Source organism: Bombina bombina, chromosome 4 (genome assembly GCF_027579735.1).
Source record: "Bombina bombina isolate aBomBom1 chromosome 4, aBomBom1.pri, whole genome shotgun sequence".
Classification (NCBI taxonomy): domain Eukaryota; kingdom Metazoa; phylum Chordata; class Amphibia; order Anura; family Bombinatoridae; genus Bombina; species Bombina bombina.
The window spans coordinates 294,291,100-294,363,188 of NC_069502.1; the positions used below are offsets into that span (position 1 = coordinate 294,291,100).

At 40.4% G+C, this 72,089-nt stretch overlaps 1 protein-coding gene across 1 annotated transcript; it reads right to left on the reverse strand.

Annotated features, from left to right (window-relative positions):
- Positions 1–4,679: 4,679 nt before the first annotated feature.
- On the reverse strand, positions 4,680–14,508 carry LOC128657335 (uncharacterized). The gene is made up of 2 exons (XM_053711642.1): positions 10,718–14,508; positions 4,680–4,866 (listed from the first exon to the last, which is right to left on the reverse strand). Exons 1-2 carry the CDS (start codon positions 14,506–14,508, stop codon positions 4,680–4,682), a joined length of 3,978 nt encoding a protein of 1,325 aa, XP_053567617.1.
- Positions 14,509–72,089: the final 57,581 nt, after the last annotated feature.

The following is a 72,089-nucleotide window of genomic DNA, read 5'->3' on the forward strand; positions in this document are numbered from 1 at the left end:
GCGCAGGGTCAGACAGTCCCAGCGGTTGCTGGTGGGGTGGAGAGTGGATCGCAACCCTACTCAGAAGTTAGAAGCTACGGGTGCGGCAGGTCACACCTCCATGCATGGCGGATCGCACGAGACTTCCTTCTCGAGATCTTCCAGCGAAGAGGAGCTTGGCCGCCATCTTGAAAGGTGGGGCGGAGGCGGAACACATGGCCTACGTGATCAGAGCTCCCAAGGTAGGTTGGGGAGTCTCCGGATCGCGGTAGGGGCCTCTAAAGGCAGTGGGTGGGCTGCTGGGACATCAGGGCAATCACCGGATGGCAGACCAGGGAGCGTGTATGTGGTGAGAGGGGCGGATGACCCTCGGAGCGCAGCAGATAGTAGGAGGAGCATGGAAGTCCCAAGGTAGAGTGTGAGGGGCATGGATGGCAGTTATAGGTGCATGGGTCCGCTCAGACCACCGGATGTCACATGGGGAATGAATGCAAATGTTGAATCCGGGCGGGGGGTCTTCATGCGGGGATAACGCATGTGGGTATGCAGATTTCCCAAGATAGCAAAAGGGGACACGTTTCACAAGGGAAACAGAGGATGAGGCCTAATGCGGGTCAGGGTGCTGGTATGCATGCTCAGGCTGGTGGTGTGGCTGAGGAGATCATTAGGAGGGCAGTGGAGGCTGCACTGCGCAAAGTGGGCAGGCCTCAGCCCCCTCCTGGGTTAAGTGTGCATGCCCAGGGGGGTCAGGGCAAGAGGAGATGATAAGCAGGGCTGTATCAGCGGTGCTGGGTATGAATGTTGGGGGCAGTCAAGGGGGGGATAAATCTGGGTTCCCCTTTTAAAGCCCCTTTTGTGGACCGGAGTACTCCCCAAATTCCTTTGTCTCTGCAGGTCCGTGAAAAAGAAGCAGCAGCTATGGCAACTGGATCATCCAGTGCACTGGTGGTGGCAGGGCCCAGTGGAGAGCAGATGGCAGAGAAGGGAGGAGCACCTCAAGCATGGAAGGAAGGAGATCAGCCGTCTAACGGTGAGTACTATGCACCTGACATTACATACACTGACACGGAGTCATCTACTAGTGGATCAAACTCAGAAAGTGGGGCGGACTTGGGGCAAGTGGGTAAGGGGCAGCAGAGAATGTTTAGGTGGATTAAGAAAATGGCGGCTGGACAGGCAAAGGCTAAGGCAGGGGTTCCAGGGTTGGTGGAAGTGCCCGTGGGGGCGTCAGTGCTAGGGGGCAGCACACACCCGTCGGGTCAGATCCCCAGGAAGGTGGCTGCACAGGGGGATACTTATCCCTGTCTGGTGCACTCCCTTTATGGCCATCTAAAACAGAAGGTCATTAAGAAAATTCAGGAAGGGCGATACGTGAATGTATTCAATCTCTCTCTAGATGCGTTCAGAGCGAAGGAGAGGGTGACAGACGGCACTGGCCCTAGGAGTGGTTGAAATGCTTCAGGGTTCTGGTGGCGTGTTATGTAGACAAGTGGCCTCTGCAGTGGCATAACTTATTCAAGTACCAGGATAACATAGAAGATTTCCATACTAGATTTAAGGAAGGGGCATGGCGTGAATACGACATGGCTTTTCAGAGAAAGATGGTGGGCAATCCATTACTACATTTCGGTATGCAGGGCCTGCATCTATGGTCTAAACTGGGGCTGGAGGGGGGTTCCCCCTCCCCAGCTCCAGTGTGGCAGGGAGCGGCTCACTTGGGACCCCGGCAAAAGAGACGGGGCAGGGAGTGCTGGAAATTCCAAGATAGGCAATGTGATCGGGGGAGTGGCTGCTCCTTTCGTCACATATGCAAGTTCTGTGGTGGGCCTCACCTGGGAGCTGATTGCGGCAAGAAGAAGGAGCAGGGACAGGATAGACCAGGTACCAAGTTGGGAGTTGGTGTCAAGGGCTCCAACCCCGCTTAAGCTGGAGGCCATGGTGACATGGCTGACACACTACCCGGACCGGAAGGCATCAGGGTTGCTCTGGTCTGGGTTGGAAGGAGGGTTCCGGATTCCAGTGATAGGTAGGGTTGTGGGTTCTTTGGTACATAGGAACTTAAAGACGGCGTACAAATTCCCACAAGTGGTTAGGGAGAAATTGGCAAAGGAGGTAGCGTTGGGCAGGGTGGCTGGCCCGTTCGCCACCGCCCCAAACGCTGATCTCATTGTCTCCCCTCTGGGAGTAGTGCCTAAGAAGGAGGCTAGGAAATTCAGGTTATACATCACCTCTCTTTCCCAAAGGGTCAGTTAATGATGCTATCGACCCAGAGCTGAGTTCGGTGCACTATCAGTCTAGTGCACTATCAGTCTTTTGACGAAGCATTGGAGATAGTCAGAACTTGCTTCCCGGGGGCCCTTCTGGCAAAGCTGGACATTGAGTCCACTTTCTGGCTGCTGCCTTTACACCCGTCAGCCTTCAGGTTGATGGGGATGAAGTTCGAGGGGTCATACTACGTGGACAGATGTTTACCCATGAGGTGTTCGTTGTCCTGTTCTCTATTTGAAAGTTTCAGTCATTCCTTCATTGGGTGTTACAGAGGGCATCCGGTGGTGGGTCGGTGGCCCACTACCTGGATGATTTTCTGTTGGTTGGGAGAGCAGGTATCAATGAGTGTATGGAGGTAATAAAGGACATGATGAAGAGGTTTGGGGTACTTCTCGTGGGGATAAAACGCAAGGCCCCTGCACTTGTCTCACATTCCTGGGAATAGAGATTGACACGGTGCTGGTGGTTTGCAGAATACCTGAGGATAAGGTGTTTCACATGCTACAGCTGGTGCAGAGGGTGCGCGGTCAGGACAGGGTCACCATTAAGGAGGTACAGTCATTACTCGGCCTTCTGAATTTCGCGGGATGGGCCATCCTGATGGGCAGAGTTTTTAACCGCCGTCTGGAAGGCCAGCTGAAAGGTCGGTTAGGGTGAGTGAAGTGGGCTAGGGTCACATCGGAGGTAAAGGAGGACCATAATGTGTGGGAAAGGTTTCTGGTCCATTTCAATGGGGTTTGCCTCTGGAGGGATCCCCCAGTGACAAACCAAATGCTGCACCTCTTTACTGATGCGGCTGGCAGCTCAGGGTACGGGGCGCAGCTCCATGGCCCCACGAATGGGTGGAGACAAGTCTGACAAGGACCCTGACCTTGTTGGAACTCTTTCTGATAGTAGTAGCCATAGAGATTTGGGGTAGGAGGCTAGCGAACAGTTCGGTGGTGTTCTGGACGGACAATATGAGTGTGGTGTATGCCATTAACAGATTGTCCACGTCCTCACCTGGAGTGGTGTGTTATTTGAGGCACTTGGTGTTGCACTGTTTGCAGCTCAACATCTGTTTCACCGCCAAACACGTCCCGGGAGTGCGGAATTTTATCGCAGACGCTCTCTCACGATTTAATTGGGAGCAGTTTAGGAAAGCGGCACCCAAGGCGGAGAAAGAGGGTTCAACCTGCCCACCTTTTCTTTGGCAGCTGTTAAAGGTTGGGAAGGCATCCTCCCCCTAATCAAGGCATCAGTGGCGCCGAAGACTTGGACCACCTACACAGGCCATTGGAAAAGATGGGAGGCATTCTGTCAGTAGAAAGGTGTGCGGATACAGCAGGCATCGCAGGCACAGGTGCTCGAATGGTTAGCGGCTTTGAGGCAGGAAGGGATTAGTAGAGTAGGTGTTGGAAGCAGATTGTCAGCAGTAGCCTTCTTCAACAAAGCATTGGGGTATGTGGATCACTCCAGAGTGTTTATAGTCAGGCAGATCTTGAAGAGGTGAGGTAGGATGGACCCCCGTCCAAAGAATCGGAAGGAACCTATCACACCACCTCGCCTTAGGCAGTTGGTGGGGGAGCTGAACTCGGTTTGCACGTCGGAGTATGAAAGGTTGATCTTCAAAGTTGCATTAGCATTTGCGTTCGCTGGGGTGTTACATTTGGGAGAACTGGTATCGTCTTCTAAGTCTAACAGATCCGGGGGAATACATGCAGATCATATTCGGTCAGCAGATGGGGGGCTGCTGTCGTTAGTGCCTAAATCGAAGACGGACCAGGAGGGCAAAGGGACATGGTTTTCCCTGGTGAAACAGGATTGCCAGGAGTGTTGTCCTGTGCATTGCGTGAAAGAATTTAGGAAAGTGAGACATGCGGGATCTCAGCAATTCCTTGTGCTTGAAGATGGTAGTGCATTGTCAGTATTCCAGTTCCGTAGGGTCCTGTCTAAGGTAGCAGAAAGGGCGGGGTTGGATCCTAAACGGATCGCCCTGCATTCCTTCAGGATTGAGGAAGCTACCAGTGCGGTGGCATGAGGGGCTTCCACGCAGGAAATTAAACACTTAGGGCGATGGAGGTCGAGTCGATTTAAAACGTACATTGGACCCACTCAGGACATATAAAAAAAAAAAAAAAAAAAAAATGATTTTTGGTGGCAACTTTAAATCTTCCATGTTGGGGAGGGTTGGTAGTTGCAGTTTAGACGGGACAAGATCGGTTGGGTCTGTCTAAGTGGGGACTGGCAGAAAGGGTTAATGTGGTTTTTACTCCTGTTTTGCCAGGTACGGTAGCTGCGAATTCCCCTCCAATTCGTGTGTGGATAGTAGGCCACTCTTATATCCACTGGGCGTCCATCAGGGCGTTGTGGTCACTGGAAGGTCAGCAGCTTGGATTCTCAACGTCCAGAGCCAACTTCCACTGGTTAGGGGCCTTACATGGGCAGATTTGTCAGCTCTTTTGCAAGAGGCACACAGGAGGTGGGGGCAGCCACACATAATTGTGCTGCACCTGGGGAGGGAATGACTTGGGCTTGGTGCCCGCTTTGGACCTCATTAAGAGGATGGCTGCTAACTTGAAGTGGGTGCACACCTGGCTTCGGGATGTGCAGCTGAGATGGTCAAATGTAGTTGCTCGACTGCAATGGAGACATATAGTGACCCAGAAAGCAGCATACAATGTTAGAAAAAAAGTGAACAGGGAGATGTGTAGAATGTTCACGGCCCTGGGGGGCTTCGTAATCAGGCTTGAGGCCATTACAGCAGACAAAAAGTACCTATTTCAACCTGATGGTGTCCATCTAACAGACGTTGGGCTGGATCTGTTTTTAAAAGACATCAGGGGTGCGCTGAGTTGATTTAAGGGTACTTGTGTGGACATGGGATTAGTAGGGTACCAGTCTGTTAAAAAAAAAATACAAATGAAAATGTTATGGTAGATAATAGGTGCCTGTTGGCTTGGGTGGCGGCAAGAGGATGCTTGGCTCTTGTGGCGGGTGGTCAAGGCCCTGGAGAGCAGGCACAGGGAGAGAAGAGTGATGGTCTAAAAAAGGAGAGGGGATACGCCCACTAGGTGCTGTCCTAGGGGTCCTCTCCCTTGTGGAGGCAGACCGAAGATCTCTAAACATCACAGCTCTCTCTCTGTGCCATTGGGCGTGAACAGCCGGGTGTCATGCTGCAAATATCGAAAGGGGCCTTGGCCGTCGGCTGGTAGGGGTTAGCTTAGGGCTAGATGCCACCACTGTTTTTTATGACAAACCTGTTTTCAAGTTTTTAAGTTAATATATGTTTGAGTGCCTAATGATAATAATAAAGAATATTAGGCACTAGTTAATCTTTTATTTAATAAACGTGACCATGACCAGTCTTTTCTCCTAATAGAGTTGTTGTGTCTTATTTTATGTATGGTTATACTAGAGTACATAGGACGGAATAGGGGGTTTATACCTTATGATAGTGGAGGGCCCTCTAGTGGGCCTGTAACAACATTAAGGTATTAACAACTTGAAGTCTGGAGGATGCTAGAATGTGTTTGTTACAATGTTGCAGGTGTGGAAGCGGGTGTTTGTGCTTACCTTTATAGGGTCCTGCAGCAGTGATACCAGCCTCTTCCTGTTCCAGACTTCAAGGAGAAAGTTTCCCCTCCCACCCTTCCCTGGAGAAGAAGATGGTGGCGGCAGCGATGCGGCAGATTGAGGGTGAGATTAGCCCGGCTGGGGTAGGTTTAATTGAGCTAGCCTTAGTAAGCCTGGGTTGTTAAGATAGCCTTCCACCCCTATTAGGAGGGTTCAGTCTTGGGAGTAACCCCAGAAGACCTTGCATTGGCAAATATTAAAGGTAAAATGTATATTAAATAATGATCAAATAAATAGTGTTATCAATATTTGATACAAATATATTACTTGTTAAAGGGACATTGTACACTAGATTTTTCTTTGCATAAATGTTTTGTAGATGATCCATTTATATAGCCCATCTAGGAGTGTTTTTTTTAATATATATATTTTGCTTATTTTTAAATAGCATTTTGCTGATTTTCAGACTCCTAACCAGGCCCTAAAGTCTTAGATGTATACTGATGTCTACAGACTCCTAGCGATCAAATATACAGCGCAGGTTTCGGCGCAAGTGTGGGAACCCGTGCCGTCCGTAATTTCACCTTGCACATCGGGGTATTACATATACTGCGCCGTTAGATGCTAAACTGTCATAAGTAGGACAAACTGGCGATCTTCTGAAATGTGCGCAAATACACATTTTTGTCCACGGAAAGTGTAAATAAAGAGTAGTTTTATGCAAATTAGACTAACACTCGTAAAAATGAACAGCGATTTCAAATATAAATGCGACACGTAATTACGCTATTCAAAATTCATATATAAACTCATGCGCAGCCGCCATTTTCTTCAGTGTGTTTGGATTGTTCTTTGAGCTACAGCACACTACACTGGAGTGGAGGATTAGTCAGAGTAGAGAGAGAGGGGCAAACAGAGAAGTTAGTTAGGTCGCATTGTGTTTGATTAAGCTTGTACACTTACACATATTTTTACATATTGCACACATTTTGCATACATACATATACAAATACACCACACTTTTTTTTCTAACACCTCACACATTTTATTTGAATTTCACAGTGTAATAGGCTGAGTGCTTGGTTGTGATTGAGTGTGATTGAACTGGGAGTGAGGGTGAGTGTGTGTAGTGTGATTTAGTGTGAGGATGGCAGGGAGAGTTAGGGCGGAGGGGAGGAGGGGAGAGGAGTGGCAGGGAGAGGAGTATTGGAGAGGACAGGAGGAGCAGTGGGGTCCCCGTCAGAGAGTAAGTGGAGTGGGGAGAGGGAGAGCTAGAAGGGATGATGAGAGGGGAGATGCCCGAGAGCCCCAGAGACAAGGTACATCTAGGAGAGGGACAGAGGGTGCACATGGGGACAGAAGGGGGGAGGAGGGAGAGGATAGGGAGGAACCCACACCAGGGACATCACAGGGAGCAAGCCAGGTGTCCATGGAGGATGAGAGGCTGAGATGTCCCAACTTCTCATTTGAGGAAAATGTTGCCCTAGTCCAGACCATCATGGACAATTACAGTGCCCTCTTCGGGCAGGAGAAGGGCAAAGGCAGTGCCAAAAGGAGAAAAACAGCATGGTTGGCGGTAGAGGATGCCGTCAACAGTGTGGCCCTGCAGAGGAGGACTGTTGAGGGCCTGAAAAAGCGGTGGAATGACTGCAAAAGGCGGGTCAAAGAAAAGATGGGGCAGGAAGCTATGCACCAGAGGGGAACAGGCGGTGGTCTGTCCCCGGACATAGAGTATAACACCTAACAGGAGATGATACGCAGGTCCCTGAGTATCACGGCAGTCCGTGGACTTCCAGGGGCTTGTGACTCAGGGACTGCAACCACAGCACATCATGCTGGTGAGTAACATCCCACACACCAGTATTATATGTATTTGAGATATAACATCCTTTAATATCACACATTCATGTACACAATGAGAAGCATGGTATTTGGCCTACTAACAAAAACATCTACAATTATATTTGACATTAATGCTACTTAACACAATGCAATTCATGATATGAGGTGGAATAGTGCAATACTAACATGTCTCATATTAACACAGGACACATGTTATAGAGTTTTGCATGAGAATCAGTATAGGCCCTAGCATGTATCAATGTATATTGTATGCCCAAGTGGACATATATCTGACTTTACTAATCCATCTCATCCTTTGACTCCTTCACAGAACCTCCTGTCACAAGGATGCAAACATCCATGCCACCACCACCACCACCACCACCCTTCAGGCAACCGCAAGAACAGTATGCTCCCAGTCATGAGCATGGTTGGATGGCTTCAGTTGAGGACCCGGGAGTGATGCCACCACCATTGCCATATGACCCCTGGCAAAATTCCTGGCCAGAGGAATATCCTCCCTTTGGCTTTGAGGGGGAGCCAAGACAGCCACAAAGGGTCCATGTATTTACCCCCCACACAACATAATCTGATGACAGTCAGGGATTTTACCCACACACAATGTCACAGGAAGTTCCAATTGGACAGGCTGAGTGGTCACACACTTGGCATCATTTGGACTATCAACCAACCATACGAGCTCCACCATCCTCAGCAATTGGACAAACTCCACCATCCTCAGCAATTGGACGAGCTCCACCATTGGCAGATGGAAATAGAGCAGATTCTAAAGCTGCCCCACATGAACCAGCAGTTGAAGCTGGCCCACCACCACATGAACCAGCAGTTGAAGCTGGCCCACCACCACATGAACCAGCAGTTGAAGCTGGCCCACCACATGAACCAGCAGTTGAAGCTGGCCCATCACATGAACCAGCAGTTGAAGCTGGCCCTGCACCTCAAGCAACAGCAGATGCAGGTGACCCTGCCCCACAAGCACCTAGAAGCCCTGCTGATCAAGAGCCTATGGATGCATTGTATTCACCCCTGGGTGAGGAATAAATTGCACTCCAGAGGAGGCTCATAACAAGCACGGATGAACATCCAAAGAGGCCAAGAGAGGTTCTTCAGGAACCATGAAGGGTTCATCAGGAGCCAAGAGAGGAGACAACAACGTAGCATAGAGCTACAGAGGGACATGGCAGCATTGTTAAGTGCAAGTGTTCATAACCAATCCCAGATGATGAGAATTCTGTCTGATATGCAGATGCAAATGGACAATAGATGGAGAGAACAAAATCTATTCTTGGGTATGTTGGTTGAGTACTTTACACACCAGCAGGACACTGCCTCCAGCCTATCATCTGTGGCCAGCACACCAGCAGAAACATCAGAATCTTCTCAAACCAGGAGAACAAGGCAATCCACTACAGTCACCTCAGCTCCCTCATCCAAGAAGCCAAAAAAGAAATAAATATTCTTATAGTTCACCATAAATCTTGTCCTCTGTTATTTACCATATAATTGTCATCCACATCCATGGGAGGTGTGTTTTAGTACACTAATATTGTTAAAACATATAATAAGACCTGTGTGGAAATGGCAAAAAAAGGTAATATTGTCATGTTTATGACATATTCTTGTTCTATAACTCACATCCGCAATAGTTGTTTATGAAGGGTACATATAGTAATATTCACTTCTAAGATGTAAATCAATGTATCTCACATCCAATATAAATTGACACATTGGTATATATAGTAGTGATGTTACTGATAGGGTGGGCATTATCAGGTGTTTTAAGGCTGCAGGTGAGAGGTTGTGGTGTCTGTGATTGGTTTGACACAATTGCAAAGAGGCAGCCTTCAAGAAGGTCTTAGAAATTATCATATGAGCCATCCTAGGTTTTGCTTTCAACTAAGAATACCAAGAAACAAAGCAAGTGTTAGAATTAAATCTGAAAGTAGTTTGAAATAACATGCCCTATTTAAAAGAAGAAGGTTTTCTTTGGACTTGACTGTCCCTTTATATATTTTGGCATCAATGCCAAGCTGTGTTAACATTAGAATAAATTGCACTCCAGTGGGTTCTAAAGAGACAAAGGTAATACAATTATGATTTCCCATTGTTCTCTCCTCCAAGTATTTTTGATTGTTTTGAGAAGAAATTTAAAGTAAATAAGCAAGTATATGTCCACAATGTGATAAAGTACCTACAAGCTCAATCCATTTGATTATGTTGTGGCTTCAAACTATTTCAAATACAGAAATAAACCTTAAAAAAACAATATCATTGTATACTGTCCCTTTAACCTTGAGATGCTGCTTAAATGTATGTGTTTGTTAAGGCTTCCAGGGAGTTAAGTTGCGTTTCTAGTCAGTGCAAGGGTTGCTGCGCCTGCATTATGTGGCGAGATGAGAATGGAGTAGATTTTCTGAATTCTGCGCGCGTAAGTCCTTACGTTGTATATTGGATACTAAATTGCGCGGCTTTTCTATGTTAGTCTATGGCTAAAAAAAATACGTCCGAAGGGTGAAATATATGCGCGTAACTTGTATGCTACGCCGTATATGTAATACCAAAATCGCATAAAATCTGGCGGCGGAGGATTTTACGGGCGACGCTGCATATATAATTGAGGCCCTAGTTGTGTTATGGGTCTTTTCATATGTAGGGGAAGGGGAGGAGTGTCTGCTATTCTTGTTTTCCCAGCCCCTTTCACTAAGTGTCCCAGTCTAACCTCATCAAAAGTAAGTTTTTAAATGGTTTTATACAGGACTAGTGTTAAAGCCCGTGTACACGGGCCAAAATGATTTATTTATTTTTTTTTTATTCAAAAAAATAACATAAGATATAAACATTAAAGTAGACATAAAGTCATATTTTTATTTATAGTAAATTACATTAAAATAAAGTTTAATTTGTACATGAAGAATATTGTTGCTCTAAATAATACAAAATTACTTCTAACTAATTAAAAATACACAACTTATTTATTTAGTTAAAGTATATTTCTTTATAAACAATGTTTTTTGTAAAAATTTTATCACTGTTTGGTAATATCTTTCCTTGCTTTGAACTTTGAAGTATCTTAATTTTGACATCAGATGATGTACGAACTCGAGACATTGCAACATAAAGTTGTCCATGACTGAATACTGGTTCTGGAAGAAATATTCCTACTTTGTCTAACGTTTGACCTTGTGATTTGTTGATGGTCATTGCAAATGCAAGTTTGATTGGAAACTGTCTCCTTCGTAAAATGAATGGTAGTTCAGTGTTGGCAGGGGCTAAATCTATTCTTGGAATAAACACCATTTCTTTTTTAGCTGTTCCTGTGAGTACTTCTGCAATTAATAGATTTGGCTTAAGATCTTTAACTATCAATCTTGTTCCATTGCACAGACCTCTTTTTGTGTTCAGATTTCTGAGCAACATAATAATACTTCCCAATTTTATTTTTAACTTATGAAGAGGCATTCCTGATGGAGCTAATTCGTTTAGAAACTCTATGGGATAGTTTTGTGCATCTTCATCTGTCTGATCATCAATTGAATCTGAACTCAGATATATTTTTTCATCACCATTGAGTATATTTAATACATGCTCATTGATTTGATCAACATGACAATTTTTTGTACACAAAATGGCCTTTTTTGAAAAACTGTGAAGATCAGATGGAAGAAGTCTTTTTCCAAAAATTTCAGATATGATACAATCATGGCATATTAATTTGGAAGGGATCTCAACTAAATCCTCAGGAAGGCCCTCTGAATTATTTAATGAACCCTGTCCTAATTTTAGTAGCCAATTGCTAAATTCTGGATCCACTGAACGCACATTATTCTTCAATTTTAAAATTTTGAATTTATCCCAGTGATCATAGAACTTTATAGTAGCTTCCACAATAGCAGTTCTATTGCAATGAGGAAGAACTGGGAGTGTTTGTCTGAAGTCTCCACCAAGGAGTATAACTTTTCCACCAAATGGCTTATTGTTCTGCATAATTTCCTGAAGGAGCTTATTTACACATTTTAGAGCTATACCGGGTGTCATTGAGGCCTCATCCCAAATAAGCAATTTAGCATTACGTATGAACCCTGCATCTTTTGAAGTCATTCTCATATTTGATGTTGATGCTTCTAGTAATGGAATTGGAAGCTTAAACTGTGAATGGTAAGTTCTGCCACCATCAAGGAGATTAGCTGCTATTCCTGTAGAGGCAACAGGAAGAACTCCATCTGTGCGTCCACGTAAAGTACTCAATAATGTTTTATATAAATAAGTCTTGCCACTTCCACCAGGTCCATCAATAAAAAAACATCTGTGTGGTAAATTTTCATTATCAATTGCAGACATTACATTGTCAAATGCAGCTTTTTGCTCGATGTTTAATGCTTCTTGAAGTTGTGCTCCAACTTGGGCTTCCAACTGTGTAACATAGATGAATTGCATTTCTGGAATGAAGTTTGATGGATTGGGTAGTCCAAAATCTTCACAACGTTTACCATGCAATATGAGAACATTTTGAATATCTGTTAATGCCAAATTTTTGCAACTTTTGCAATCATCAATGTGGTCTTCATGACGTGAATAATCTTCATAAAGATCATGTTTGTATTTTTCAAAGAGTTGTGGGACATTAGGTGGGACAACAAAGATACACAAATAAGCAAACAGTTCCCTCATTTGTTTAGGCATTTGTTGAGATGCTGATTCGTTAAGTGTAAGATCCCATGTAGCGTCGTCATCTAAAAGTGAAAGCTTTTGGGCAGCTTCTTTGAATGTGTGACAAACTTGTCCATTAACAGTTCGTAAGTCCTTAAAGGATATTGCTCCTTTTAAGTGCAAGAGCAGTAACCTCAAACAAAATCTCTCCAAATCTGATGAAATATTTACATTATACAATCTGCCAATTGTTGTATTTGCTCCTCTTTGTCTTGGATTCCACTTACGGGTTTTTACATCAAATACAAAATGTTGAGGAATGTCAGAGTAAAAAAATTCACGTGCCGCATTATTATCCACATTCAACTTAAAGTATGCTGTCAAAGTGGTATCCCTGTCTTGTGCCTTTTCTGCAGCTAATTGTACGTTTTCATTATGGAAATATACATCTTGTTCGCCTGGAAGATGAACTTGAAGTCTTATTATTGTATGTGTTTGATGGTGCATCAAAAAACCATACAACCTCCAAACAGCTTCAGGAGCACTGACATATCTTGTGTCCAAAAAATTTTGAATTTCATCATGCTGTAGTGTATTATGTTCCTTAATGGAAATATTTGCACAATCGTAACCTTTATATACATATTTGAAGAGATATTTAACACTTTTAACAGAAACACAACTCTCTACATTTATATGGCAGTTGTATTTCAAGCAGAAGTATGGGCTATATGGAACTACCCATGAGTTGTCAATTTTTTTCCCTTTGACAATTACAGTGGTCTCATTTTTTTGTCTCCGATATCGCGGATATCCATCAACATTAATTAAAGTTTCTTCTTGAAAATTTTTCGGAAAATTCTTGCTGCAATTACCATCAACCATGCATGGAGAATTTAAATTATGTTCTCCACATGGACCGTGTATCATATGCTTTATTACAATAGCATGTAGTCTTGGATAAATATGTTCATCAGGAATTTCAGCTGATATAAAAGTGTCAATGGTTTCAGCATCATTTGGCTTGTCTTCGGCTTTCAATATTAAAAGGATATGAGCATGTGGTAATCCTCTTTTTTGAAACTCTATTACATGCACTTTTGCGCAAGGACTTCCAAGAACATGTTTGTTCAAGATATCATTCAAAAGAGAATATAATTTGAGATTGAAAACTCTTGCTACCAAATCTGGTCTGAACTCCACTGCTTGACCTTCTAATAGGTTATCAAGTATCTCAGGCCATTTAGGGTTGCAGGTCATGGTGATGAAGTAATCCGGTTTTCCATATTTTCTAACAATGGCCATAGCATCATGGTAGTTTTGGGCCATATTTCGTGGACTTCCCTGAAAAGATGATGGCAAAATAACTGCTTTTCCAGGCATCAGGCCCTGTGCAGCAGCCTCACTTTGAATGTAATCCATTAATCCTGTATATTTTTCAATGTGAAGATTAGATTGATTTTGACGTATATAGTTGAGTCTGTTGGCCTCAGTCTTGACATAAGCATCAACAAAGTACTGCTGCGTCAACTTGCCAGCACTAAGGAAAGGATTGAATTGATCCCTAATTGAAATTCTGTAAGAGTAGTATTTCATTTGGCTAACTCTTATCCTTGGATTGGTGGTTACTCTTCTTTGTACATCACTAATTGATGTTGGCCTGTAGTTAAGAGCAATATTGGAACCCCAACTTTGGTCCCCATATGGAAACAACAAAGGATACAGCAATGGTTCAAGATTAGGATCTAAAACACTTATTCTTTCAGTTTTTTTTGTTTGATCTGTAGATCGGCAATGAATAAGAAGGTCACGTTCAAGAGGAGGTTCACCATCAGAATTTTGGAAAATAACAGCAACCTCATTAACTCTTTGTACGTTATATCTTTGGTAATCTGATGTTCTGTCCTGCAGAATTACCATTGAAACTTTAGAATTTTGAACTCCATTTAAAGATGCTTCATGGATGCATTCTTGCTCTACCTCATAGAGCATTTTACATGCTTTTGCAAAAGGGTTATACTGAGACATATATGAACTTAACTCCCTCAAAAGTTCAATGTGACATCCTGAATTTTCTTTTAGTGCTGCTCGTTGGTCCGCAGCTTCCTCAGGACTCAAAATGTAGAGTTGTGCAAATTTGCGTTGATCATCATTTTCTGGATGCAAAGCACCAGATCCGGTGATAAATTTGGCCATTTATTCTAAAACAGTATGGGCCATATCCTGGAGGTGGTGCAATGTTTGCTCCCATTGATGCAAACGCCAATGCACTATTTATAGAACGGATATTTTGCATAAAATTCTTTGAATGTGTGTGTTGTCCAGTCATTAGTTGTTGGATCAGTGGTGAAATTTGTATATGAGGTAATGTTATTTTTCCTTTATTGCAGCATTTATTAAAAAGCTTATCGCTTGGTTGTTCCTCTGGAAAATGCTTTGCCATGCAAAATGTGCAATAAACATTAAGTTGACCACATGTGTGCATCGGAACATTGTCTTCATTAAATAGTGAATGGTTATAACTTTTGTTATATTGATTAGTGATAGTGATGTTAGTACTATTTTTTTTTTTTTTTTCTACGTGCAGCAGAACGTGATCTTTGCATGTCCAGTTGGAGACATTTTTCCTGAGCAGTCATATTGGCCCTACAAATCCGTTTTTTTGAAGAATCCTTTTTGCGTAGAGTTACCCTTTGTTGTTCAGTCATATGTGTCCGTCGTATACGTTGAGTTTCTTTTCTTCTGCGTTTAACGTTTTCTGCATCTTCCTGTGTTAAAATTCTTTTAGGAGGCATTCTTCTATTTTTATGTTTATGCAGCACTCTTTAGTTTGTTTTAAAGACTTTTTTTTTTTTTATGCACTTCTTTGTAGTCACTTTTTTTTATGCAGTATATATGTTTTTTAAGGTTTATTATTATTAGGCACTCTTTATTGCCTTTCTTATGCTGTATATATGTTTTTTTAAATAGGTTTGTTATAATGCTGCTTATGTAGTATTAGGCACTCTTTATTGCCTTTTTTATGTTGTATATATGTTTTTTTTTTTTATAATTTTTTTATAATGCTGCTTATGTAGTATTAGGCACTCTTTATTGCCTTTTTTATGCTGTTTATGCAGTGTCTTTATTTGTTTTAGGCAGTCTTTTAGGCACTCTCTTTGTTAGATCGGCAGTCTTTATTTTGTATTAGGCAATGTTAGGCACACTTTTTTTTTTTAGACAATCTTTATTTTGTTTAACAAAGTCTTAGGCACTCTTTACTTTGTTTTATACACTTTTTATTTTGTTTTTGGCAGTGTTATTTTTTTTTAATGCAGTCTTAGGCACTCTTTATTTTGTTGTAGACATTAGGCGTGTTTATGCTGCTTATGTAGTATTAGGCACTCTTTATTGCCTTTTTTATGCTGTTTATGCAGTCTCTTTATTTGTTTTAGGCAGTCTCTTTATTTCCCTTTTTTTTAGGCACTCTCTTTGTTATATCGGCAGTCTTTATTTTTTTAGATAGTCTTTATTTTGTATTAGGCAATGATAGGCACACTTTTTTTTTTTAGACAATACACTTTTTTTTTTTTTTTGGCAGTTTTAATTTTTTTTCATGCAGTCTTAGTCACTCTTTATTTTGTTGTAGACATTAGGCGTGTTTGTCACTCTTTACTTTGTTTTAAACACTCTTTTTTTTTTATGCACTTTTTTTATACACTTTTTTTATGCAGTATATATGTTTTTTACGGTTTATTAGTATTAGGCACTCTTTATGGGCTTTTTTATACAGTATATATATTTTTTCTTAAAAATGTTTGTTATAATGCTGCTTATGTAGTATTAGGCACTCTTGATTGCCTTTTTATGCAGTATATATGTTTTTTACGGTTTCTTAGGCCTAGATTTGGAGTTCGGCGGTAGCCGTCAAAACCAGCGTTAGAGGCTCCTAACGCTGGTTTTGGGCGCCCGCTGGTATTTGGAGTCAGTCAGGAAAGGGTCTAACGCTCACTTTTCAGCCGCGACTTTTCCATACCGCAGATCCCCCTACGCCATTTGCGTAGCCTATCTTTTCAATGGGATCTTTCTAACGCTGGTATTTAGAGTCGTTTCTGAAGTGAGCGTTAGAACTCTAACGACAAAACTCCAGCCGCCTGAAAAAAGCAGGAGTTAAGAGCTTTCTGGCTAACGCCGGTTTATAAAGCTCTTAACTACTGTACCCTAAAGTACACTAACACCCATAAACTACCTATGTACCCCTAAACCGAGGTCCCCCCACATCGCCGCCACTCGATTAAAATTTTTAACCCCTAATCTGCCGACCGCCACCTACGTTATACTTATGTACCCCTAATCTGCTGCCCCTAACCCCGCCGACCCCTATATTATATTTCTTAACCCCTAACTTGCCCCCCACAACGTCGCCGCAAGCTACTTAAAATAATTAACCCCTAATCTTCCGACCGCAAATCGCCGCCACCTACGTTATCCCTATGTACCCCTAATCTGCTACCCCTAACATCGCCGACCCCTATATTATATTTATTAACCCCTAATCTGCCCCCCTCAACGTCGCCGACACCTGCCTACACTTATTAACCCCTAATCTGCCGAGCGGACCTGAGCGCTACTATAATAAAGTTATGAACCCCTAACCCGCCTCACTAACCCTATCATAAATAGTATTAACCCCTAATCTGCCCTCCCTAACATCGCCGACACCTACCTTCAATTATTAACCCCTAATCTGCCGACCGGAGCTCACCGCTATTCTAATAAATGTATTAACCCCTAAAGCTAAGTCTAACCCTAACACTAACACCCCCCTAAGTTAAATATAATTTTTATCTAACGAAATAAATTAACTCTTATTAAATAACTTATTCCTATTTAAAGCTAAATACTTACCTGTAAAATAAATCCTAATATAGCTACAATATAAATTATAATTATATTATAGCTATTTTAGGATTAATATTTATTTTACAGGCAACTTTGTAATTATTTTAACCAGGTACAATAGCTATTAAATAGTTAAGAACTATTTAATAGTTACCTAGTTAAAATAATAACAAATTTACCTGTAAAATAAATCCTAACCTAAGATATAATTAAACCTAACACTACCCTATCAATAAAATAATTAAATAAACTACCTACAATTACCTACAATTAACCTAACACTACACTATCAATAAATTAATTAAACACAATTCCTACAAATAAATACAATTAAATAAACTAGCTAAAGTACAAAAAATAAAAAAGAACTAAGTTACAGAAAATAAAAAAATATTTACAAACATAAGAAAAATATTACAACAATTTTAAACTAATTACACCTACTCTAAGCCCCCTAATAAAATAACAAAGCCCCCCAAAATAAAAAATTCCCTACCCTATTCTAAATTAAAAAAGTTACAAGCTCTTTTACCTTACCAGCCCTGAACAGGGCCCTTTGCGGGGCATGCCCCAAGAAAATCAGCTCTTTTGCCTGTAAAAAAAAACATACAATACCCCCCCCCCAACATTACAACCCACCACCCACATACCCCTAATCTAACCCAAACCCCCCTTAAATAAACCTAACACTAATCCCCTGAAGATCTTCCTACCTTGTCTTCACCATCCAGGTATCACCGATCCGTCCTGGCTCCAAGATCTTCATCCAACCCAAGCGGGGGTTGGCGATCCATAATCCGGTGCTCCAAAGTCTTCCTCCTATCCGGCAAGAAGAGGACATCCGGACCGGCAAACATCTTCTCCAAGCGGCATCTTCGATCTTCTTCCATCCGGTGCGGAGCGGGTCCATCTTGAAGCAGGCGACGCGGATCCATCCTCTTCTTCCGATGTCTCCCGACTAATGACGGTTCCTTTAAGGGACGTCATCCAAGATGGCGTCCCTCGAATTCCGATTGGCTGATAGGATTCTATCAGCCAATCGGAATTAAGGTAGGAATATTCTGATTGGCTGATGGAATCAGCCAATCAGAATCAAGTTCAATCCGATTGGCTGATCCAATCAGCCAATCAGATTGAGCTCGCATTCTATTGGCTGTTCCGATCAGCCAATAGAATGCAAGCTCAATCTGATTGGCTGATTGGATCAGCCAATCGGATTGAACTTGATTCTGATTGGCTGATTCCATCAGCCAATCAGAATATTCCTACCTTAATTCCGATTGGCTGATAGAATCCTATCAGCCAATCGGAATTCGAGGGACGCCATCTTGGATGACGTCCCTTAAAGGAACCGTCATTAGTCGGGAGACATCGGAAGAAGAGGATGGATCCGCGTCACCTGCTTCAAGATGGACCCGCTCCGCACCGGATGGAAGAAGATCGAAGATGCCGCTTGGAGAAGATGTTTGCCGGTCCGGATGTCCTCTTCTTGCCGGATAGGAGGAAGACTTTGGAGCACCGGATTATGGATCGCCAACCCCCGCTTGGGTTGGATGAAGATCTTGGAGCCAGGACGGATCGGTGATACCTGGATGGTGAAGACAAGGTAGGAAGATCTTCAGGGGATTAGTGTTAGGTTTATTTAAGGGGGGTTTGGGTTAGATTAGGGGTATGTGGGTGGTGGGTTGTAATGTTGGGGGGGGGTATTGTATGTTTTTTTTTACAGGCAAAAGAGCTGATTTTCTTGGGGCATGCCCCGCAAAGGGCCCTGTTCAGGGCTGGTAAGGTAAAAGAGCTTGTAACTTTTTTAATTTAGAATAGGGTAGGGAATTTTTTATTTTGGGGGGCTTTGTTATTTTATTAGGGGGCTTAGAGTAGGTGTAATTAGTTTAAAATTGTTGTAATATTTTTCTTATGTTTGTAAATATTTTTTTATTTTCTGTAACTTAGTTCTTTTTTATTTTTTGTACTTTAGCTAGTTTATTTAATTGTATTTATTTGTAGGAATTGTGTTTAATTAATTTATTGATAGTGTAGTGTTAGGTTAATTGTAGGTAATTGTAGGTAGTTTATTTAATTATTTTATTGATAGGGTAGTGTTAGGTTTAATTATATCTTAGGTTAGGATTTATTTTACAGGTAAATTTGTTATTATTTTAACTAGGTAACTATTAAATAGTTCTTAACTATTTAATAGCTATTGTACCTGGTTAAAATAATTACAAAGTTGCCTGTAAAATAAATATTAATCCTAAAATAGCTATAATATAATTATAATTTATATTGTAGCTATATTAGGATTTATTTTACAGGTAAGTATTTAGCTTTAAATAGGAATAAGTTATTTAATAAGAGTTAATTTATTTCGTTAGATAAAAATTATATTTAACTTAGGGGGGTGTTAGTGTTAGGGTTAGACTTAGCTTTAGGGGTTAATACATTTATTAGAATAGCGGTGAGCTCCGGTCGGCAGATTAGGGGTTAATAATTGAAGGTAGGTGTCGGCGATGTTAGGGAGGGCAGATTAGGGGTTAATACTATTTATGATAGGGTTAGTGAGGCGGATTAGGGGTTCATAACTTTATTATAGTAGCGCTCAGGTCCGCTCGGCAGATTAGGGGTTAATAAGTGTAGGCAGGTGTCGGCGACGTTGAGGGGGGCAGATTAGGGGTTAATAAATATAATATAGGGGTCGGCGATGTTAGGGCAGCAGATTAGGGGTACATAGGGATAACGTAGGTTGCGGCGGTTTACGGAGCGGCAGATTAGGGGTTTAAAAAAATATGCAGGGGTCAGCGATAGCGGGGGCGGCAGATTAGGGGTTAATAAGTGTAAGGTTAGGGGTGTTTAGACTCGGGGTACATGTTAGAGTGTTAGGTGCAGACGTAGGAAGTGTTTCCCCATAGGAAACAATGGGGCTGCGTTAGGAGCTGAACGCTGCTTTTTTGCAGGTGTTAGGTTTTTTTTCAGCTCAAACAGCCCCATTGTTTCCTATGGGGGAATCGTGCACGAGCACGTTTTTGAGGCCGGCCGCGTCCGTAAGCAACTCTGGTATCGAGAGTTGCATTTGCGGTAAAAATGCTCTACGCTCCTTTTTTGGAGCCTAACGCAGCATTTGTTTGAACTCTCGATACCAGAGTTAAATTTATGGTGCGGCCAGAAAAAAGCCCGCAGAGCGTTAGCAGCCCTTTTACCGCCGAACTCCAAATCTAGGCCTAAGTAACTTTGTTTTTTGCAGTCTTAATTTTTGTTCATGCAGTCTTAGGCACTCTTTATTTTCTTGTAGACATTAGGCGTGTTTGTCACTCTTTACTTTGTTTTAAACACTCTTTTTTTTGTATTATGTCCTTTTTTTAAGACACTTTTTTATGCAGTATATATGTTTTTATATGTTTTCTTAAAAAGGTTGATTAAAATTCAGCTTATGTAGTATTAGGCACTCTTTATTGGCTTTTTTATGCAGTATATATGATTTTTTTTTACAAAGGGTTAATTATAATGCTGCTTATGTAGTATTAGGCACTCTTTATTGCCTTTTTTATGCAGTATATATGTGTTTTTTTTTCAAAGAGTTTATTATAATGCTGCTTATGTAGTATTAGGCTCTTTTTTTGCCTTTTTTATTCTGTATATATGTTTTTTAAAAAATGTTTCTTATAATGCTGCTTATGTAGTATAAGGCACTCTTTATTGCCTTTTTTATGCAGTATATATGTTTTTTTTTTTCAAAGGGTTTATTATAATGCTGCTTATGTAGTATTAGGCGCTCTTTATTTCCTTTTTTTTTTTATTTGTATAGAGACTTTTTATATGTGCAGTGCAGCACAGTGTTGTGCTGTTTTATGTGCCTATTTTTTCTTTAAAAGTAATATAGTTATGTTATATGTGCTGTGCAGCACAGTATTGAGCTCTTTTATGAGCTTATGACTAAAATATTTCTTTTCTATGTGCTGTTAGCACAGTGTTGTGCTCTTTTATGAGCCTATTAATCCTTTTTTATTTTTAAAACCTAAAATTTATTTTTTGATCGTATTAAGGTTTTTTCTTTCATGTAATTAGCAAGAGTCCATGAGCTAGTGACGTATGGGATATACATTCCTACCAGGAGGGGCAAAGTTTCCCAAACCTCAAAATGCCTATAAATACACCCCTCAGCACACCCACAATTCAGTTTTACAAACTTTGCCTCCGATGGAGGTGGTGAAGTAAGTTTGAGCTAGATTCTACGTTGATATGCGCTCCGCAGCAAGTTGGAGCCCGGTTTTCCTCTCAGCGTGCAGTGAATGTCAGAGGGATGTGAGGAGAGTATTGCCTATTTGAATGCAGTGATCTCCTTCTACGGGGTCTATTTCATAGGTTCTCTGTTATCGGTCGTAGAGATTCATCTCTTACCTCCCTTTTCAGATCGACGATATACTCTTATATATACCATTACCTCTGCTGATTCTCGTTTCAGTACTGGTTTGGCTATCTGCTATATGTAGATGAGTGTCCTGGGGTAAGTAAGTCTTATTTTCTGTGACACTCCAAGCTATGGTTGGGCACTTTGTTTATAAAGTTCTAAATATATGTATTCAAACATTTATTTGCCTTGACTCTGAATGTTCAACTTTCCTTATTTTCAGACAGTCAGTTTCATATTTGGGATAATGCATTTTAATTTAACTTTTTTCTTACCTTAAAATTTGACTTTTTTCCCTGTGGGCTGTTAGGCTCGCGGGGGCTGAAAATGCTTCATTTTATTGCGTCATTCTTGGCGCGGCCTTTTTTGGCGCAAAAATTCTATTTCCGTTTCCGGCGTCATACGTGTCGCCGGAAGTTGCGTCATTTTTTGACGTTATTTTGCGCCAAAGATGTCGGCGTTCCGGATGTGGCGTCATTTTTGGCGCCAAAAAGCATTTAGGCGCCAAATAATGTGGGCGTCTTATTTGGCGCGAAAAAATATGGGCGTCGCTTTTGTCTCCACATTATTTAAGTCTCATTTTTTATTGCTTCTGGTTGCTAGAAGCTTGTTCTTTGGCATTTTTTCCCATTCCTGAAACTGTCATTTAAGGAATTTGATCAATTTTGCTTTATATATATGTTGTTTTTTCTCTTACATATTGCAAGATGTCTCACGTTGCATCTGAGTCAGAAGATACTACAGGAAAATCGCTGTCAAGTGCTGAATCTACCAAAGCTAAGTGTATCTGCTGTAAACTTTTGGTAGCTATTCCTCCAGCTGTTGTTTGTATTGATTGTCATGACAAACTTGTTAAAGCAGATAATATTTCCTTTAGTAAAGTACCATTGCCTGTTGCAGTTCCTTCAACATCTAAGGTGCAGAATGTTCCTGATAATATAAGAGATTTTGTTTCTGAATCCATAAAGAAGGCTATGTCTGTTATTTCTCCTTCTAGTAAACGTAAAAAATCTTTTAAAACTTCTCTCCCTACAGATGAATTTTTAAATGAACATCATCATTCTGATTCTGATGATTCCTCTGGTTCAGAGGATTCTGTCTCAGAGGTTGATGCTGATAAATCTTCATATTTATTTAAAATGGAATTTATTCGTTCTTTACTTAAAGAAGTACTAATTGCTTTAGAAATAGAGGATTCTGGTCCTCTTGATACTAATTCTAAACGTTTAGATAAGGTATTTAAAGCTCCTGTGGTTATTCCAGAAGTTTTTCCTGTTCCTAATGCTATTTCTGCAGTAATTTCCAAAGAATGGGATAATTTGGGTAATTCATTTACTCCTTCTAAACGTTTTAAGCAATTATATCCTGTGCCGTCTGACAGATTAGAATTTTGGGACAAGATCCCTAAAGTTGATGGGGCTATTTCTACCCTTGCTAAACGTACTACTATTCCTACGTCAGATGGCACTTCGTTTAAGGATCCTCTAGATAGGAAAATTGAATCCTTTCTAAGAAAAGCTTATCTGTGTTCAGGTAATCTTCTTAGACCTGCTATATCTTTGGCTGATGTTGCTGCAGCTTCAACTTTTTGGTTGGAAACTTTAGCGCAACAAGTAACACATTGTGATTCTCATGATATTATTATTCTTCTTCAGCATGCTAATAATTTTATCTGTGATGCCATTTTTGATATTATCAGAGTTGATGTCAGGTTTATGTCTCTAGCTATTTTAGCTAGAAGAGCTTTATGGCTTAAAACTTGGAATGCTGATATGGCTTCTAAATCAACTTTACTTTCCATTTCTTTCCAGGGTAACAAATTATTTGGTTCTCAGTTGGATTCCATTATTTCAACTGTTACTGGTGGGAAAGGAACTTTTTTACCACAGGATAAAAAATCTAAAGGTAAAAACAGGGCTAATAATCGTTTTCGTTCCTTTCGTTTCAACAAAGAACAAAAGCCTGATCCTTCATCCTCAGGAGCAGTTTCAGTTTGGAGACCATCTCCAGTCTGGAATAAATCCAAGCCAGCTAGAAAGGCAAAGCCTGCTTCTAAGTCCACATGAAGGTGCGGCCCTCATTCCAGCTCAGCTGGTAGGGGGCAGGTTACGTTTTTTCAAGGAAATTTGGATCAATTCTGTTCACAATCTTTGGATTCAGAGCATTGTTTCAGAAGGGTACAGAATTGGTTTCAAGTTGAGACCTCCTGCAAAGAGATTTTTTCTTTCCCGTGTCCCAGTAAATCCAGTAAAAGCTCAAGCATTTCTGAAATGTGTTTCAGATCTAGAGTTGACTGGAGTAATTATGCCAGTTCCAGTTCCGGAACAGGGGATGGGGTTTTATTCAAATCTCTTCATTGTACCAAAGAAGGAGAATTCTTTCAGACCAGTTCTGGATCTAAAAATATTGAATCGTTATGTAAGGATACCAACGTTCAAGATGGTAACTGTAAGGACTATCTTACCTTTTGTTCAGCAAGGGAATTATATGTCCACAATAGATTTACAGGATGCATATCTGCATATTCCGATTCATCCAGATCATTATCAGTTCCTGAGATTCTCGTTTCTGGACAAGCATTACCAATTTGTGGCTCTGCCGTTTGGCCTAGCTACAGCTCCAAGAATTTTTACAAAGGTTCTCGGTGCCCTGCTGTCTGTAATCAGAGAACAGGGTATTGTGGTATTTCCTTATTTGGACGATATCTTGGTACTTGCTTAGTCTTTACATTTAGCAGAATCTCATATGAATCGACTTGTGTTGTTTCTTCAAGATCATGGTTGGAGGATCAATTTACCAAAAAGTTCTTTGATTCCTCAGACAAGGGTAACTTTTCTGGGTTTCCAGATGGATTCAGTGTCCATGACTCTGTCTTTAACAGACAAGAGACGTCTAAAGTTGATTGCAGCTTGTCGAAACCTTCAGTCACAATCATTCCCTTCGGTAGCCTTATGCATGGAAATTCTAGGTCTTATGACTGCTGCATCGGACGCGATCCCCTTTGCTCGTTTTCACATGCGACCTCTTCAGCTCTGTATGCTGAAGCAATGGTGCAAGGATTACACGAAGATATCTCAATCGTTATGTAAGGATACCAACGTTCAAGATTGTAACTGTAAGGACTATCTTACCTTTTGTTCAGCAAGGGAATTATATGTCCACAATAGATTTACAGGATGCATATCTGCATATTCCGATTCATCCAGATCATTATCAGTTCCTGAGATTCTCGTTTCTGGACAAGCATTACCAATTTGTGGCTCTGCCGTTTGGCCTAGCTACAGCTCCAAGAATTTTTACAAAGGTTCTCGGTGCCCTGCTGTCTGTAATCAGAGAACAGGGTATTGTGGTATTTCCTTATTTGGACGATATCTTGGTACTTGCTTAGTCTTTACATTTAGCAGAATCTCATACGAATCGACTTGTGTTGTTTCTTCAAGATCATGGTTGGAGGATCAATTTACCAAAAAGTTCTTTGATTCCTCAGACAAGGGTAACTTTTCTGGGTTTCCAGATGGATTCAGTGTCCATGACTCTGTCTTTAACAGACAAGAGACGTCTAAAGTTGATTGCAGCTTGTCGAAACCTTCAGTCACAATCATTCCCTTCGGTAGCCTTATGCATGGAAATTCTAGGTCTTATGACTGCTGCATCGGACGCGATCCCCTTTGCTCGTTTTCACATGTGACCTCTTCAGCTCTGTATGCTGAAGCAATGGTGCAAGGATTACACGAAGATATCTCAATTAATATCTTTAAAACCGATTGTTCGACACTCTCTAACATGGTGGACAGATCACCATCGTTTAATTCAGGGGGCTTCTTTTGTGCTTCCGACTTGGACTGTAATTTCAACAGATGCAAGTCTCTCTGACGGCACAAGGAGTTTGGGAATCTCAGGAGGTGAGATTACCGATCAATATTTTGGAACTCCGTGCAATTTTCAGAGCTCTTCAGTTTTGGCCTCTTCTGAAGAGAGAATCGTTCATTTGTTTTCAGACAGACAATGTCACAACTGTGGCATACATCAATCATCAAGGAGGGACTCACAGTCCTCTGGCTATGAAAGAAGTATCTCGAATTTTGGTTTGGGCGGAATCCAGCTCCTGTCTAATCTCTGCGGTTCATATCCCAGGTGTAGACAATTGGGAAGCGGATTATCTCAGTCGCCAAACGTTGCATCCGGGCGAATGGTCTCTTCACCCAGAGGTATTTCTTCAGATTGTTCAAATGTGGGAACTTCCAGAAATAGATCTGAGGGCGTCCCATCTAAACAAGAAACTTCCCAGGTATCTGTCCAGATCCCGGGATCCTCAGGCGGAGGCAGTGGATGCATTATCTCTTCCTTGGAAGTATCATCCTGCCTATATCTTTCCGCCTCTAGTTCTTCTTCCAAGAGTAATCTCCAAGATTTTGAAGGAATGCTCGTTTGTTCTGCTGGTAGCTCCGGCATGGCCTCACAGGTTTTGGTATGCGGATCTTGTCCGGATGGCCTCTTGCCAACCGTGGACTCTTCCGTTAAGACCAGACCTTCTGTCACAAGGTCCTTTTTTCCATCAGGATCTGAAATCCTTAAATTTAAAGGTATGGAGATTGAACGCTTGATTCTTGGTCAAAGAGGTTTCTCTGACTCTGTGATTAATACTATGTTACAGGCTCGTAAATCTGTATCTCGAGAGATATATTATAGAGTCTGGAAGACTTATATTTCTTGGTGTCTTTCTCATCATTTTTCCTGGCATTCTTTTAGAATACCGAGAATTTTACAGTTTCTTCAGGATGGTTTAGATAAGGGTTTGTCCGCAAGTTCTTTGAAAGGACAAATCTCTGCTCTTTCTGTTCTTTTTCACAGAAAGATTGCTATTCTTCCTGATATTCATTGTTTTGTACAAGCTTTGGTTTGTATAAAACCTGTCATTAAGTCAATTTCTCCTCCTTGGAGTTTGAATTTGGTTCTGGGAGCTCTTCAAGCTCCTCCGTTTGAACCTATGCATTCATTGGACATTAAATTACTTTCTTGGAAAGTTTTGTTCCTTTTGGCCATCTCTTCTGCCAAAAGAGTTTCTGAATTATCTGCTCTTTCTTGTGAGTCTCCTTTTCTGATTTTTCATCAGGATAAGGCGGTGTTGCGAACTTCTTTTGAATTTTTACCTAAAGTTGTGAATTCCAACAACATTAGTAGAGAAATTGTGGTTCCTTCATTATGTCCTAATCCTAAGAATTCTAAGGAGAAATCGTTGCATTCTTTGGATGTTGTTAGAGCTTTGAAATGTTATGTTGAAGCTACGAAATCTTTTCGTAAGACTTCTAGTCTATTTGTTATCTTTTCCAGTTCTAGAAAAGGCCAGAAAGCTTCTGCCATTTCTTTGGCATCTTGGTTGAAATCTTTAATTCATCTTGCCTATGTTGAGTCGGGTAAAGCTCCGCCTCAGAGAATTACAGCTCATTCTACTAGGTCAGTTTCTACTTCCTGGGCGTTTAGGAATGAAGCTTCGGTTGACCAGATTTGCAAAGCAGCAACTTGGTCCTCTTTGCATACTTTTACTAAATTCTACCATTTTGATGTATTTTCTTCTTCTGAAGCAGTTTTTGGTAGAAAAGTACTTCAGGCAACGGTTTCAGTTTGAATCTTCTGCTTCTGTTTTTCGTTAAACTTTATTTTGGGTGTGGATTATTTTCAGCAGGAATTGGCTGTCTTTATTTTATCCCTCCCTCTCTAGTGACTCTTGTGTGGAAAGATCCACATCTTGGGTAGTCATTATCCCATACGTCACTAGCTCATGGACTCTTGCTAATTACATGAAAGAAAACATAATTTATGTAAGAACTTACCTGATAAATTCATTTCTTTCATATTAGCAAGAGTCCATGAGGCCCGCCCTTTTTTTGTGGTGGTTATGATTTTGTATAAAGCACAATTATTCCAATTCCTTATTTTTATATGCTTTCGCACTTTTTTATCACTCCACTTCTTGGCTATTCGTTAAACTGAATTGTGGGTGTGGTGAGGGGTGTATTTATAGGCATTTTGAGGTTTGGGAAACTTTGCCCCTCCTGGTAGGAATGTATATCCCATACGTCACTAGCTCATGGACTCTTGCTAATATGAAAGAAATGAATTTATCAGGTAAGTTCTTACATAAATTATGTTTTTTTTTTTGTTTTGTTTTTTAAACTACTATGTGCTGTTAGCACAGTGTTGTGCTCTTTAATATATCCGCACAGTAGTATGTGCTATGTAGCACATACATAAGTCCTGAGCCTATTATTCCTTTTTTTTGTATGTGCTGTTAGCACAGTGTTGGGCTCTTGTATGAGGCTATTATTGTTTTTTTTTGTATGTGCTGTTAGCACAGTGTTGTGCTCTTGTAAGAGGCTATTATTCCTTTTTTTTAAAAAAAACCTAAAATATATATTTTGTGTGTGCTGTTAGCACAGTGTTGAGCACTTTTTTGAGCTTAATAATGTTTTTTTTTTGTGTTTTTTTTAAATGAGCATATATTTGTTTTGTATGTGCTAGGTTTTTTTTTTTAGTATGTGCTATTTAGCACATACATAAGTCCTGAGGTATTTTATTGTTACTATGTACTATGTAGCACATACATAAGTCCTAAGTCGTGAGCTAATTGTTTTTAATATGTGCTATGTAGCACATACATAAGTCCTGAGGGCATTTTTTTTTCAACAATTTTTTGTTTAAACAAAAATTTGTAAACTAAAGAGCAAATGTGAGGTATTTTTTTTTTACTATGTACTATGTAGCACATACATAAGTCCTAAATGTTAAATGTAGATATTTTTTTTTTGCTAATTGCGGATCTTTCAAATAATGACCTTTCTCAGCATAAGTGCTGAGGTAAATTTTTTCCTGAGGGACTTTTTTTTTCAACAATTTTTTTTTTAAACTAAAATTTTTAAACTAAAGAGCAAATGTGAGGTATTTTTTTTTACTATGTACAAATTTTTAAACTAAAGAGCAAATGTTTAAAGTAAATTTTTTTTTTTTTTAATGTTAAATGTAGATATTTTTTTTTTGGTAATTGCAGAGCTTTCAAATAATCTCAGTGCCAGTGCAAAAGAAATGCGCAGCATAAGTCCTGAGGTAATTTTTTTCCTGAGGGCATAAAATTTCAAGACCCAATTATTTTAAACTAAAGTAAAGAGGTTCAAGAGCCAATTCTTTTAAAGTAAAGTAAAGAGGTTTTTGTTTTTTGGTTAAATGTCGATTTTTTTTTGCGGAGATTTGAAATGAAGACCTTTCTCAGTGCCAGTGCAATAGAAATGTGCAATGTATTATGGCTCGCGCCGCTTTTAACGGCTAGTTGCGTGCGCGTGGGTTCGCGTGCGCGTGCGCATGCGCATTGAGGCTAAGTGGGTTGTCAATGGCTAGGGCTTGGCGTGCGCATGCGCGTTAGGCTAAGTGGGTTGTCAATGGCTAGGGCTTGGCGTGTGCATGCGCGTTCGCATTGCTAGTAGGCTAACAGCTAAGGTTCGCGTGCGCGTGCGCGTGCGGGGGGCATTGCTAGTAGGCTAACGACTAAGGTTCGCGTGCGCGTGCGCGTGCGGGGGGCTCAAATCAAAGTGCTAACAAACAATGGGGCTCAAATCAGTTTTGTGAGTGTGCGGTAAGGTTCGCGTGCGCGTGCGCTTGCGGGGGGCTCAAATCAAAGTGCTAACAAACAATGGGGCTCAAATCAGTTTTGTGAGTGTGCGGTAAGGTTCGCGTGCGCGTGCGCGTGCGGGGGGCTCAAATCAAAGTGCTAACAAACAATGGGGCTCAAATCAGTTTTGTGAGTGTGCGGTAAGGTTAATCAAAGTGCTAACAAACAATGGGGCTCAAATCAGTTTTGTGAGTGTGCGGTAAGGTTCGCGTGCGCGTGCGCGTGCGGGGGGCTCAAATCAAAGTGCTAACAAACAATGCTAAGTGGGTTGCGCGTGCGAACAGCTGGCCAAGGGTGCGCGTGCAGCGGCAAGAGTTTGTCTGAACTGCGCATGACGGCTTCAGACAAACTCTTGTCTTTTATAATATAGGATTTTTAGATCAGTATCTGTGCATATTCTTCATAGTAGTGTCTATTACATGCTGTACACTGTCCCTTTACTTTAAGTTTTTCATTTCTGCTAAGAGACATTTGAAACCAGAAATTTCCCTATTATTTTCATGTTTAAGAACTCAAACTTTGACTTGAAATATAAGATGTTTGCTTTTTAATTTTTATTTCAACTTTGTTTTATTATTATTATTTTTTTAGGAGAGTTTGTAAACTTCTATTTTTATAACTTTAGGTAAAGTTAATTCATTTGTTTTAACCTTATAAGGCTTTAGTACGTATGCAGAAGCAAATACATTATTTCAATTCATCTAGAAGAAAAAGCATACACCGTGTCTATATTTCGGATATCTGCCTTGTTCCTGTACCTTGCAATACAAATGCACCACAAATTGCAGCTCGACCATATAATCAAGCAAGTTAATGACTGTGGTCTTATATAATTCAAAGAGAAATCAAATTCATATCCTATGGAAAAAAAGTTATTAAATTATTTTGAAAGAAACAGTGCTTTGAAAATACTTTGATGTGATACTGTACAGCTTCAAAGCTAGCATTTTTAAAAGCTTGAATTCTTTGTATATACACTCAGAGAATTATAGCTTTATAAGTATTTTTATGCACTAGCTACTAACACCGAAAGGAACTAGCAAACTGACCTCAGAGAAAATGTTTGATTTAAATGCCAGCTGTGTCTTAGATCCTTTCTTTGTATATTTCACTTTTATTTTTCATTTCTTCTCAGTGTGTGGAGATTCTCTTCATTGTTAACTGCAGGGTGTATTGCGGTTCAAAAAATCAGATAAGTAACCAAAATAACGATGCAGTTTGTGCAAAATGAAGTACCTGAGTTTATATAATGTAATGTATAATATATAATATAGTTAACTAGATATATATAGTTATGCTGGAAAATGACTATTTAGTAAAATGGGCAGCCATTTTGCTGTTTAGGGTTGCTATTACTGCAAGGTAAATAGGATTCAGTAGCGGGGAAAGTCCTTCTTCTGTAGCTCTTTTCTTCTAAACGTGTAGCTTTGTGCCAGCTCTGCTTTTTTTTCTAATTTTATTATTGCTGCCTCAGCTCTATAAGACTTTAAAGGGACACAAAAGACATTTATTCTTTGTTGTATTTAAAATAGGGACTTTTAACAAAAGTATTAAAGATTCTATGCTTTTTTTTTCTGAAACACAGATCATTGAATATAGCTCATCAGGGGCGCGATCCGATATAGATCGCAGTTTGCGGCGCAAGCGAGGGAACCGGGGTCGCCCGCAGTTTCAGCTCGCAACTCGAGCCATCCCATATAAGTCGCCGTCAGATGCTAACGTGCCGTAAGTCTCACAAACCAGCGATGTCCAGAAATCTGTGCAAGTACAAATTTCTGGCGTCGCCAGTGACTTGCGGCACGTTAGAATCTGCCGGCGCCTATAAAACCTGACTAAAGTTTAAAACACCCGCACTGTCTAACACGCCTCCCTAACATAGCCCGCACTGTCTAACCCTCTATCCGCTATCCCCCCTCACTAGCCTAACAATAAAAAAGCTATTAACCCCTAAACCGCCGCTCCCGTACCCCGCCGCCAGCTATATTATATCTATAACCCCCTAAAGTGAGCCCCTAACACCACCGCCATCTATATTAAAATTATTAACCCCTAATGTAAGCCCCTTACACCGCCGCCATCTCTATTAAAATGATTAACCCCTAATTTAATCTACCTACCCCGCCGCCAGCTATATTATCTATATTAACCCTAAGTATATTATAGTTAATATAGGTATTACATTATATATATTAACTATATTAACTCTATCTAACCCTAACTAAATTTATATTAAATTAATCTAATTCATTTATAAACTAAAATATTCCTATTTAAATCTAAATACTTACCTATAAAATAAACCCTAAGATAGCTACAATATAATTAATAATTACATTGTAGCTATGTTAGGGTTAATATTTATTTTACAGGTAAATTGTTAATTATTTTAACTAGGTATAATAGATATTAAATAGTTATTAACTATTTAATATCTACCTAGTTAAAATAATTATCCAATTACCTGTAAAATAAATCCTAACCTAAGTTACAAATACACCTACACTATCAATAAATTTAATAAACTACAAACATCTATCTAAAAATACAATTAAATTAACTAAACTAAATTACAAAAAAAAACAAACACTAAATTACAAAAAATAAAAAAAAGATTACAAGATTTTTAAGCTAATTACACCTATTCTAAGCCCCCTAATAAAATAATAAACCCCCAAAATAAAAAAAATTCCCTGCCCTATTCTAAATTAAACAAATTTCAAAGCTCTTTACCTTACCAGCCCTTAAAAGGGCCTTTTGTGGGGCATGCCCCAAAGAATTCAGCTCTTTTGCATACAACAAATACAATCCCCCCCCCCATTACAACCCACCACCCACATACCCCTATTCTAAAACCACCCAAACCCCCCTTAAAAAAGCCTAACACTACCCCCCTGAAGATCTCCCTACCTTGTCTTCACCACACCGGGCCGAACTCCTGATCCGATCCGGGCGATGTCTTCCTCCAAGCGGCAAAGAAGAATTCTTCCTCCGGCGATGTCATCCTCCAAGCGGCAAAGAAGAATTCTTCCTCCGGCGACGTCTTCCTCCAAGCGGCAGCAAAGTCTTCATTCTTCCGGCGGCATCTTCAATCTTCTTTCTTCGCTCCGCCGCCGCGGAGCATCCATCCCGGCCGACTGCTGAACTTGGAATGAGGTACCTTTAAATGACGTCATCCAAGATGGCGTCCGCCGAATTCCGATTGGCTGATAGGATTCTATCAGCCAATCGGAATTAAGTTAAAAAAATCTGATTGGCTGATTGAATCAGCCAATCAGATTCAAGTTCAATCCGATTGGCTGATCCAATCAGCCAATCAGATTGAGCTCGCATTCTATTGGCTGATCGGAACAGCCAATAGAATGCGAGCTCAATCTGATTGGCTGATTGGATCAGCCAATCGGATTGAACTTGAATCTGATTGGCTGATTCAATCAGCCAATCAGATTTTTTTAACTTAATTCCGATTGGCTGATAGAATCCTATCAGCCAATCGGAATTCGGCGGACGCCATCTTGGATGACGTCATTTAAAGGTACCTCATTCCAAGTTCAGCAGTCGGCCGGGATGGATGCTCCGCGGCGGCGGAGCGAAGAAAGAAGATTGAAGATGCCGCCGGAAGAATGAAGACTTTGCTGCCGCTTGGAGGAAGACGTCGCCGGAGGAAGAATTCTTCTTTGCCGCTTGGAGGATGACATCGCCGGAGGAAGAATTCTTCTTTGCCGCTTGGAGGAAGACATCGCCCGGATCGGATCAGGAGTTCGGCCCGGTGTGGTGAAGACAAGGTAGGGAGATCTTCAGGGGGGTAGTGTTAGGCTTTTTTAAGGGGGGTTTGGGTGGTTTTAGAATAGGGGTATGTGGGTGGTGGGTTGTAATGGGGGGGGGGGGATTGTATTTGTTGTATGCAAAAGAGCTGAATTCTTTGGGGCATGCCCCACAAAAGGCCCTTTTAAGGGCTGGTAAGGTAAAGAGCTTTGAAATTTGTTTAATTTAGAATAGGGCAGGGAATTTTTTTTATTTTGGGGGTTTATTATTTTATTAGGGGGCTTAGAATAGGTGTAATTAGCTTAAAAATCTTGTAATCTTTTTTTTATTTTTTGTAATTTAGTGTTTGTTTGTTTTTGTAATTTAGTTTAGTTCATTTAATTGTATTTTTAGATAGATGTTTGTAGTTTATTAAATTTATTGATAGTGTAGGTGTATTTGTAACTTAGGTTAGGATTTATTTTACAGGTAATTGGGTAATTATTTTAACTAGGTAGATATTAAATAGTTAATAACTATTTAATATCTATTATACCTAGTTAAAATAATTAACAATTTACCTGTAAAATAAATATTAACCCTAACATAGCTACAATGTAATTATTAATTATATTGTAGCTATCTTAGGGTTTATTTTATAGGTAAGTATTTAGATTTAAATAGGAATATTTTAGTTTATAAATGAATTAGATTAATTTAATATAAATTTAGTTAGGGTTAGATAGAGTTAATATAGTTAATATAAATACTATAGTAACTATATTAACCCTAATATTATTAGGGTTAATATAGTTAATATATATAATGTAATACCTATATTAACTATAATATACTTAGGGTTAATATAGATAATATAGCTGGCGGCGGGGTAGGTAGATTAAATTAGGGGTTAATCATTTTAATAGAGATGGCGGCGGTGTAAGGGGCTTACATTAGGGGTTAATAATATTAATATAGCTGGCGGCGGTATAGGGGGATTAGATTAGGGGTTAATAATTTTTATATAGGTGGCGGCGGTGTAAGGGGTCAGATTAGGGGATAGATAAGGTAGATGGCGGCGGTTTTAGAGGCTCACAGTAGGGGGTTAGTTTAAGTAGATGGCGGCGGGGTCCGGGAGCGGCGGTTTAGGGGGTAATAACTTTATTAGGGATTTCGGGGGGGGGTCGCAGTTGACAGGGAGATAGACATTGCGCATGCGTTAGGTGTTAGGTTTATTTTAGCAGATCGCGGTTGACAGGGAGATAGACATTGCGCATGCGTTAGGTGTTAGGTTTATTTTAGCAGCCAGTTTAGGAAGTTACGGGGCTCCAATAGTCAGCGTAAGGCTTACTACGGCTGCTTTTTGTGGCGAGGTGAAAATGGAGTAAGTTTTCTCCATTTTCGCCACGTAAGTCCTTACGCTGCATATTGGATACCAAACTGCGCGGGTTTGGTATACCTGCCTATGGCCCAAAAAACTGCGGGCGACGGCAGAAATATACGGGCGTAACTTCTAGGTTACGCCGTATATGTGATACCAAACCCGCGCAAATATTGGCGTCGCCGGCTTTTGCGGGCGACGATTTATATCGGATCGACCCCCAGAACATTTTTTTTCTACAAAACAAATGTGAACTAATAACAGTGTTTCTACTGGTAGAGGGATTCTGGGTAAGCGCATGCAAATAGGTTTCACAAAACCCTTCATGTGACACTATTTGAAGCATCTTTTAAGGGACAGTAAAGTCAAAATGAATCTGAAATGGATTGGGTAGCGCATGACATTTTAAACATGTTTCCAAAGTATTTCTATTATCAATTTTGCTTAGTATAGTGAAAAAAATGTCATGCTCGCATTTGTTAGAGCATATAATTGTATTACTATCGACCTTGCATACCTATGTGTTTAACCCCCAAAAAGGGAAATTAAACATACAGGTAAAGTATAAAAAAAAACTGTTGGTCCCAAGCGGAAACTTCCACTAATACAATTAGCAGTGCTAGTTGCACAGCTGGTCAGCTCGGGACCAGCAGTTCTCTGTGGCTCTTGAGCTGTACTTCACCTATATGTTTAACTACTTTGTGGGAGTTAAACACCTAGGGCTAGATTACAAGTGGCACGCTAACATTAATGCGGTCATGATATTGCACTAACTTGCACGAGTATTACAAGTTGAAAGTAAACGTGTATCGCTAATCCCAATCTAAATTTGCACTCACCGAGTTAGCGCAACTGAAGACCTTGTGTAAAGGGTTAGGGCTAAAAATAAATGTGCATCAAACACAACATAAATACAACATAAATACATTAAAATAAGTATTATGCTTAAATATACATTTTCTAAAAAAAATTATTCATATAAATATTAATAAAACTTTTTTTTATAAGGGTTAAATAGTATATGGTATATGACAACATATATATGTATATATTTGTATAATGTGTATTTATATATGTATATTAACATGTATACATGTTCTCTTTTATACTCTATGGGGAAAGATGTGGAGCCAGTGTTCAATGCTTTTACTTTCCAAGAAGGGGAAGAATTTAACTTTGATATAGTTATGGATAAACTCAGTGCCCACTTTGTGCCCAAAAGAAATGTGATTCATGAGAGAGCTTGTTTTCACAAGCGTGATCAGCGTGTGGGAGAATCTGTGGAGTCATTTGTGCGCAGCCTGTATGAACTAGCTGAATTCTGTTAGTTTGGTGTTGCTAAAGAAGAGCAAATCAGAGACAGAATTGTTATTGGAATTGCAGATGCTGAAGTCTCACTGAAGCTGCAGTTAGAGCCTGATTTAACATTAGATGGGGCTATTAGGATGGCCCGCCAGAGTGAACTGGTGAAAAAGCAAAGTGCTGATCTGAGGTCTGAGAGTATTGTGGATGAAGTGCAACAGTCTAGGAAAAATGCTAGTGAAAGGCACAGTGTGAGCGGTAGATCTAAAGTACTGGAAAGGCCTAGAAATGGATCGGCGCAACATGCCCGATGCACGCGGTGCTACCGTGCCCATGATCAGAGTGTTATATGCCCGGCCAGGGATAAAAGATGCAGAAAATGTAACAGAATGGGCCATTTTGAAGTGGTGTGTAGAACTGAATACATTAAGGAGATGCAGGTGGACGGTGACCAGGAGGGTCAGGAAGTGTCTTTTGTGGGGTCCGTTGTGGAACGGCCAAGCTCAGAGGAAGATTGGAAAGTTACTTTTACTGTAATGGGAGACAAAGTTGATTTTAAGATTGACACAGGAGCAGATATCACTGTAATGTCTTTTGCTGAATTTATGAAACTGCCTCGACAGCCCCAGCTGGCAAAGGTTACTACAAATGTCCATAGTCCTGGTGGCCGCATTGATTGTGCGGGGAAATTTCTTGCCAGCTGTGAGTACAAGCAAAGAAAGTTCACCATGTGGGTGCATGTGATTCGAGGTCAGTGTGTTAACAATTTATTGAGCAGAAAAGCAGCCTGTGACTTGGGCCTCGTGGCCAGAGTGAATGAGATTTCTGAAGATATGTTTGGCGAGTTGGGCGTACTGAATTGCAAACCAGTCCGTATAGCACTTAAAAGTGACGCAGTCCCATACAGTATTTCTACTCCTCGTCGAATTCCGTTCCCGCTCATGCCTCAAGTGGAGAAAGAGCTTATGCGCATGAAGTCTATGGGGGTTATTGAAGAGGATGTTGAAACGACTGATTGGTGTGCCCCCATTGTTCCAGTTGCAAAGAAAAACGGAAAGGTGCGCATCTGTGTGGACCTGAAAAGGTTGAATGAGGCAGTGAAGAGAGAGATATTTGTGCTGCCGACATTAGAAGATATAGCTGCGAAGTTGGCTGGGGCGAAGTTCTTTTCCACATTAGAGGCTTCTAGCGGCTTTTAGCAGATCCCCCTGGATCCAAAGTGCCGCAAACTGACTACCTTTATCACACCGGTAGGTCGGTTCTGCTTCTGCAGACTCCCCTTTGGGATATCCTCCGCTCCTGAAATCTTTCAAAGGGAAATGAGTTCTCTCCTGAGTGACCACGTGGGCACAGCAGTCGTCATGGACGACATTCTAGTGTATGGGTCTACAGTGGAGGAGCATGATCAGCATTTGAGTTGTGTGCTACAGGCTATCAAAGAGTCTGGGCTGAAGCTGAATAAAGAAAAATGTCATTTTAGGAAAACTGAATTATGCTACTTTGGGCATATCATCAACGGGGATGGCATCAAGCCAAACCCCGAGAAAATTTGTGCTATTGAACAGATGAAAAGCCCTTCTGATGTACATGAGCTGAGACAGATATTGGGCCTTGTAAATTATGTGGGCAAGTTTCTTCCAGATTTATCAACAGTTTTACACCCTATCACAGAGTTGCTTAAGAAAGACGTTGCCTGGGTCTGGGGACCTTCACAAGAAAAAGCTTTCCTGCATGCCAAGTCCCTCCTGGGGTCTGCCCCAGTGCTGGGGTTCTACGACCCTTCAAAAAAGACTGTGGTTAGTGCCGATGCAAGCAGTTATGGGTTGGGGGCTGCACTCCTGCAGCTGAATGAAAATAAACTACAGCCCATCGCCTACTGTTCCCGCACACTGACGGCTGCGGAGTCAAAATACGCGCAAATTGAGAAAGAGTGCCTGGCTGCAGTTTGGGCCTGTGAGCGCTTCCAGCGCTATCTAGTGGGTTTGGAGAAATTTAGTCTGGAAACTGACCACAAACCGCTAGTCCCTCTAATCAACTCTTATGACATTGACAAAACACCCTTGAGATGCCAGAGACTTTTAATGAGACTGCTCAGGTTCAATGTTCAGGCAGTGCATGTGCCGGGGAAACAACTGGTTGTGGCGGATACACTATCCAGGCTCCCGCTGGCTGCTGCTGAAGAATCCTCCACAGAATCGGATGTGAAAGTGTATGTTGATTCGGTTCTGGCCTCTAAGTCCATTTCTTCAAGGAAACTGGAAGAGATAAAGAAAGAGACATATTTGGACACAGATCTGCAAGAAGTTATAAGGTACATAAAAGAAGGCTGGCCCGAGAACCGGGCAGCCTGGATGTCTTTAAATGCTTACCAGCCAGAGAGGTCGCAGCTCACGGAGCTGGAGGGGTTGGTGCTGTTCCAGGACCGCATTGTAATTCCTGTCAGCATGAGGAAGGAGATGTTAAACAGGATTCACGATAGCCACTTAGGCATTGCAAAGTGCAGAGAAAGGGCAGCTACAGCTGTTTGGTGGCCTGGGATCAGCTCCGACATTGCAAATCACGTGTCTAAATGTGCCTTTTGCCGGGAACGCCAGCCTTCTCAGAGAAGGGAGCCCTTGATGTCTACTCCGCTGCCTGCTGGGCCGTGGCAGAAAATAGCTGCTGATTTGTGCGAACTGCACGGGAAAAAGTTTCTTGTTGTGATCGACTACTATTCCAGGTATTTGGAAATTGCACCCCTGAATAATATCACAAGTCAGACCGTTATCATTCGCCTGAAGAGCTTGTTCGCCCGCTGGGGCATTCCAATGGAGCTGGTGAGTGATAATGGTATGCAGTTCGCTTCTACAGAGTTCAGTGCTTTCAGCAGGGAATATGATTTTGTACAATCCACGTCAAGTCCACATTATCCGCAGGCCAACGGAATGGCTGAAAGGACAGTTCAAACAACAAAATTCATTTTAAAGCAATCTGAGCCGTACCTAGCCCTCTTGTCATACAGGGCGACGCCCATTCAAGCCACCGGGTTTAGCCCGGCACAGCTGATGCTAGGACGCCAGATTCGCACCACTTTACTCTCAGTGGGTGTCTTCAAGCCGTCTGGCCCTGTTCCTCGGGACGAATTCCTTAGGAGGGATGAAGAGGCCAAAAAGGGTTATCGTTTCTTCTACGACAGGAGACATTCTGTCAGGCCCTTACAGGAACTGAAAGCGGGCCAAAGTGTCAGAATTAAACTGAACGATGAGAAGAAATGGAAGACACCTGCTACGGTAGTTGGCCGCTCTCCAGAACCAAGGACTTATACAGTCCTTACGGAGGGAGGGACGGTTACACGCCGTAACCGAAGACATCTTCAGTCTGTCAAACCTCCCAGGCGTATAATCAATCAAAATTTATTTAAGGAAAACCGTGCAAAAAAACATATAAAAAAAGTAAAACATACAATATGTCCCAACACCTGGAACAGATACAGGAATCGTCCTACGCGTTTCAGCAGATATTCGCCTTATTCATGGACATAATTTGCTCCACACCAACTTGTCTATTTAAACACACCCTTGTCATCAGGTGTAAGGGCTCCAGGTGCTAATTATTAAAGGGACAGACCTATAGCAACACTATGTAGAAATAAAGACAGACTATAAATGGCTAATCATTGGGGGAAATTACAAAAAACAAGTATCAACAATTCATTGTCCGCTCAGGCTAAACATATATATATATCTCTGATAGCATATTCAACCTTAGACATCTAGTGACAGATATCTTATAAAGAAAATGGGAACAGCCTATGTTTATTTTAAAGCCTTTATGCGAGCGGATAAAATAGTGCCATAATGATAACCATAGATGTAGTCAGTCTATATTCTGCTATCCCTCATAAGAAAGGTCTAGAAGCCATCTCATATATGCTGGACAGATTCAGTAACTATGATGAGTATCTTAAGACTTTTTTAATCCAAACATTGGATTTTTTACTAACTCATAATTTTTTCCAATTCGAGGGGACTTTTTATCTCCAGAGACGTGGCACTGCCATGGGGGCAAAGTTTGCCCCGGCCTACGCCAACCTATATATGGGTTGGTGGGAGGCTTGCCATGTCTTTGGAGATACAAATCCCTTCAGGGGTTACATCACCATGTATAAAAGATATATCGATGACCTCCTGTTCATTTGGACAGGGGGTCCATCTAGAATAAAGGAGTTTGTTAAATTCCTTAACTCCAATGATGCCAATTGGCATCATTGGCATTTCATAGAAGGCATTTTACAGAGGCGGGTGTGCTCACAGAGTTTGGGACTTACCTGGTCACACAATTCAACAACGGCAGTCAAAGGTGCATAGTACCGGCCCGGGGACCCACAGAGTGGTGAACGATCCGGAGGCTGATTAGGCTGCTTAGTATCCGTTTGAATCTACTGGTGCTGGTGAGTTTTCACAATACCGCTCTGTATACTCTAAGGAATAATGCTGCTGGGCATATACACTATACAAGTCTGGAGCTGTCTAAAGGGGGATTTCTTGTGATTTATCTTCAGTCTGTACCTGAGAGTCTGGAACTGGATGTCTCAGTACCACCGCCGGTGGGATCCCCTGTTCTAAGAGAGGTGCCTTCCCCTCAGCAAGACCACAACGGGGATATATCTTTGCCTCCAGCGGACTCTTGTTCACCATCTTCTGTATCAGAGGGCAGTTCATGCAAAGTTACATCAAGCGGAAGAGTGGTGAAACTTCCGGCCCGATATAGGGACTGACTTTAGCTAGAACAGTGACCCGGAAGTATGGGCAGAATAATCCCATGGTCACTGTGGACTAGGGTAGTCTACCCCGATGTCCAAGTCAGGATGTAATTTATTTGTTCATGTTTTGTAACCTATTTGTTTTTATAATGTTCAAAAACAAAAATGTTGTTGTATACTCTGTTGGTGTAGCTTGTTATTTGTTATATGCAAATGTATGCTTCGCCTTTGAAAAAGGGGAAGATGTGATGAGAGCAGGATGTGATGTCACTAGTTTGTGGGTGGGGCTTAGGTCCGGTGTCTGTGTCGCAGTTAGTTTAGTACAATCAACCTGACTAGATGTGTATTGCTATGCTCTGTAATAAAATAGAGTTGTACCATCATTGCTGTGTCCTGCATATGTCCTGCATCTCATGACAGTGTCTTTGTGGGTACAAGGACAATACTGGAAGGCGCTAATACTGAAAATATATATAAGTAAAGCTGCTGGAGGTATACAAAATGTGTGTAGCCGGTAAGCCCTCGCTTTCAGCTATGCAAAAAATGTTTTAGTAAAAGAAGTGAATGTAATCTACACAGCGCTAAACCTAATCAAATTTCAAGAACTATCAATTCAGTTTATGCAAAATTATAAGTAGCCTAGTTGTATGTGTCAAGTAAACTATACAGCGCGGTACCTATTAACTAGAGTATCTCAACAAAGTATATAATAAGGCAATAGTTTCAAAAATAGGGAGATCTTAATGTATCCTGGTAATATGTGCTCTAACATCCAAAAAGCAAAGTCTGTGTGAAAATAACAAAAAGTCCTTAAAGCATGTATTAAAGCAAATTCACTGGTCCTCTCAGTGTCTGAATGTCCTGGGATCGACTTGTGATTCTACTTACATTAGATGCCCTCAATCCTATGAGATAAGAGGGAAACGTGTCACCCAATATATTTATAGCCAAATGAGAATTCCACAGGCTCAGTCTGCTGGATAATCCGTTTAGGCGTGAACGCTGGGTGGTCCTCAGTTGTTTGCATATTAGATCCCTCTCCAGTCGTCCATTCGGTTTTCACATAAAGAAGAGTATGAAATACACATAGCGTAATATTGTTTAAACTGAAAATTGTTTTATTAAAAACACAATATTACTCACAAACAAAACCCCAATCACTATGAGGTATGACAAATGCATATAACAATTCGGAAAGCCTTCAAAGTTCATGTACAGCATACCACTGAGACATCTAAATAATGTACATTCGAATGGTTAAAAGTTTAAAAATTGAGCAGCCGCTACAGCACCCTGTGAAGCCTTACGCGTTTCAAAGTTTTTGTAAACTTTTTCATCAGAGGTGACTTTTTGTTATTTTCACACAGACTTTGCTTTTTGGATGTTAGAGCACATATTACCAGGATACATTAAGATCTCCCTATTTTTTGAAACTATTGCCTTATTATATACTTTGTTGAGATACTCTAGTTAATAGGTACTGCGCTGTATAGTTTACTTGACACATACAACTGTCAGGATTATCACAGGTCTCCTATGGAATCAACAGAAATTTGAACATGAGACTGCTTGTTGCAAATCTAGTGATACATAGTCTAAGAGAATCTGCTTGTTTCTGGAATAATTCCCACTATTATGTGTAAGAGTCTGTGTGTTGCTGAAATTAATCCCACAGTTATTAATTCTTAAATACTGAGAAGATTAAATGTAGCATTTTGTTTACATAGAAGGGAGTGAACACACTAAAGGGAAAGTGCAAAATACTCCCCTCTAAGATAACCTGAGAATCACTAGGAAAGTGACAGATTAAACATGATAGAAAAAATCTAGCACTAATAAACACTGGGGATTCATAAGGCATGAATATAGCAACAAGCAGCAGAGGCATGAAAAATAAGTAGCTGAATAATGTTATACAAGTTCCTCAATCCAGAGCTGAACAGCCTCTGTTTGTCAGAATAAAGTTTTAACCCTTGGCTGCAGAGAAACAAGTTCACTTTTAAGGTACTGATGTTATTGAAGGCAGAGGTCTTGTCCGTGAGAGCACTGCGATACCAGCTGGATCAAGTGACAGAAAGCTTGCTGAGGAGCGTGAGACAGATGCGCTGAAACGCTGTCTGTGGAGTGTGAATCCGGTGAGCTGGAATGCTGTCAGAGGACAGTGAGACAGGTGAGCTGAGATGCTGTCTGTGGAGCATGAATCCGGTGTGCTGAGACGCTGTCAGAGGAGCGTGAGACCGGAATGTTGAGCCGCTGTCTGTGAGGGGGAGGAGGATCACAATTCCGGATAGAGCAGTGTGGCTGGGAGGAGACACAGGTAACGTAGCAGTTACAGCTGGGTGAATAACGACTAAGAGCCGAACCTGGAACAAGCTGCAGATTCACGGTTTAAACCACCGGAGGTCAAAGTAGATAGCCACTTCTAGATTAACTAGTAGTGGTATATGGTGTTAAGAGATATAACTCTTAAGGACCTGGAATCCAAATTGATATGAGAAGTTACTCAACTCTATCAGAGCAAATTACCAAGCAATATGGTAATGAGGGAGGAGCCTTTTATACCTGTGAGAGAAAAAGTCAAAAACATTTAAAGGGGTAGACATTGTGAAGCACAAGTGGTACAGGTGAGTAAAATATATGACAGAACCCCCTCCTCTAACAGCCACACCGTGGATCATGCTCTGGGATGCTGTGGATGTCGCCTATGGAAGAGGAAGACCAGTCGTTGAGCCGAGAGGTGAGAAGAGGGTTCCCACAAATCATCACTATGAGGGTAACCCTTCTAATGAACCAAATACTGCAGGTGACCCTGGAATTTCCTAGAGTCCAGTATAGATCCAACCTCATATTCTTGATCAGGCTGAACCTTCAGGGTGTTGGTTACATAATCCATAGGAGGCTTCCTAGTGGGTATATATGGTTTCAACAGGGAAATATGGAAACTATTGTGTATCTTATAGGAAGGGGGTAAATCCAGTATGACAGCATTATCATTGATAACCTTCGCAATGGAGAAAAGTCAGATGAAGAGACCTCCCAATTTCTTGCTTGGGGTGTTCAGCCTTAAATGTTTTGTAGACAGCCAAACTTGATCCCGGACCACATAATGTGGTGGTGTCCTGTGATGTTTGTCATAATAGTGTTTCTGGTGATCCTTGGCTTGTTGAATCAATTCTTTTAACTTAATATGTACCTCTTTCAGATTTCCCAAGGTATCACTTAAATCCAGACAAGGGGTTTGTTTGGACAGGAAGAGATGGTATTTCGGATGGTATCCTTTATTCTAGAAGAATGGTGTTGCCTTTGTGGTGGTATTAATAGAGTTGCTGTATGAAAATTCTGCTAGAGGAAGGCGTGCCGTCCAGTTATCTTGTTGAGAAGTGCAATAACACCTTAAGAATTGTTCTAACCATTGGTTGGTCTTCTCGGTTAATCCATTGGATTGTGGATGATATGCCGTAAATTCCGTCGTATTTGTAGCTGTTCACAAAAATGAGTCCAGAATTTTGAGGTGAACTGTGTTCCTCTATCTGATATGACAGTAGTGGGTAGACCATGTAATTTGAATATATTTGCTATAAAAATCTGGGCTGTTTGGCAGTGGGTAAAGTGTGATATGATCGACTATGACTAGAACAGTATTATTCCCATCAGAATTTGGAAGATCCACTGTAAAATCCATTCCAATTGTTTCCCAAGGTTTTCCTGGGACAGGTAAGGACATCAGTAACCCATATGGGTGTTATTTGCTATGTTTCGACAGAGCGCAAACACTACAAGACTCTATAAAAGTTTTCACTGACTGAAACATTCCCGGCCACCAAAAGGACCGTTTAAGCAAATCCATGGTCTTGTTGATCTCTGGATGACCTGAGGCAGGTGACTCATGGATTTGGTTTAACACTTCCTCTCTCATAGTTTGAGGGATGAAGAGAGAGTTTCCACAATAGAGTAAACCATCTGAGTGTTACTGTAATAGTTCTTTGTTGGAATCGTCTAAGATCTGATGTTGTTGCAAGGTTTGAAGACTTTGGTTAGTAAGACCTACAAAACATTGTGGGTTTAAAATGAGTGTAATCTGTTGGTGGTCTGGTGGTCTTGGGTCTTTACATGACAGGCTGTCAGCTTTAAGATTCTTGTTAGCAGGTCTATAGTGTCAGGATAGGTAAAGTCCAGAGTTAGACCCAAATGCTAGAATGAGGTTAATAACACCCTAGCAGAGTGAGTATATACCAGGATCTGACCCTGCGACAGCTGTAGTATAATATATACTCACAGTAATAGACTGGAAGATGACACAGCAGGGTCAGGAGAAGAAACTTCGTGTAGAAAGGGTTAATCAATAGAGTAATCAGGCAAGCAATGTCCAGCAACGTGTAATCAGGCAGGTAATGGTTAACCAATAGAATAGTCAGGCAAGCAATATCCAGTAACGTGTAATCAGGCAGATAGGGGTTAACCAATAGAGTAGTCAGGTAAGCAGTGTCCAGCAACGTGTTATCAGGCAGGTAGGGGTTAACCAATAGAGTAGTCAGGTAAGCAGTGTCCAGCAACGTGTTATCAGGCAGGTAGGGGTTAACCAATTGAGTAGTCAGGTAAGCAGTGTCCAGCAACATGTTATCAGGCAGGTAGGGGTTAACCAATAGAGTAGTCAGGTAAGCAGAGTCCAGCAACGTGTTATCAGGCAGGTAGGGGTTAACCAATAGAGTAGTCAGGTAAGCAGTGTCCAGCAACGTGTTATCAGGCAGGTAGGGGTTAACCAATAGAGTAGTCAGGTAAGCAGTATCCAGCAACGTGTTATCAGGCAGGTAGGGGTTAACCAAAAGAGTAGTCCGGTAAGCAGTGTCCAGCAATGATATCAGGTAGGTAGGGGATTAGGGTACAGAAATAACAGGCACAGATTCAGGAGTAAATTTGTACTCACAAAAGCCCACGAGTAAAACAAACAGGCACCGATGAGAGGAGACGCCGGAATAAGAAGGCCTCCTGACGTCATCGGAAGGGCCGACAGGAACAGGGTTGCTAGGCAACCAATGAAAGCGCTACCGCGCTGTAGAAAGAAGCGATCAGCAGCTAAGCGATCGCGACAGTGCCCCCACCTCAAGGGCCCCTCCGGGGAACACGAACAGGCTTCGAAGGATTCTGGGCGTGGAACCGTTTGATCAAAGCAGAGGCACGGACATGAGAAGCAGGTTCCCAAGAACGTTCAGTGATGGGATATCCCTTCCAATGGACCAAATAGAACAGACGGTTACCCCTTAATCTGGAATCAAGAATTTGACTGATCTCAAATTCTGAAGTACCATCCACAAGGAACGGAGAGGGAACTCTACATTTGGTGGAAAACCGGTTAGAGACTGCTGGTTTAAGAAGAGATACGTGAAAGACAGGGTGAATCTTCAAGTTGTCTGGTAAAGCCACCCTGTAGGCAGTAGAACATACCTTGGAAACAATCCTGAATGGTCCGATGTATTTGGGACCCAATTTAGCACAGGGTTGTTTGAGTCGGATGAATCTGGTGGAAATCCAAACCTTGTCTCCAGTCCGAAAAGAGGGCGCCTTCCGGCGTCTGCGATCAGCAAATCGTTTATACTTTTGAGTAGAGAGAAGAAGGATTTCCCGAATCTTCTTCCAGTGTTTACAAAGACTTCTCACTGTACGATCTGCTCCAGGAACTCCAGAACCTCCCGAAGACATAGGAAAAGTTCTAGGTTCGAATCCATAGGCTGCCTTGAAAGGAGAAGTCTGTAAAGAAGAGTTGAAGCGGGAATTGTAAGCAAGTTCTGCTAAAGGAAGAAGTTGAGACCAATTGGAGTGTTGATGATTAACATAGTGCCTGAGATAGGACTCAAGAGATTGATTTACCCGCTCAGTTTGTCCGTTGGACTGAGGATGATGCGCAGTAGAAAGAGATATGGTAACTCCAAACTGTTTGCACAGAGATTTCCAAAATCTTGAGACAAACTGAACTCCTCGATCAGAAACGATGTCCAAAGGAAAACCATGTAATCTGGTGATATGGAGAATAAACAATTCAGTGAGTTTCTGGGCTGATGGTAATCCAGTTAATGGAACAAAATGAGCTGCTTTGGAAAACCTGTCTACCACCACCCATATGGTCTTGTTTCCGGCAGAATTAGGAAGATCTGTAATAAAGTCCATGGAAACATGAGACCAGGGATAGTACGGAACAGGCAGAGGTTGTAAGAGACCAAGAGGTAATGATGAGGATTGTTTATTAGAGGTACAGGAATTACAAGCTGCAACATAATCTTTGACATCTTTGCCCATGGAAGGCCACCAGACATGTTGTTTGAGTCTCCACAAAGTATTACGTACTCCTGGATGTCCAGACAGAACATTATCATGAGCCCAACGAAGAAGTTTTAGACGGTATTCAGTAGGTACAAATAAGATCCCAGGAGGTATGTCATAAGATGAAGGAACAGAAGCTTGAACAGACTGTAATGCTTGTAGAGGAAACGTAGATAACTGAGCCAGAACTTTAGCAGGGCGAAGAATGGGTTCAGAATCCAGAAACATAGAATCAGAAGCCAGAAATTGTCTAGATAAGGCGTCTGCTTTCGTATTCTTAGAGCCAGGAATATAAGAGAGGACCAAATTAAATCTGGAGAAGAACAGAGCCCATCGGGCTTGATGTGAGTTGAGGCATTTGGCAGTATGAAGATACAGAAGATTTTTATGGTCTGTGAGTATAAGAAATGGTTGAACAGTGCCTTCAAGCAGATGTCTCCATTCTTCCAAAGCCATTTTAATAGCTAACAGTTCTTTGTTTCCAACGTCATAATTCAGTTCGGAGGTATTGAACTTCTTGGAGAAAAATCCCACAGGAAGAATCTTGCTAGAAACAGGATTTCGCTGAGATAGTACTGCCCCAGCAGCAATCAGAGAAGCATCCACTTCAAGAATGAATTGAAGAGACGGAACAGGATGGCAAAGAATGGGAGCCGAAGTAAATGCAGACTTTAGAGATTCAAATGCCTGTAAGGCTAGATCAGACCAATGCTTGCAATCCTGACCCTTTTTAGTAAGAGCAGTAAGGGGTGCCGAGATGTTAGCAAAGTCCTTTATGAACTTACGATAATAATTGGCAAACCCCAGGAATCTTTGAAGAGATTTTAAGGAAGTAGGTCTAGGCCAGTCTAGGATAGCTGACAGTTTATCAGAATCCATCTTGAATCCAGACAGATAAATAATGTAACCCAAGAAAGGAACAGATTCTTGATGAAAAGAACACTTTTCAAGCTTGGCAAAAAGAGAATTTTCACGTAATCTCTGGAGTACTAATGTAACATGATGAATGTGATCCTGTATAGTCCGGGAATAAATCAGAATATCATCAAGATAGATAATAACAAATTGATTAAGATAGTCTCTGAAAATTTCATTAACGAAATGTTGGAAAACTGCAGGGGCATTGCATAACCCAAAAGGCATAACTAAATATTCGTAGTGTCCAAACCTAGTGTTGAAGGCAGTTTTCCACTCATCCCCTTTACGAATTCTGACCAAATTATATGCCCCACGAAGATCCAATTTGGTAAAGATGGAAGCACCCTGGAGACGATCAAATAATTTGGGAATGAGAGGTAGTGGATAACAATTCTTGATTGTAATTTGATTAAGAGCCCGATAATCAATGCAAGGACAAAGACATCCATCTTTCTTTTCTACAAAGAAGAAACCTGCCCCTACTGGAGAAGAAGAAGGGCGGATAAAACCTCGGGCCAAATTATCCTTGATATATTCCTCAAGTGAAACATTTTCTTGACGAGAAAGTGGGTAAGTTTTACCCTTAGGTAGCGGTGCTCCTGGTAATAAGTCAATGGGACAATCAAAGGTCCGGTGAGGAGGTAATACTTCAGCATCTTTTTTAGAAAAGACATCACAGAAAGAATGATATTGTTCAGGCAAAGAATCAGGAACGTCCAAAACTGCCACAACAGTACTAGAAGTTTTGGGAGCATTCCGTAAACACTGTGTGAAACAAGAAGATCCCCAAGCAACAAGCTCTCCTTTGGACCAGGAAAAAACTGGATCATGTAGTTGAAGCCAAGGAAGTCCCAGAATGAGGGGAAACTGTGGAGAAGAGATGATGTCAAAGCAAATGGTTTCGGAATGAAGTACTCCTACAGACATGAGAAGAGGAATGGTAGAATATTGAATGAAACCAGAACCTAAAGGTTGACCACTGACAGTAGTGACTTTAATTATTTGGCTCTTGGAAAGCAAAGGAATACGAAAAGCATTGACAAACTCTGAATCCATAAACATTCCTGCAGCTCCAGAGTCGATGAGTGCTTGAGCCTGAAATTTGGTGTTGCCAAAGCGGACAGTAACCGGAACAAACAGCTTGGGATTGAGGGAAGAAAAAGAACTTTGGTTTAACTCAGCCCCTCTTCCTGGAGTTAAGCCCTGGCTTTTACTGGACGAGTTGGACAATCCTTTAACATATGCCCCTTAATACCGCAGTACAGACATAGTCTCAGATTACGCCTTCTGAGACGTTCGGCTTCGGATAATTTAATAGCACCAACCTCCATGGGTTCACTTGACTCAGAGATAGAAGTATTAGGATTAGGAAGTTTTGGAGAATGAGGCATAGGTCGAAAGGGAGATCTGATAAAGGATCTTCTGTTACGGTCACGTTCATGGAGACGCTCAGAGTAACGAGCATCAAGCTTGATACATAGGTTGATAAGATCTTCTAGAGAATCGGGAAGATCCCTATAAACCAATTCGTCTTTCAAACGATCACAAAGTCCTTTACGAAATGCTGCACGCAGTGCCCCATGATTCCACATAGTTTCAGCAGCTAAAGTCCGGAATTCTATAGCGTATTGTGCTACAGAAAGAGATCCTTGTCTTAAATCTAAAAGTCCTGCTTCAGCCGCCGCTGATCTACCAGGTTTATCAAACACAGAAGAAAATATAGATACAAAAGTGTCAATATCCTGGAGCAAAGGATCATCCTTTTCCAACAGTGGAGAAACCCAAGCCAGGGCTTTACCCTTCATAAGAGAAATTAAAAAGGTGATCTTGGAGGAAGAGGAACCAAACATCTGAGGATTATTTCTGAAGTGAAGGCGGCACTGATTAAGAAATCCTCGACAGTCTTCAGGATTGCCATCATATTTATCCGGTAGGGGAATTCTAGGAATAAATTGTTCTGCAGGTTGTGGCGGATTAAATGCAGGGTTAGAGCTGGCCACAGGAGCAGCAGGTGTTGCCGAGACTTGAGAAGGAGGAGAAAGATTATGCAAAAGAGCAGTTATTTGATCCAATTTAGAATCCAGGGATTGCAGGTGTGCAGAGTGGGTTCCAATAAGCTGTCCCTGTAGAGCTACAGCTCTGGATAACTCACCAGGGTCCATTATATGGTCTGTTTGTAATGTCAGGATAGGTAAAGTCCAGAGTTAGACCCAAATGCTAGAATGAGGTTAATAACACCCTAGCACAGTGAGTATATACCAGGACCTGACCCTGCGACAGCTGTAGTATAATATATACTCACAGTAATAGACTGGAAGATGACACAGCAGGGTCAGGAGAAGAAACTTCATGTAGTAAGGGTTAATCAATAGAGTAATCAGGCAAACAATGTCCAGCAACGTGTAATCAGGCAGGTAATGGTTAACCAATAGAATAGTCAGGCAAGCAATATCCAGTAACGTGTAATCAGGCAGATAGGGGTTAACCAATAGAGTAGTCAGGTAAGCAGTGTCCAGCAACGTGTTATCAGGCAGGTAGGGGTTAACCAATAGAGTAGTCAGGTAAGCAGTGTCCAGCAACGTGTTATCAGGCAGGTAGGGGTTAACCAATAGAGTAGTCAGGTAAGCAGTGTCCAGCAACGTGTTATCAGGCAGGTAGGGGTTAACCAATAGAGTAGTCAGGTAAGCAGTGTCCAGCAACGTGTTATCAGGCAGGTAGGGGTTAACCAATAGAGTAGTCAGGTAAGCAGTGTCCAGCAACATGTTATCAGGCAGGTAGGGGTTAACCAAAAGAGTAGTCCGGTAAGCAGTGTCCAGCAACGATATCAGGTAGGTAGGGGATTAGGGTACAGAAATAACAGGCACAGATTCAGGAATAAATTTGTACTCACAACAGCCCACGAGTAAAACAAACAGGCACCGATGAGAGGAGACGCCGGAATAAGAAGGCCTCCTGACGTCATCGGAAGGGCCGACAGGAACAGGGTTGCTAGGCAACCAATGAAAGCGCTACCGCGCTGTAGAAAGAAGCGATCAGCAGCTAAGCGATCGCGACATATAGGAGATCATATAATTGAAACGAGAAAAGAATAAACTCCATCTCAATTGTCTAGAGCTGAGAGTTTTACTACTCTTTAAATATTCTAAATTGTTATGATCCATATATATTAATATAGGAAACTTGGTGCCTTCCAACAAATGTCTCCAATTTTCGAGACCTAATTTTATAGCTAGTAACTCTTTCTCTCCTATTGATTAATTCCTCTGTGCACTATTCATAATTGTAGAAAAATAAGCAACAGGATGAACCTTATCAGTGATAGTAGGTCGTTGAGAAAGGATAACTCCCACCGCATAATCAGATGCGTCTATCTCAAGAATGAACTGAAGTTCAGTATCTGGGAATTGGAGTATGGGTGCTGTTATGAATTTATTTTTTAGTGCTTCAAATGAATGTTGTGCTTCTGGAGACCAATTAAACCCAGCTTTCCCAGTAATTGAGGTCAAAGGTTGAGAGATCTCTGCAAAACCATTAATAAATTTGCGGTAAAAATAGGAGAATCCCAAAAACCTCTAAACCTCCTTTTTATTTTTCAGAATGGGCCATTCTTTTACCGTAATTACCTTTGAATAATCCATCTGTATGCCATTGTGGGAGATATGATATCCTAAAAATGTAATTTCATTTGTGTCAAAAATACATTTTTCTGGCTTTGCATAAAGCTGGTGAGTTTTGAGTCTGGACAAGACTGTTCTGACATTTTTAATATGCTCAGCAAGGTTATCTGAGTAGATAAGGATATCATCCAAGTATATGACTATGTAGATATCTAATAGATCACGAAAAATCTCATTGATGAAAAACTGAAACGTAGCAGGGGCATTACAGAGCCCGAAAGGCATGACAGTATATTCATAAAGACCGTAACGGGTCCTAAACGCTGTTAACCATTCATGCTCTTCTTTAATGCAAATAAGATTATAGGCTCCACGTAGATCTAATTTCGTAAATATTTTCGCCCCCTGCAACTGTTCGATGAGCTCGGGAATTAAAGGAAGGGGATAACGATTTTTTACAGTCCGCTTGTTAAGCTTTCTATAATCGACTATAGGTCTCAATGATTTATCCTTGTTCCTAACGAAAAACATTCCTGCACCAGCAGGAGAGGAAGATGGTCTGATAAACCCCTTCTTAATATTCTCATCTAGATAATCTTTAAGATATAACAACTCATCCTTTAATAGTGGGAATACATGGCCATATGGTATATCAGAGCCAAGTACCAAGTCAATCGGGCAATCATATGGTCTGTGGGGTGGTAAGGTTTCTGCCTCTTTTTTATCAAAAAACATGGAAAAATCAGAGTAATGTTTTGGTATATGTGTCTCTGCAATCTGATTTATAATATTTGAATGGAAATAAGTGAGTTTACAGTACTCTGAATTAAAGACCACGTGTAAGGTCTTCCAATCAATAGATGGTTGGTGGAGTGTTAACCATTGTAAACCTAAGACAATGGGGAATAATGAAGAGGTTATAATATCAAACGATATACTTTCAATATGACCAGTTTTAGTGACAAAAGATATAGGCACTGTGTGATGTGTGATGGGACCAGAGGATATATGTGAACCATCAATGACTTGCATTAACACAGGAGAGGTTTTCTTAACTACAGGTATTTTATTAGCTTCTACAATTCTCTTGTCAATAACACTTCAGTCGCTCCAAAATCTATTACATCCTCAGTTGGTAGATGCCGTTGATCCCACTGCAAAACAACGGGTAGATTCATTTTTTGAGAGAGTGGCAGAACAATTACTTTATGGTTAATTGTTTACCCTTCTTATGGCGATTTAGGATAGCACATCCTTTCACATCGTGACCCTCTCCAGCACAGTAAAGGCACAAATTGTTAACTCTTCTTCTGTTTTTTTCTTCTGGGGTTAATGGAGCTCTAATAAACCCAATCTCCATGGGTTCTGATTTAGGTGTTTGATAAGTGTGTGCAGTGGTGTAAGGTCTTTTATAACTTGTCTCAGAAACATTCTTTTCTGAGCGCCTTTCTCTAGGGCATCTATCAATAGTTACAGTTTGGGTCATTAGAGCCTCTAAGTAGGTAGGCATATTTACTCTGGCAATCTCATCTTTAAGGGGTTCAGATTAGCCCAATCTATATTGATTTCTAGGAGAGATATCATTCCATTGAGAATCGGCAGATCAATGTTTGAATTCAGCAATATAATCCTCTACCGGACGCTTTCCCTGTATAAGGGCCCTCATAGCTAACTCAGCGGTATGTTGTTTATTGGGATCTTCATAAAGCACTGCCATAGCAGAAAAAAATGAATCAATGGAATTCATGATGGGATCATTAGACTCAAAAATAGGTATCAGGCTCTTGGTTCTCCCCTAAGATAAGAGATAGTTGTTAAATCCCTTTGTCTGTCTATGTTGTATGTTTTAGGCTTAAGAGTGTACATTAACATACATGCATTCCTGAATTGGCGAAACTGAGATCTGTCTCCTTTAAATATATCAGGAGGGCAAACCTGGGGTTCAATGGTATGTTCAGGGGGATTAGGCTTTGCATTTAAAGCATCTCTAACAAAACTGCGTAATGTGCTATTTTCTGTTTGTAGATCTCTTAGACCCTGTGTTAGTTGTTCAACTTGCTGAGCTAAATTATTAACATGGTTAAATAAATCTGTTTGATCCATTCTTGGGCTTGGTAATATGTCAGGATTAACACAGGTCTCCTATGGAATCAACAGAAATTTGAACATGAGACTGCTTGTTGTAAATGTCTAAGAGAATCTGCTTGTTGCTGGAATAATTCCCACTATTATGTGTAAGAGTCTGTGTATTGCTGAAATTAATCCCACAGTTATTAATTCTTAAATACTGAGAAAATTAAATGTAGCATTTGTTTACATAGAAGGGAGTGAACACACTAAAGGGAAAGTGCAAAATACTCCCCTCTGAGATAACCTGAGAATCACTAGGAAAGTGACAGATTAAACATGATAGAAAAAATCTAGCAATAATAAACACTGGGGATTCATAAGGCATGAATATAACAACAAGCTGCGTGAAAACTAAGTAGCTGAATAATGTTATACAAGTTCCTCAATCCTGAGCTGAACAGCCTCTGTTTGTCAGAATAAAGTTTAAGTTTTAACCATTGGCTGCCAAGAAACAAGTTCACTTTTAAGGTACCTGATGTTATTGAAGGCAGAGGTCTTGTGGAGAGCACTGCGATACCAGCTGGATCAAGTGACAGAAAGCTTGCTGAGGAGCATGAGACAGATGCACTGAGACGCTGTCTGAGGAGCGTGAGTCCGGTGAGCTGGAACCAGTGGAGGCTCCTCCATATGTGCACTCCCGCACGTGAGCCTCCTGTGGAAAAGGGAAAAAAAGAAAGAAATTACATGTTTTGGCTGAATAAATATAATTTCCCCCTATTGGAAAAATTATATTTATTCAGCCAAAAAATGTTCTAGATTGTGCAATTTAAATAAAATGTCTAGATTGTGCAGTTTAAATAAAATGTCTAGATTGTGCAGTTTAAATAAAATAAAAAAAATCCTTTAATATACCTCTCTACCGCACGTGCGGTAAAGGAGGTATAGGCTGCTATATCCTTTTGGTCATGTTTTCTATGTATCTGCTGCTCCGCCCATAACAGAGCCTATACCTCTGCTAATCGCACAATTTTCAATGTGCGATTAGTGCCATGACTATGGGCGGGCAGCAGGGGGAGCACTGTTTTTTAAACTTGTGCCTTATCCCTCCATATTGGATCACAGTGGCAGCGGCAGAAAAGGAAGAAGCTAGCAGGAGACCGGGCTGAGTGATCTAACAAGGTGAAAATTGAATCACTCTTTAATTCTAACAGGGGGATTATATGGGAGACTACCATACTGCTTGCAGCCTTGCAGTCACAAAGCAGCTTAATCCCAGAGCAGAGAAGACGGCTATTATGTTCACTCCATATTCCATAACAAAAGCCATCTTGTCTGCTCTGTGAATAAGCTGCCAGGAGCACCAGAGCCAGCTCACTGTTCCTCAGAGATCACTGAAATGAAGACCTAGTGTGATCGGCAACACTGAGTTTTCTATGGCTCAGTCTGGTTAGCGAGTGCAGGTCATAAACATGTCACGTATAGAAGTAATCCAACAATGTTACCTGGCTGCTGCAGCATGTGGTTCAAGTTAGTGCTGTGTGCTGCTCTTAGCACAGATAGTAACCGTCTGCCTGCTGACTCCATGAGGCTTCTTTATGAATATCAGGAAGCCAGAGCCAAGAATTGTGTCGGGTGGGGGGCAAGAGTCACTTGCTCACTGGAAGCCGGTCACTGACATCTAACAGTTACCGGTAAGCGTTACCAGTTTTCCCCAGCACTAAAGTACATGTAGAGGGTCTGGGCAGGGTTGAGGATTCACTTAGGATTTAATTGTATAATGGAGGTCTGGGTGATATATATTGTAAATGCAGTGGTGGCAGTAGGGGGTTAATTATAAATTACCAGCAAAAAAGTTTGCTTGGCCTTTAAGATTTTGCAGACTGCAGAGAGCCGCTGGAGCTGTCAGGGGCCAGGCACATTTGAGGAGGTCGGTCCTGTACACACGCTGTAGTCAAAAGCTCCCTAATCTAAATGAAAACAAAACATGTCCAGAGTCAATGCACATCGTAAATTTAAAGCTGCTCTTAGTCGTTCAACTTTGTTCACTAAAGCAGATCAGACACAAATCTCCAGTCAACATCTGACACAGTTCATATTATTTACACCGTATCCAGAAAAAATGACTACTTCTGTAAAGTGAGTTGTGGCTGCTATAATACCATGGTCCTAGTGCCCTTTCCTGAATGTATTTCTTTAAATGTGTGTAAATATGTGTGTGTAAATGTGTATGTAAATGTGTATGTGTGTGTTTAAATGTGTATGTGTGTGTGTGTAAATGTGTATGTGTGTAAATGTGTATGTGTGTAAATGTGTGTGTGTAAATGTGTGTGTGTAAATGTGTATGTGTGTAAATGTGTATGTGTGTGTGTAAATGTGTATGTGTGTGTGTAAATGTGTATGTGTAAATGTGTGTGTGTGTAAATGTGTATGTGTGTAAATGTGTAAATATGTGTATGTGTGTAAATGTGTAGGTGTGTAAATGTGTAAATGTGTATGGTGTTTGTGTTAATGTGTGTGTGTAAATGTGTATGTGTGTAAATGTATGTGTGTGTGTGTAAATGTGTATGTGTGTGTAAATGTGTGTGTTAATGTGTATGTGTATGTGTAAATGTGTATGTGTGTAAATGTGTGTGTGTGTGCGCATGTGTAAATGTGTGTGTGTGCATGTGTATGTGTAAATGTATGTGTGTATGAGGGTCCTCTAATAGGATATACTACAATATAGTACCCATGGGGGGGGGGAGATTGTCCCTCTATGAACATTTTAAATGTTGGGAGGTATCCGTGCCAATCTTTCCTTCCAGTAACAAAAATGTCCTTTGCGTGCTACAAACAAATCACGTGACCAAAGAGACTGTCCTGTAGCTCTAATAATTTTATAACTTTTAACACATACTCTCATTAGTTGGAATTGTGACTCAGTGTGCAGAGACGTAGTGGCGGGAACTGTGGGTCAGGAGGTGGCAGCGGATGGTGTGAAAGCTGTCTGTAATATATATAATTTTACATAACTGGTCCGTGAACCCCCATTTGAATAACCCACGAGCCGCCACTGGCTGGAACACTGTCAGAGGAGAGTAAGACAGGTGAGTTGAGACGCTGTCTGTGGAGCATGAATCCGGTGTGCTGAGACACTGTCAGAGGAGCGTGAGACCGGAATGCTGAGCCGCGGTCTGTGAGGGGGAGGAGGATCACAATTCCGGATAGAGCAGTGTGGCTGGGAGGAGACACAGGTAATGTAGCAGTTACAGCTGGGTGAATAACGGCTAAGAGCCGAACCTGGAACAAGCTGCAGATTCACGGTTTAAACCACCGGAGGTCAAAGTAGATAGCCACTTTGAGATTAACTAGTAGAGGTAAATGGTGTTAAGAGATATAACTCTTAAGGACCTGGAATCCAAATTGATATGAGAAGTTACTCAACTCTATCAGAGCAAATTACCAAGCAATATGGTAATGAGGGAGGAGCCTTTTATACCTGTGAGAGAAATAGTCAAAACCATTTAAAGGGATAGACATTGTGAAGCACAAGTGGTACAGGTGAGTAAAATATATGACAACAACTAGGCTACTTATAATTTTGCATAAACTGAATTGATAGTTCTTGAACTTTGATTAGGTTTAGCGCTGTGTAGATTACATTCACTTCTTTTACTAAAACATATATATATATGTTATGGGTAAAATCAAGAAACAAGACAATGGCAAAATGGCAAAAGGGGAACCTAAACAACCTGTTGTAATGTGATACCGTGGGTAATGAGCTGCTGGTGATAAAACTATACACAATGTGAACCCATACAGTGTGAATCACAATAAAATATGCATCAGTCAAAAAAATACAGTATAAATATAATAAAAAAAATCAATCCAGATGTGATAAAATAAAAAAGTCACCACATGTAGGTACAGCCCAGTGCAATCTATCAGCTTGCTAATGAATATATGTTGATCAGGCGCTGCAGCTTCTGGAAGTGTTTTCTCTTTCCAAAGATAAAAGCGATCTGTAATATAAAAAGGAAACAGCGCACCTCCGATTCACATAATAATTTATTACAAAAGAAAAAATCTGCTAATACAATTGCACTTACTATAAAAACAAGATAAAAAGTTCAGCACGCATCCAATCCCATATGATAGAAAATGTCCTCAATGTGTTTTTGCTGTGTGTCCAAATGTTCCTCTGGAAAGTTAAAAGTTTCTGGATGTATCAAAAGAAAGCTAGAATCATCACAGCTGGGGAATCCTAAGACTGGGAGGACAGGACGGTTACTTCCCAATGCATTTCGTCTGCGTAAAACCATGCAGACTTCCTCAGTGGTCAATGGAAAAAAACATCCTAAGTCAGATATTGGGTAATCCTAGGATTAGAATAATGATCCCAGACGTGACTGCAAGTAAAAACATCTAGTGCTTTATTTTTCAAATAGAACCAAACAGACAGACACCACTCCTAACGCCACAGCTGATATCCGATCATATCTCAGCTGTGGCATTAGGAGTGTTGTCTGTCTGTTTGGTTCTACTTGAAAAATAAAGCACTAGATGTTTTTACTTGCACGTCTGGGATCATTATTCTTCTCTTTTAGTCTTGGATATGTATGTTTGGTGTAAGGGAAACCACCAGAAGATTATGGTTATCCTTGCTCAGCTGCAGTACTCACAGATTGGTGTTTGGCGATCAGAAGGACAGGAGATCACTATCCCGCAAAGTGGGGCTGGTACCGTTATTAATTAGCTGTATTAAGCAGTGTTACATTTGCCTCTGTGAGATCAGTGTGTTGTGTTTATTGTGTATATTTGATACAAGATATTATACTTTTGATACATACACCGCTGAGACAAGAGGGGTTCATTTCACAGAACTTTGTCATTGTGAAATGGCTTGTGCAGCCTGTTAAGTTATACTCATACGGAGCAGCTAAGCAGAGGAGTTGTGTTTTGAAACTTATCAAATACTTAATTGCAACAATTGATGATGCACGCTATCAATATGTAAGATGGGTTCAAGATTATACCTTTATTTCTATAGAAGGCACTTATCCAGATACCTGGGGTTATAGCAGCAACTCTGAAGTTTGCCTTGGACATTAAAAGTCTTAAGTGTTGTTAATCCAAGGATTACCCGGGTAAAACAGACATTAACCAAATGGCTGTGGGTAAAGCCTGTTGTAAGATCATAAATCAGTGCATGCGCTTCATCGAGTCACAGGGGCCTATTTCTCAAGCTCCGTATGAAGCTTTATGTCCTGTGTTTCTGGCGCTGTTCCATAACCTGTCCACCTACTCTGAGGAGGTGGACAGCAATCGCCAGAAATCAACCCGATCAAATACGATCGGGTTGATTGACACCCCCTGCTAGTGGCCGATTTGACAAGACTTTTGGGAACCGGACCAGATATTACTCCAGAGACATTACAACTCCTTATCAGCCCAAAGAAATTTGCCCGCTGTGGATCTCCTACCAGCCCACCAGCCACAATAAGGACACTGTGGCGACAGCGTACTGACTGATGTATAAAGGTCAGCCTGCCTGCTTGGACTTTTTTTGCTAAGAGTGCCATCACCCTTGTGAGTACCTGTTCAGTGTTCACCTGTTTGCTTGTTGCATCGTTTCACATTGTTTGAAAATACTACACCATGAGGCGCTTTCTTTTTGTTTTAATGTTTATATATGTCCTTGTGACAGATCAAAATTATATTACTGCTCATTTATTTGAAGAACTCATAGACTTTATAGGGGGGCATCTATTTATTTTATTTTTGTTGCCCTCTCATATTTTTTGGTGCCTTTGTGCATGCTTGTGTGTGCTCATTTTTACCTTACTTAAGGTCCTTTGTTTGGTGGACAGCCTCCTAAAGTTGGTGCACCTTTTTTGATGAAGGATTCTTAGGAGAGGGGTAATGTTATTCCATTCTTTTACAGCTCTTTCTTTTGGAGATATTTATCATAATTTAATTATGGAAACTTCTAATACTGTCCTACTTTGGAAGCTAAAGTATCTGAACGTTTACTACCAATGTTAAATGTGTTATTATAACAGCTGAGTCATCTCTCCCAGCATATTTATGTGATACTTGTTTTATGTACTGATTTAATCAGACCAAGTTAATAATATTTTTGCTTCCAAAAGTACTTTATTACTTAAAGGGACAGTCAACATCAGAATTTTAGTTGTTTTAAAAAATACATAATCCCTTAATTACCCATTCTCCAGTTTTGCATAATTATTAGTTATAATAATACACATTTTACCTCTGTAATTACCTTGTATCTATGCCTCTTCAAACTGCCCCCTTATTTCAGTTCTTTTGCCAGACTTGCATTTTAGCCAATCAGTGCTCATAACTCGGTAAATTCACGTGCATGAGCTCAATGTTATCTATATGAAACACATGAACTAACACCCTCTAGTAGTAAAAAACTGTCAAAATGCTTTCACATAAGAGGCAGCCTTCAAGGTCTAAGAAATTAGCATATGAACCTCCTAGGTTTAGCTTTCAACTAAGAATACCAAGAGAACAGCAAAATTGGTAATAAAAAATGGAAAATTGTTTAAAATTACAGGGATAGTCAACCTAAAAAATGTTTTTAGTCATACAGATAAAAAATACTAGGATAAATACTTCAGACTGTAGCCCAATTTTGCTAAATATATAGTTTTCAAGTAAAATTACTTACTACATGTCCCTCGGGTGTTTTGAAATGGCCACCAGCCCCCTTCTCTCCCCATCTTCCTCCCTTCCTCTCTTCTGCCGGTGATGCACCGATTTTAGTGCAGGGGGTCTTTTGAAGTAGGAACTAAAAATAACCGCTCAGTATCCTAGCGGTTTCTATATGCGGGGGATCAGTGGGCTTCTCTCCATTTACCGGTCAAAGAGCAGTTCAGCTCTGATTGATTCTAGTATTTAGTGCCTTTAATATCCCAGCACTGAATGTACATACTGATTTGTCCTTGAATATATTGATCTGCAAATACTTGTTGCTCTTTGTCTACATCTTCATCTGCCACAAAACACTGACTGCTAAATAAACGCACAGCTTTGCCATTGATCACAGTGCACAGCATATGCGTAGCTTTCAAGCACTTGACTAAAATGCACTACATATTTACTCTGCTCTGATTCCGGTTTCAGCACTGTTTGCAAACTGCTTCTCCAATTAATACTGTACTCGGCATCAGTACACTGCTCTGTCATGAATACAATGCTCTGTGTTATACACACTGTTCTGCCCTTGAATGCAAGAATCTGTAAGCAGCAGTATTGCAGGACTTAGGTTACCCCAGGGCATATCATATTTACAACAGCCAGTCGTTTATGCCACACTCTGCCAAGGCCCTTGTGATGTGATTATAGGACACATCACTAGACATAGCCCTGAATTATTATGGGCCTATCTAGAGATAGGGGAAACTGTAAAGTAGGTATATGAGAAACATGCAGCACACAATTCATGGCTTGTAAAAGTGATGGGATGGAGCTAAGTGGTAGAGCAAGAAAGACTGAGAAGAGAGAAATACAAAGGGAAGTACCTGTATATTGCAAGGATAGGGGATACAGCAGCCAAAGGGAAGAAGACAGAGCAGAGAAAAGTGAAGATAGATGGAGCAGTCCGACGAGAAACGGAATGGGCAAGAACAGCGGGAAGTGGGGACTGGGAGGGTGAGAAGCTCCCAGAACAGTGTGTATAAGACAGAGCATTGTATTCATGACAGAGCAGTGTGCTACTGTGCTGATGCCGAGCACAGTATTCATTGGATAAGCCATTTGTAAACAGTGCTGAAACCGGAATTAGAGTACGGTGAATATGTAGAGTATTTTAGTCAAGTAGTGATGTGAAGTTCGGTTCTTCTGGGTGAATCGGTTCATTTCGGACGGTTCGATTAACTGAACCGGTTCATGAACCGATTCACCAGTTCACCTACTGAACATGAGGTAGAGGCTCTACCTCATGTTCAGTAGGTGAACTGTAGAGCCGCAGATTTGCAGATCCGTTTCCTGCAGTGCTGTTTGCAAACGACTCAGTGTACTGTTAACTATAGTAACCCCAATGAATCATTTAGATAACAGTATACTGATTCAAATATCAGGTCACACTCACAGCAGTTCTCAACAGACCCCTGCATTTACCCCCTAACTGCAACTTACATTAACCCATTCAGCATCCCATGTTTGTTTATATATATATATATATATATATATATATATATATATATATATATATATATATATATATATATATATATAATTTGTTGTTCTTCCTCTATATCTAAGCTAACTTTTACTTAGCAACAGCTACAAATTATATATATATATATATATATATATATATATATATAAAAACATGGGATGCTGAATGGGTTAATGTAAGTTGCAGTTAGGGGGTAAATGCAGGGGTCTGTTGAGAACTGCTGTGAGTGTGACCTGATATTTGAATCAGTGTACTGTTATCTAAATGATTCATTGGAGTTACTATAGTTAACAGTACACTGAGTCGTTTGCAAACAGTTCACTTCTTTTGAATCAGTGAACTGTTAACAGACTGATTCATTGCAAACGAGTTAGCTAACAGTACACTGATTCAACAACACTGGTAATATGATCCTAGAGTGAGATTCTGCTGTGTGATTCATTGCAAAGGAGGAGTTAGCAGAGCAGAACTCACTCTAGGATCGTATTACCAGTGCTGCTGCAGACTCAGGAAGTGAACTGTTTGCAAACAAATCAGTTCAGTCTGGTGAACTGATTCATACAGTTCACTGAAAAGATCCAGTTCAAATGAACGATTCGTTCATGAACTGGACATCACTATAGTCAAGTGCTTGAGAGCTACGCATATGCTGTGCACTGTGATCAATGGCAAAGCTGTGTGTTTATTTAGCAGTCAGTGTTTTGTGGCAGATGAAGATGTAGACAAAGAGCAACAAGTATTTGCAGATCAATGTATTCAAGGACAGATCAGTATGTATATTCAGTGCTGGGGTATTAAAGGCACTGAATACTAGAATCAAACAGAGCTGAACTGCTCTGTGACCGGTAAATGGAGAGAAGCCCACTGGTCCGCCACATATAGGAACTGCTAGGATACTGAGCGGTTATTTTTAGTTCCTTCTTAAAAAAGGCCCCCTGCACTATAATCGGCACATTGCAACTGCGCCAAAAATGGGAACGTGGAGGAACGCAAAGTTACTGCGATCACTGGCAGAAGAGGAAGGGAGGAATATGGGGAGAGGAGGGGGCTGGCGGCCATTTCAAAATGACATAGGAACATGTAGTAAGTAATTTTACTTTAAAACTTTATATTTAGCAAAATTGGGCTAAAGTTTGAACTATTTATCCTATTAAACTTTATCTGTATGAGTAAAAACATTTTTTGGGTTGACTGTCCCTTTAAATCATGATAGTTTTTTTTGGACTTGACTGTCCCTTAAAGGGTTAGAAATCTTTGTAAAATATTAAGAAAATAAAAGTCATTATTATAATTATATAAATATATGTTATAAAATCAACCACCTTTTTCCTGAAACGAAGCTTCTAAATATGTTTAGTTTAACTTTTTAATTTGTGTAAAATGAGCTTCAACAACCTCCCATAAAAATAGGAAGGGTTTATGTAAAATTATTTCCCATGCCCCATCCAGTAGGGACGCAGTTCTGCCCATTACATTTTAATATTCATAGCCAGGCTGGCTGAAGGCAATTGTTCTAATAAAATAAGGAGTCCAAAACCCGATCTCCCACAGTATTTGAACAAATGTGTATAACTAAGGAGGAGATAAAAGGAGTCATTTCCAAACTATATAAGCTTATTTTAACACACACCTTTCCGGGACTCCCTTCATACACTAAAAGATGGGATAATGAGTTGCAACAAACTACCCCGGCAAAAACATGGTTACACAGATTCTCTACCCTTCTACACTCCGGTCATTCCGCCCATGCAAAAGAAACCAACATTAAATTAATGATGAGGTGGTATCTAACACCAGCTAGAATTAAATATATATATAAACAAACCTCAGGTTCATGCTGGAGGGGATGCCCCGAGGAGGGTCACCTATCCCACATTTGGTGGGGTTGCGACCATATTAAACCTTATTGGTCTGATATCTTCTCGAATATCAATAAAATACTAAATACTCAAATAACACCTAGCCCAGAAATAATAATGCTAAGACAGCCACCAGCAATCACATGTAAAATAAGGCAACAATTATTCCACATCATGCTAAATGCAGCTAACCAGATAATTCCGAGAAAATGGAAAACGGCAGTGGTGCCTATAACATCAGAATGGATAGAACTAGTCAACAGAAACTTGCTGCTAAAAAGATTCTATTACCTCAAACTAGGTCAACTTTCACTACATCAGGAGATGATGTTTCTATGGGAATCTTTTAGATATAGAAAATAAGATACACAAACATGCTCAAGAGTAAATATGTGTGACTTATCAAGAAAGCATTCTCAAATTTTATTAACTGGCCTATGCTCTCACTTTTTCCCTCTTCTTCTTTCCCTTTTCTTTCCTTTCTCTCCAATTTCAGTTTTATTTTTATAAGATAATTGACAAAAACTGGAACTCGCACTAGAAACAGGAGGAATTAGATTTCTGTTGTCCTCCCTTAACTGACAGTTGGAAGGCCTACATGTCATATACCTTACTCTAGATACCATGAGCCTACCACAACCATAGCGATACTATGAAGAGAATTTGAAACACGGGACAATCCAGAAAGACTTTAAGTAATATGCTTTGCAACATATTGTAACAAATTCCTACTCCTGTGTAGGAACATTGCAATGTTTTTTGTCTTATTGTTAAAGTTTTATTGCAAACTTAAATAAAAAATAATATATATAAAATAAGGAGTCCAATTTTTTGGAACATAGCAAATTATCACATTAGCTTCCACGCTAGCCCAGCTTCCCCCAGCCCCACCCTCAGCCGTCAAACACCAGAGCACTGAAGATTCACGGAGTTAGCCCGGCTCCTATCAGCATTACTCTCAGTCATCAAACCCACAAAAGTGACTCTGGACTTCCTTTTAAAAAAAAGTCTTTCTTATGGCTTTTCTGTTATAAGAAAGTGTTTTTTTCTATATGAAGTCTGGAGTCACATTTTTGGGTTTGATGGCTGAAAGTAATCCTGAGGGGAGGGGGTTAGTTCCGTGAATCTTCAGCACTCTGGTGCGCCACGTACACCAATGACTACATCACAATCCAGATGTCCACCCTGCTTTTTGATGACGTGCCACAGAAGAATAGACTGAGGGGAACCAAGATGTGCATGCGTTACTCAGAAAATGTGGTAAATGCTCATGCTCACCTAGGTAGAACAACTTTATAGGGTATAAATAATAAGGAAAAACTGGGTTTGGCGATATATGGAATTTTTATTAGAAATACCAAGAAAAGGACAGGAAACTTTTATTAGGTACTTATTGTAAATATTTATAATACTTAATGATGTTTTTTGTTTGTTTTTTTTAAAAAAAAAAATTGAGTTTACTATTCCTTTAACTACTATTTTGTAGTTTTATACTTAAATTTATTTTTATTTATTTGTTTCTGTTTCTGTTCCTAAATTTGTCTTTCCCTTACTTAGAGAATTCTGTCTTTGGGATATATAGTTGTAACTCCCTTTAATGGAGTCTTCTGATCCTGTCCCTAATCCTACTTGGGAAACGATTGTTTAAGATGTTTATTGTATACAAGCTTCCTTATCCTTATGAGCTTTGTTTATTTGGGGATTTTACTGTTTATGCATTTTTCTACTTGCCTATAGTTTTATGCTATAATGGAGCTTTCTGATTCTGCCTTAGAAGCTGGGCCCTTTGAACACCGTCATTTTGGTTTTGTGCTAAATTGAGGTGTCTCCTCCGGCATATTTTGTGTGACCCATGTTTAATTATGTTAATACATTCAAACCTAATTTTGCTTCTATGGGTATTACTGCTTCTTTTGTTTCTTACTTATGGGGAAATTCAACAAGACTTTGCTCCTGAAATAAAATAAATCTTCAGATTTTTTTGATTATGCTTGCAGCTCTGCAGTCTTCATATGAATTTTTAATCATATTATATGTTTAATCTGTGGTTTCATCCCCTGAGGTTTTATTCCCTGTCACTGTTCATGGTTTTTAGAAAGTTTCCAGGGAATGGTCTAGGTCAGGTAATTATTTTTATCCTTCTGCTTTTATCCTTCTGCTAGGTTTTTATTTTTCTTACCTGCCTTTGTTTATTGTACTTAGGGACATTTTTCCCTTAAAGGGACAGAAAACTCAAAAATGCATTTGTTTAAAAAGATGGATAATCCCTTTATTACCCATTCCCCAGTTTTGCACAGCCATCATGGTTATATTAACATAATTTTAACCTCTGTATTTAACTTGTATCTAAGCTTCTTTTGACAGCCCCATGATCACATGGCTATATATTTATTATCTATTGACTTGCATTTTAGCCAATTAGTGTAGTGTCATCCACAACCTATGGGAGAGAGCACAGTGTTAATTATATGGCCCACATGAATTAGCAGTCTCTTGTTGTGAAAAGCTAATAAAAAAGCATGTGATAAGAGGCTGTCTGTAGTGGCTTAGCTACAGGCAGACATTTATAGGTTTAACTGTTATAAAGTATATTAATATAGCAATGTTGGTTGTGCAAAGCTGGGTAATGGGTAGTAAAGGTGTTAACTATCATTTTAAATAATAGCAATTTTGGTGTTGACTGTCCCTTTAAAGGGACACTTAACCCATTTTTTTTCTTTCATGGTTCAGATAAAGCATGCAATTTTAAGCAACTTTATAATTTACTACTATTAGCAATTTTTCTTCATTATCTTGCTATCTTTATTTGAAAAGCAAGAATTTAAGTTTAGAAGCCGGACCATTTTTTGTTCACAACCTGGGTTGTGCTTGCTGATTGGTGGCTAAATGCAGCCACCAATAAACAAGTGCTGTCCAGAGATATGAATCAAAAATTGGCTGGCTCCTTAGCTTAGATGACTTCTTTTTCAAATAAAGATAGCAAGAGAATAAAGAAAAATTATAATAGGAGTAAATGAGAAAGTTGCTTAAAATTGCATGCTCTATCTGAAACATGAAAGAAAAATTTGTGATTTAGTATCCCTTTAAGTTAATGGGGCCATTTCACCTTGGCTAAGTGTTCTACTTTTTAACTGGTAAGTAGTACCTCTTGTAGGATACTTTTGTATTTATGGTTGAAAGTCTTTTATAGAAGGACCTTTCTGTAAGCAGATTGTTTATTTTGACCAGCTAGCCTTGTTGCTGATGTTTCTGCTGTTTTAGTTTTATAATCTTTCTGAGCAGTTTTTTTTTTTACTCTGCTAATAAGATTTTCTGGACTTTTTGAGATTTCTTATTGTGCTAATCCTTTAATTTGTGATGCTGTTTCTGACATTATTTATACTATTGTCAGAAATATTGTCTTTATAGTTTTATCCTGTAGAATATAATGTTTTCATGGTAAAAGATTATTCTGAACAAATAAACAATAATCCCTTTGGAAGAACAGAAGGGGTACAGAAGAAAAGCCACTCAGAGACCCAAAACTTATTTTAACATAGGACTATGAAGTGGTTGTAGGTTCATAGTCTAAATAGAGCTTTCAGGGTAGATATAATTATGCAAAATTGGAAAACTAATACATCAAGTAAATTGAGTAGATTTGTGTTATTGATAAGTTGCAAAATATAAGAGCTATAACTTACCCTTACTAGATGTGCCGGAAAAAGAGAGAGAGAATAAAAAGAAAGAAAGGCCATTGTTGCTTAATTATTTATATAATTATTTAGTTCATTTTATCTTTCTCCAGGAGTCCGAAATTAGGCAGTGGAGATCCATTAATTATGAAGAGAGAATACATAGTTTTCCATTATTTCAAGGTAGCACATTATATTGGAAACTGCTTTCCATGATGGCTTAGTTGATTGTTTCCATTGTCTGGCAATAGATAATTTCGCCACTGTAAAAATATAAATTCAAAATAGCCTATCTGGCAATAAAAGATTCCTCAAGCCTAGGTGAAGCAATATAGTCTGGACTGTATTTGGAATCGGCAATCCAAGTATAGAGCATTTACGAAACAGTGTGTTCCAAAAACTTTGTAACAGAGGATAATACCACCATATGTGGGCTGGAGAACCTATAATGCCACAGTTCCTCAAACAGAGGGAAAAACCCAATTGCATATTCTCATGTACGCTAACCCGACATGAAAATATGAATATTTCACATTCCAATGCTTTTCACATACAAGAATATGTTCTGTTTATTCATAAATAAATATTTCTACATATATCTGATGTTTTTTTGGTATAATTTATATATATACCTATATATATAGTGAGGGGAAAAATTATCTGATCCCTTGCTGATTTTGTACATTTGCCCACTGACAAAGAAATGATTAGTCTATAATTTTAATGGTAGGTTTATTTGAACAGTGAGAGACAGAATAACAACAATGAAAATCCACCAGGTTTGCACACATCTCAGGAGGGATTTAGTCCCACTCCTCTTTGCAGATCCTCTCAAGTTATAAAGGTTTCGAGGCTGACGTTTGGCAACTCGAACCTTCAGCTCCCTCCACAGATTTTCTATGGGATTATGGTCTGGAGACTGGCTAGGCCACTCCAGGAACTTAAAGTGCTTCTTCTTGATCCACTCCTTTGTTGCCTTGGCTGTGTGTTTTGGGTCAAAAATAATCACACCTTTATTAATAACAAAAATAATAAAAAGTCCACAAGTCAAATAACAAGCCAGGAGTCAAAACCAGAGCTGGTAGTCAGACGAGCCGAGTCAGGAGCCAAAGCGAGTAGTCAGACGAGCTGGAATCAGGAACAAGGAGAACAGCAAAGTCAGGAACAAGCCAGGGATCAGGAACCAGAAGAGAAGTCAGACTAGCAAGGTAATACACAGGAACTCGCAAACAGGTCTGAGACAATGCAAGGGCAAAGCATACTGAACAGAGGCCCTTTAAATAATAAGTGATGACATTACAATTCTGAGACTACAACCTGTCTCACACGGATGATGTACAACAGTATGGCCATAAGAGGGCATGCAGGAAATGAGCAGCATCACACACTCTGAACCAGATTCAGCAAGAAAGGTGAGTAAAATGGCTGCCAGCAGCACATGGCAAACAAAGCAGGGAAAAAAACTCTGACAGGAATACCCATCCACGACCCATTTTCAATGCCCTGGCTGAGGGAAGGAGGTTCTCACCCAAGATTTGATGGTACATGGTCCCGTCCATTGTCCCTTTGATGCGGTGAAGTTGTCCTGTCCCCTTAGCCTAAAAACACCCCAAAGCATAGTGTTTCCACCTCCATGTTTGATGGTGGGGATGGTGTTCTTGGGGTCATAAGCAGCATTCCTCCTCCTCAAAACATGGCAAGTTGAGTTGATAACAAAGAGCTCGATTTTGGTCTCATCTGACCACAACACTTGCACCCAGTTCTCCTCTGAATCATTCAGATGTTTATTGGCAAACTTCAGACGGGTCTGTACATGTGCTTTCTTGAGCAGGGGGACCTTGCGGGCGCTGCAGGATTTCAGCCCCTCAAAGCGTAGTGTGTTACCAATTGTTTTCTTGGTGACTATGGTCCTAGCTGTCTTGAGATAGTTGACAAGATCCTCAAGCCGCTTTGCGATGGTCTTGTAGCCCATTCCAGCCTTGTGCAGGTCTACAATCTTGTCCCTAAAATCCTTGGAGAGCTCTTTGGTCTTGGCCATGGTGGAGAGTTTGGAATCTGATTGATTGCTTCTGTGGACAGGTGTCTTTTATACAGTTAACAATCTGAGATTAGGAGCACTCCCTTTAAGAGAGTGCTCCTAATCTCAGCTCATTACCTGTATAAAAGACACCTGGGAGCCAGAAATCTTGCTGATTGATAGGGGATCAAATACTTATTTCACTCATTAAAATGCAAATCAATTTTTAAAAAAATCGAAATGTGTTTTTCTGGATTTTTGTTGTTGTTATTCTGTCTCTCACTGTTCAAATAAACCTACCATTAAAATTATAGATTGATCATTTCTTTGTCAATGGGCAAATGTAAAAAATCAGCAGGGGATCAAATATTTTTTTCCCTCACTGCAGATGATTATATATTGGTATAGATATATACAGATACATATAGGAATATCTATTTCTAAATACATAAAAAATATTCTGCTGTGTGCAGAACATTCAAATGACAAATATTTACATAACATATATAATTAAAACCTTTATTAAAAAGGAATATTGCATAAATATGATTTTACATGTTTTCATCTACTTAACTGCAAAGGGCTCCAATGCATTTATGTATATGTCTATAAATGTGTACAAATTTATTTATGTGTTTATATGTGTATATATGTCTACAAATACATATATACACATATAAATACATAATTACATATGTACACATGAATACATATATATATGAATATATATATATATATATATATATATATATACACATATCTATCTTTAGACATGTATATGTATATATCTCTATTTTAGAAACCTTTGCCTGCCTTTTTTTCACCTGAAATCTCGTATCTTTGAGCCCTTATAACTTTTGTGTGCAATATTCTTTTTTAATGTTTTTTTAGATGGTGTAATTTTGATTGTCACTGTACTTTGTAATGTATTTTTGATGTGTTCTGTGCAACTTTTTAATTTTGCGAAACAGTTAACCAGAGCTCTGAAGTCACGGTAATCATTCTAGCGTAAATCACGATTGCACTCAAGCGATCTCGTTTCAACTCATAATACAAGTGATAAGCCTGATGAGCACAAACCATTGTGTGCATAGTTTAAGGAATAATTCTAATAGAGTTGTACAGTGTAGGGCACCTTTTGTGAGAGATCATTCGTCCTGGTCAGCTGTAAAATGTAAAGATTCCTCCCAAGAGAGAATATATGCTGACTATTAAACATTTTGGGGGTTTGAGCACATCTCTATAGGAGTTTAAAAATTGCTTCTGGTGGCAGATGTCCTGTAATCCAATTTAGCTCCCACTCATTGGGTGAACAAAGTTTAGTATCCAGGAATCCTCAGGATTTCAGGAGACTCCTCAACCTCTATAATTCAAATTTTAATAAACTGATAGTACCGGTATTTGGCGCTGGCAATCTCAGGTGTAAAAAGGATATTAGGGTGAAAGGAAGCCGGTTACCCACAATGGGAGAAGGAAGTGTAGAGTATTTGTAGTGGATCGTCTCTTGTGTATAGGCTCCAAGACTTACACATCTTGCACGTCCTCCCTTTATTCAGCCGTCTGCAGCCCGTGACGTTGATGGGTATTCTCCAATCCCATCTGAAGCAAGGAAGTACTGAAAAAAGAAGACAAACAGGCGCAGCCCGACTCAAGTGTAGTGATATTTAATGTGACGTAAGTGCACAAGAGACAAATGGCTACTTACAGGATAAAAAAATTAAACAAGCAGTAAAAATCAATACGGTTTACTAAGGGCATATATTCCGAACCAAGTGATGGCTGGAAGTCTCTCCTGTGTGCCCGCTCTACCTCAGCCATGAAAAAAACAAGTCCAGAGCTGGATATAGAGAATGCCTCCAGACAGTCACGGAGTATGCTGTTAAGAACAAGAACCTCTAAGCGTTTCGTCAGCGCTCAGACTTTTTCAAGAGTGAGTTATTTAGCGGCTCTAACCAGCTTTTTAAAGAGCCAATAACAAGTGTACATTGATATAATGACCAATGGCGTATGAGGGCACGCCTATAGGGTGTTACATTTGTAACAGGTACAAGATATAAAATTATACAGAGTATAACTTGATACAAAACGTAAAACAGCAAAACATGTAGCAATGAAATGCACTTAAGTATATAAAAAAGAATAACAATGTTGTTAAAATGTTTGCTAAAATATGTCAACATTTACATATACATACAATCGCTCTTGTGATTATTAACACTCTTATGCCACAAGACAAATGTTTGGGCATTGTATTTATGCATAATGTCTTAAAATACTAAAAACTATTTGTTCTAAAGTGTTTCTTACATAAATGCTTGAAAATCTAATTCTATGTTTAATCCTGAGGGGTGTCTAATTGGTAAATCCAAAAGGACTCCCTGCGTCATAAAGTTAATAATCTGTTGGGGTATCTGTTAGGGGGTATCCAGTCTATAACTTTAATTTTCAAGCTTATGGGGTCTGAGTTGTGATGTATTCTAAAATGCTCTGGGACACTATGGGGGGTAGTTATCAAGCCGTCTACTTTTCTGCCTTCGCCGGCCCTATACGCCCGCCTAAGCTCGCCTACCTTCGCCGCCGTGGACCTTGAATACGTTAGCCTAAGTTATCAAATAAAGCTGTCAAAAAGCCGTGGGACGATGAGCAGCGGACTGTGAGAGTTATCCGATCTCGCTGCTCTTCGGCTTTTTCCCAGCTTTATTGCTAGCCTGTCACTAAGCACTCACACTAAACTACACTGTTCTATCCCTATACCGGCGCCCCCGGAGCCTCACGCAACTCAATAAAGTTACTAACCCCTAAACCGCCGCTCCTAGACCCTGCCGCAACTCTTATAAATGTATTAACCCCTATCCGCCGCTCCTAGACCCTGCCGCAACTCTTATAAATGTATTAACCCCTAAACCGCCGCTCCCGGGCACCGCTGCCACCTACAGTATACCTAGTAACCCCTATCCTGCCCCCCCTATACCGTCGCCCTCTATAATAAAAATATTATCCCCTAT

What these genes read in the sequence shown, in the direction of transcription:
- LOC128657335 (XM_053711642.1), bottom strand. Translation starts at nt 14,508, where the DNA reads ATGGCCAAATTTATCACCGGATCTGGTGCTTTGCATCCAGAAAATGAT. An exon ending in AAGATACTTCAAAGTTCAAA is followed by an intron (nt 4,867 to 10,717) that starts GCAAGGAAAGAT and finishes TCTCCATTGCAG; the next exon opens with TCGAGCAACTACATTTGACC.